At 36.9% G+C, this 72089-nt stretch overlaps 3 protein-coding genes across 5 annotated transcripts; 1 reads left to right on the top strand and 2 right to left on the bottom strand.

Moving 5' to 3' along the window:
• Positions 1–23347: 23347 nt before the first annotated feature.
• Positions 23348–62611, bottom strand: Herc4 (HECT and RLD domain containing E3 ubiquitin ligase 4). Of its 3 annotated transcripts, none has more exons than XM_090157573.1 (26): positions 62429–62611; positions 31668–31922; positions 31436–31595; positions 31289–31368; positions 31038–31230; positions 30854–30977; positions 30660–30790; positions 29703–29980; positions 27520–27590; positions 27327–27454; positions 27095–27263; positions 26837–27035; positions 26721–26770; positions 26608–26652; positions 26220–26393; positions 25898–26152; positions 25787–25834; positions 25606–25701; positions 25425–25543; positions 25318–25365; positions 25191–25257; positions 24338–24420; positions 24167–24275; positions 23932–24109; positions 23820–23872; positions 23348–23761 (listed from the first exon to the last, which is right to left on the bottom strand). In XM_090157573.1, exons 2-26 carry the CDS (start codon positions 31918–31920, stop codon positions 23606–23608), a joined length of 3267 nt encoding a protein of 1088 aa, XP_090013699.1. In that variant the 5' UTR covers positions 31921–31922; positions 62429–62611; the 3' UTR covers positions 23348–23605. The 3 variants fall into 3 exon arrangements, with proteins under 3 accessions (XP_090013699.1, XP_090013700.1, XP_090013701.1); XM_090157574.1 differs by lacking the exon at positions 62429–62611 and adding an exon at positions 31976–32045; XM_090157575.1 differs by lacking the exon at positions 62429–62611 and adding an exon at positions 31982–32036.
• Positions 62539–63774, top strand: LOC149926622 (uncharacterized). The gene is made up of 5 exons (XM_090157577.1): positions 62539–62842; positions 62905–62976; positions 63043–63191; positions 63272–63331; positions 63395–63774. The coding sequence occupies exons 1-5, from the start codon at positions 62731–62733 to the stop codon at positions 63713–63715; spliced, it is 714 nt and encodes a 237-aa protein (XP_090013703.1). The 5' UTR covers positions 62539–62730; the 3' UTR covers positions 63716–63774.
• On the bottom strand, positions 63686–66495 carry Larp7 (La related protein 7). The gene is made up of 9 exons (XM_090157576.1): positions 66218–66495; positions 66054–66132; positions 65611–65957; positions 65517–65544; positions 65173–65455; positions 64285–64543; positions 63996–64226; positions 63901–63939; positions 63686–63833 (listed from the first exon to the last, which is right to left on the bottom strand). Exons 1-9 carry the CDS (start codon positions 66419–66421, stop codon positions 63774–63776), a joined length of 1530 nt encoding a protein of 509 aa, XP_090013702.1. The 5' UTR covers positions 66422–66495; the 3' UTR covers positions 63686–63773.
• Positions 66496–72089: the final 5594 nt, after the last annotated feature.

Genomic DNA, 72089 nt, shown 5'->3' with positions numbered 1-72089 from the left:
CCCCCTTTCCAACGCGAGAATTTCCGTGGTACCCTTTTCCCCGCAAAAATAACTCAAACTGGCCGTCTCTCCAAACCTCCCTGTACCCCTTTAAACCCCCTGTATCCAATGGAATGGCTGATGCATAAAGGCCCCGGGACTAACGTACGCCGAGAGAGCCATGGGATTTCAAATCGGAACGAACCCGAAACCCCCCCCCCCCCCGTTTCCAAAACTCACAGGCCTTCTGATACTACCCCGCACGACCCTCCCCCCCTCCGAAATCCGCGGCGGAAGGAGAGGAAATTTCGGGTGTATTGCGCTGCCGTGCAAAGCACAAAAGCATTAACGACCAAAACCAAAATATATTCTGGTGCTAAATAATTTACGGGCCAAACGATATTTCAGAAATATCATTAAAACCATGTCTTAAATCGCGAAAAAAATGCGTTTTGATTTGACTTTTAAAGAAAATAAACACATTAATGCGTTTTTGGTTTGAAAATAATGCAAAAACCTAACATAATGCGTTTTGCAACAAGTCAGTTCTCTAAGAAAAAAAATTTTAAATTCGAAAATTAGTTCAAAATTGAATTTAACGTATAAAATAAGGAGAAATAAAACCAAAATCTGTAAATGGAAAATTTGGTCGTTAATGCTTTTGTGCTTTGCACGGCAGTGCGTGTTGGGACAAACACGGCCAACTCTCAGGGGCGATAGATTTTGAGCATTTTTAGAAACTGACATTTGCGTCACTTTTGAAAATTTCTAATTAAAAAATTAAAAACCAAATCGGAAATCGAAGCCGACTCGATGCGAAAACGCGAATCGCAGCGTACGTAAAAAAATGTCAGGCGACGCTCGCGCCCGTAACGCGCGCGTGAAAAGCGTCAGAAAATCGAAAAAGAAAGCTTGAAAATCGGTTGACGAACCTACCTACCTACCTATATATTTTTGCTACCACCCAACCAACAGGTTTTTATTATAGATGGTTTTTTCGCCTGTTCTGGGTTTTTTGAGCAGGTTCAAAAGTGTAGCCCTATGACGTCATTTTACTCCAATTCTATCTTGACGAAAAAAACGAGTTGGAGTAAGAAGGGTGTAGTTAGAGGTTAAAGGTTATATATTTGTTTTGTTTTTAAGATGGCGACCGGTGGTGAGATCATCAATATATAGGACTCATTTTTCTTATTTATTTAAAAATAATAATAATCAGCTAGGCTAATACCCAAGACACCAACTTTTAAATAGCATTTAACAATTGGATATTCGTTATTAAAAGCTTGCCACATTTGAAGATGTTCAAACCCGTTATGTTTTCGTGAAACGAAATTTAAGCAGATGAATTTTCTATATAAGCTAGATTACTCCCTCTACACCTCCTTTCGAGCAGCCTTGGAAATAACGGTGGTCAGGTGGTCAAAGACCACTTAATTAATTGCTCAGACCAGTTTATTTATTCAAAATTTGGGGGGTCACTGGTCACCGTGTCCAGTTTATTAATTCGAAATAATAACAAAAAAACAGAAGGTGACCAGTTTAATAATTCCAAATAATAGGAGATGACCTATTAATCCCAGATTTATATCAATTTTGGTTTCCCTATTCACTGGATTTCTATGTACAGCGACTCCACTTACTACCGCCGCGGCTGCACGTCGAGGTTTTATGTAGAGTCCCTTCACTCGCATCCCTAGAACGAGTCAAACTGTCTAACCCCCCTCTGGCCTCAAACCCTCGCTTTCCCCCGAGTACGGTAGGCTACATGGCTACGCGGTAACGGACCGGGTACTCTGGAGTTACGGGGCCTAGAGAAAGAGATATAATACGGTAAATTACGAGGGTCTTCTAGGCTATGATAGTAGTCTTACGTGAGATAGTACTATTCTTGTGGTACTCATAAATAAAAGTTAACTATTTTGAATACGTGTAAAGTTAATGTTACCAACATAATCTAACTTCTAAACATGTAGTATAGGTTTGTTTAGGCTTATAAATGACATTAGAACATTTTATATAAGACCAGTTTAATAATTCATAAGCCAAGGGTCACTGGTCATAAGGACCAGTTTAATAATTCATATGCTAGGGGGTCACTGGTCATAAGGACCAGTTTAAAAAAAAACTTATTTCCAAGGCTGCTTTCGAGGAGGAGTAAAAAGTGTAACGTTTGAGCTCTGGAACAAGCGAACAAAATTCGGGACAGGGTAAATCTTACCCCGAGAACAGGCGAATAAAATGTTTTAGGGTAAAAAGTTTACACTTTTTGTCCTGGGACACACGAAAAAAAAACTACCTAATATAGACGAGCAAGAAATCTCGAAAATCGGTTGACGAACCTACCTACCTACCTACCTACCTACCTACCTACCTACCTACCTACCTACCACCCAACCAACAGCTTTTTATTATATAGATATGCACAGCTAGGACATAACATGGTGTTGGAGTTATGACGTATAAGATTATTGATATTTTGCCTAGAAGCTACATGTAGAGGTTAGTTTTCAGTCAGGATCTGTTAGATTAGTTTAGATCTCTCAGAACTTTCCAAGATGGCGAGTAACATCCCGACGGTCAAGCCGTTTCACGCAGGAAACAACCCAGCCTAAGCATGGAGATTTTGGCAACCGGATTTCACGGACTATATCTCAGCCTTGAAATATGATACGGAGGAAGAGTTCAGACACGTCTGTGGGGACGATTTAAAGCGACAGTATCGCTCGTTTAGGTTATAGCCATTTTCCACAGCTTCAGAAGTGACGTTGGTTCAGATCCTCGACGAATTCGATGAACAGTATCATGCTGATACTAATGAGATTTCGGCATCATTTTTCGCTTTGGGTATCAAGCAGAAACAATTAAGGTGAGCCATTTCATGAATTTTATTATCGGCTGCCTCTAGCCATTGAAGAGTGCAACTACGGCTCAGCCATATGGAGAGGATGTTGCGAGATAAGTTGGTACATGGGCTGCAAGACAAGGCGTTACAAGAGCGACTTCTCAGGGAAGGCGGTAGGAAAAAGAAGACTCTAGCGACTGTAAAGTGGTCGAGAGCACAGGCGATCGCCATGAACAAACCAAGAAGCGAAATCCACATTGTAGCTCAGAAAAAGAAGGTTGTACCAGAACGAAACAATTAGGCAAGTTCCCGAGAATTTAAAAATTGTGGATGGCAAATGGTAAATGTTTGCTACAATTGTTGTTTTTAAAAAACATTTTAGCTCCAAATGTCGCAAGAATGCCAAAGAAAAGGAGAACAAACCGCAGCTGCCGAGAAATAAGAGAGTTAATGACGTTTCTCAACCCACTGATGACGTTTTCTACATTGGTTCAGTCGACATACTTGACCGAGGTTTTCGGGCATCAGATCACGAGATAGCCGATTCTCGAGATAAAAATGATGTTTGGTATGAATATATATCTGTTAATGGGTTCTTGGTCAATTTCAAGCTAGACACAGGTGCTCAGATACATTTTATTACGAAAACTGAGCTGTTCAAGATGTCTGATCGTGCAGCTGTCCGAAAGACCAATCAGAGAGTCCTTGACTTTAGTGGAAATGAAGTTCCTGTACTCGGAGACTGTCATTTGGTCTGTTCTGCAGATGTTACTAAGGAATACGGAACATTCCGATTCATAGTGACGAGTTTGATGACCATGCCCGTTCTCAGCGCTGATACCTGCGTTCAACTGGGTTTGGTTGAAAGAGTCCGAAAGTCAGCGTCTGTTTTCCAAACTGAAAGCGACACTCCCGAAAAGGTCCTTGCTGATTTTTCCGATGTCTTCATAGGGATGGGCCGTTTGAAACGAGTGGTGACGATCCACATGAAGGACGCTAAACCTCATGTTTCAGCACCGAGGAAGATCCCACTGGCCCAACTGGAGAAAGTCAGGCGTGAACTACAACGAATGGAAGAGTTGGGGTTAATCACGAAAGTCGACAAGCCGATAGAATGGGTCAACAACATGGTGGTGATCGAGAAGACAAATAAAATACGGATCTGCTTAACCACGACGTTTAAATGAAGTGATAAAGCGCCCACACTATCTAATACCAGAACCTAATAAGCTCTTTGCAGTACTTCAAGGGTACAGTATCTTTACGTTGCTTGGTGCAATGGATGGTTTCTGCCAGTTACCAATGGATGAAAAGTCGTCATATCTTACCACATTTTCAACACCGTGGGGGAAATATCGCTTTCTGGTTTTACCATTTGGGCTAAGCAATGCGCCAGAGGAATTCCAAAAGGCAATGGATGACGTATTTGAGAAGGAGCCAAGAGTCAATCCCTATTTTGACGATACCGCCCTGGGATCTAAGAACGTGAATGAACATTGTGCGTTACTGCGTAGGACATTATCCATTGCGAGAGCAGCCAATCTGAAGTTTAACCCGCAGAAAGTCCAGTTGTCCAAGTCGAAGCTGAAATATATTGGTCACATCCAGGAAAAGTTGAAGCAGTCGTCAAATTCATGCAGCTGACGAGTAGAGCAGATCTTCGAAGATTTTAAGGAATGATAACGTATCTACCAAAATTCACCCCAAATCAGTCGATAATGACCCATTCTTTACGACAACTGTTGAAGCAGTCGTCCGAATTAGTCAGGGATGCGAATGTCCAGAACGATTTTGACGCGATCAAGAACACTTTGTCCAAAGCACCATGTCTGAAATACTTCAATCCAGGTCTACCAGTTCTGTTGTCAGTAGATATGCCAGTCAATATGGGTTAGGAGCTGTTCTGCTTCAAGATGATGGTCTAGTTAGCTACGGTTCAGCGTCGTTAACAGAAACTCAACAAAAATACGCTCATTTAGAAGGAGCTACTGGCTGTCAGTTTTGGTCTCCAACATTTCCAGACTGACCATAAGCCACTTTTAGGGTTGAGTCAAAAGCCGTACGACACCCTTTCTCCAAGACTTCAGTGATGTTATTGAAATTAAATCGGTACAAAGTGTCCTTGACGTATGTTCCAGGGAAACAACTTTTAATTGCAGATGCGTTGTCTCGGACAGAGCTGCCTGATAGTCATTTCATGGAAGAGTCCATTCCAGTACCGGTTCAGATCTGTCTATTATAGTAACAGCGTCTCCAACCAGATGGGATGATTTGAAAACCTAGACTGATCGCAGCCTAATGCTTCAAGATGTAATTTTTCATGTCAGATGCGAACACGAATTTTAGGATCAAAGAGAGACGTTACTTTCACTGTCGGGACGAACTGTACGAATCATCTAATGGACTTCTGTGCCGAGGTCCGCATTTGGTTGTTCCTGAGGAAGCTCGTCGAGACATCCTAGATATCATTCACACCGCTCACAGAGGAATCGTGGCGGGACAGGCCAAAGTCAGAGAATATTTCTATTGGCCTACCAGGAAGCTGAAGATTACGTTGCCGATTGTCGAATCTATCAAGCCTATCCGGGCAATAATCAGCATGAGCCGCTATTGGATCGTGAGCTACCTAGCCGACCATGCGAGAAAGTTGGATGTGATTTCTTTGAGATCAATGGGAAACATTACCTTCTCATCGTTGATTATTTTTCCAAGTTCGTTGAGGCTCAGCTTATGCACGCCACCACAGCACCGGCGGTAATTATGGCTATGAAAACCATTTATGGAAGATTTGGGATACCCAAAGAAGTTGTCAGCGATGGGGGTCCACCTTATGATTCTGCGGCTATGAAAGAATTTCACGCTCTATGGCATATTCTTCAAAACATCACGACACCCCATTATCCACGTTCTAATGGGCAAGTAGAGCGCTCGGTTCAAACGTTGAAGAGGAATCTCATTAAAAACCGTTGAGGATGGTAAAAATTTGCTTCTTGTACTTCTAGATTACAGAATTACGCCAACGCATGGTCTATCGTCACCTGCTGAACTTCTATTGGGAAGGAGACTCCGATCTTTGTTACCATCTCTGCCAGGAAAATTGAAACTACATGTCACGGAAGTGACCAAGGAGTTGGAAAATCGGAAGGTTAATCAGAAAAAACAAGGTGATCAGAAGTCCAAACCACTGAGTCGGCTCAACGAAGGCGACCGAGTTTGGTTTCGAAAACGTCTAAATGAAGGTTGGATACAGGGAGACGTCGACAGAGTTGGTCCACAAAAGCACTCGTGCGGAATTCATTCTACTGGAAGAACGATCTACCGGAGGAATCGATTCCATATCCGTCCCGATCACTCAGGTGTTGAAGACTACTATTCTAGTGATCCAACTTCTCTTCCAGTCACCGGTACGGATTCATCTGCAATTCCTGAGAATGCTTTGGAGACCATTCCAGTACCCGTGACTGAACCAGCTCGCCAAGCAAGTCCAGTTCCTGAGTTAAGGTGTTCTCAACGTCTCCGCAAATCACCCGTTTGGTATAAAGATTATGTTCGATAAAAAACAAAAGAAAAAAAGAGCAAGTTATATCTTGTTTTATAATTCAGTTTTTTGTGTTTTTTTTAAACAGCCTACAGGTCTAATTTTACTTATATAAACTCTAGGGATGCATCGGATAACCGGAACCGAGAGGAACCGGATAAATTCTAGGAACCGGAACCGATAATATCAAAATTTGATAACCATATCCGGAACCGGAACCAATATTTGCAAAAAAATTATAACCGAAACCGGAACCGGAACCGAGATTTTTATTATGATAAACGTTTCTTAAACAGTTCTTTAACTTTTTTTACCACCATCTAGCGCACGTTGAACATTTATTAATTTTACTTTAATTAAACATACCATTATTTGTTTTTCATACAAGTCCATATTTATCCGCCGTAAAAAAGCAAGAAAAACGTATTTTTTAACTCATACAGCTCTAAATGCGTTTGTACTTAACTGTCTAATTGTGGATTTATTTCCCGAATTTTTACTATCTCTTGTTTCGCATCATACAAACGGAAAACCAAAACATCCCTTACGTATTCTCAATTTCTCAAGCCACGTTCACACGTACCCTCGTAAACGTTTTTCCTCGATTCGATCTCGCTGCGGTTCGTAGCGTTTGGAAATCTGTTTGTTCACACGTTCGATTTCCAGTGAGTTTTGAAGAAAATTGGACACGCGTAGTATAGCCACTAAGCCATATAATTAGGAGTTCGTTGGCTCACGCATTTGAGTGACGTTTCAAAACTTTCTAATTAAAAATGAATGCACCCAGAAGAAATTTGTTGGATTTTCTAAACAAATAGACAAAAAGTTGCGAGACATTTTCTTCTAAAAAAGATATAAAAAATTTATTAGGCCCAAAAAAATCCACGATTGACGATTTTTGTAAAAAAAGGCTCATGGTTCGCAAAAACCTACTCGATGACGTCACGAATCGCTGCCAAAATGGTCAACGAAACGGTTCAGCCGAAGCTATCTGAAACGCTGGGACGCGCAACGGTCACTGTTCACACGACGGGATACAAACGTTGCAATTCGCGGTAGTTTTATTTTGGTTTTCTTCAGCCGGTAAAGCCCGGCACAAGTGGGAGTCTGATTAAGGGAGTACAACTTCGAGGTCAAATTTGGCGCCTCTTTTGAATCATTTTGATGCCCATTACAAACTTTTTCAAGTTTTAGGGTTACATTGTACCCCTCTACAGCCCTTCCTACGCCCCTTTGTTTATTTAATATCAATTAATATTAAAACACACTGGAACCGTTTAGGAACCGGAACCGATCGGTTTTAAATTTCTAGAACCAGAACCGAAACCGTTTAGGAACCGGAACCGATCGGTTCTAAATTTCTAGAACCAGAACCGAAACCGGAACCGATAAATCGCAAATTTGAGAACCAAAACCGGAACCGATAAATCGCAAATTTAAGAACAGAAACCGGAACCAATAAGTCGAAAATTCAAGAACCGGAACCGGAACTGAGAAAAATGGAACCGTTGCATCCCCAATAAACTCGTTATCTTGTTTCTAAAAGGGCATATTGTTTCCTAATAATCGTTCTCGTTGTATCTAAGCGGTTTTCTAGTCTCTCTCTTTTATAACCCGGTATGCGCAGCCAGGACATAACAGAAATTTCCCTTTTTGGACTAACCCTAGTTTTCCAAAACACTAAAACCAATGATATTTACCTTTATTTGCGTAAAACAATTACAAATATCCTGAAGAAAATAATACTTTTATTTTCATCTAGCAATGAATAAAAACTAGGAACAATTTTACTAGTATAAAAATCACAGTTTGTACTAGGGATAGAGCGGGGAAAAGTCGTTTGGATTGTTATTGATCGAGGGTTCTTTTATTACCGTGTTATCTGGTGTTGTTCACTAGCATTTAACTCTAATTTGTAATTATTGTAAATATGTTAATTTTATAATAAACCAGTTTTCTTTCCTTTTAACTTTTGTCTCCGTCATTGAAGCTTTGCTGACTACTTCGTTGAATACGAACTTCAACAGGCCCAGATTAAAACGATGCAAAAGCACCATAGTCTGAAGCCGGTGACAACCGAGACGCGCGAGAAGCGTATCGTACTTTGATTTTCATTATGGTCCGGTTTAGCTTTCACGAGGGGACAGCCAATGGAGGGGCCAGGCCGAAGAAACCTCTCCCCTGCAGATCGTTTAACTCCGCGAACGTAGACGGGAGAAAGTCTACACGTGGAGGCCGCTAAAAGCGAGTGACCCCCCTAAAATACCCGTAATTGATCGTCGGGAACACCGACAAGTGCGGGATACCATAGGAACGTAACCGTGGCCGGATACCTGTCTCAGAGGTCATGGATGAATGTGACCACCGGATCCGAGGACCTCCGAAGTAGCTAAGGGAGAGCCCGTAAGGTTGGTCAACGCGTACGATAAGGCCTTTTGAATAGCAAAGCGCTCTATCCGACTTATGGAGTACCCTGAGTCCAGAAAAGACTACACCCCGATCCCGAGAATCAGAATTAGGAAAACCACACCTGAATGGTTCCAGGGTCGAAAAAAAATCTGTATTCGGATAGAACTACGGCGTATTCATAGCCCCACACGGACCGATGTTGTGAAGATCCAAAAGGGCTCTCCATAACCGCAAGGGAGGAATCGCTGCCTCCGCTTCCATCAGGATGATAGGGTTGTATTGGGAACCACTAGAATTAGCGGATGGTCAGAATTTTGCATTTGTCCGGCTTACCGAGTAGGGTATATAGGCGCTCGAATAGTCGAGCCTGGAACGGATGAGGTACGTGTACAAGAGGCGCAAGACACCGAAACAGCACGAAGGTGATTGAGTCTCTGCAGAGAGGTAGAAACTAGCGCTTCATTATGAGGTTTCCACGTAGGACTAGCGTAAAAGACAGCCCCAGGTAGCGGTAGGTCTGGACCTGTCGAGAGTGGTACAGCCGAGAAGTAATGATAGATCTGCCGGGAGTCTACGGTTATGGTAGACAACCATATATTTACACTTGAGAATTTCCCATAAAGATGGTAACTTGTTCCCCGACCGGCAGGTGGACAACGACGTCAGAGTGGTGTCTGGACCCCTATTTGGGCGCCGAGTGGAATCTCCGGTGTTGAGGAAGACCAAATCAACTGGACCCTCTAATCAGTCCTGAATGAGCCATTCCTGAGTTTCTGTGTGCTTACTACCCCAGAGGGGTGGGGTGCATTTGGCCGACTCCTCATTTGACCAACTTTTCATTTGGCCGACTGCTCATATGTCCGAATGCCCATTTGGCCGACAGCTCAATTGGTCGACTTTTCGGTCGGCCAAATGAGCAGACCATATGGCCGACTACTCATTAGGCCGACTACTCATTTGGCCGACTACTCTTTTAGCCGAAATTCTGGTCGGCCAAATGAGCAGCCCGTTTGACCGACTACTCATTTGACCGACTGCTCGTTTGGCCGACTGCTCGTTTGGCCGACTGCTCGTTTGGCCGACTGCTCGTTTGGCCGACTACTCATTTGACCGACTGCTCATTTGAACGACTGCTCATTTGACCGACTGTTCATTTGAATGACTGCTCATTTCACAGACTCTTATACTATCGCCTGTCCTTATCTATGTCTTAAGTGTTAGGTTGACTTATAGAACGGGCAATGTATTCTAAGTATTGGCGCCTCGTTCTTTATAACCAAGCTGGGCCTTCTAAAACGCGACCTAGAGGACAGTACCTAGCCAAACGCACCTAGTATCGTCCAAATGCCAAATGAGCAGTCGTTCAAATGAGCAGTCGTCGAAATGAGCAGTCGGCGAAATGAGTAGTCGGCCAAATGAGTAGTCGGACAAACGAGCAGTCGGTCAAATGAGTAGTCGGACAAATGAGCAGTCGGCTAAATGAGCAGTCGGTCAAATGAGTAGTCGGAAAAATGAGCAGTCGGTCTAATGCACTGTCCATTTGGCCGACTGTTCATATTTCCGACTTCTCAGTCGGACAAATGTGCAGTCGGCCAAATGGACAGTCGGCGTAACGTGTATTTGGTGGTCGGCCAAATGAAACTCTCCCCCCCAGAGGGCATTGTGCGCGTTAAAGTATCCCAAAATTATAGCAGGGGTCTGAACTCCTGCGAGAAGGCGAGTGAAGAATTCTTTAGTGGGCTTAATCTCCGGGTCATAGAAGTCGAACCGCGTGAAAAACCTAAGAGTAAGATGCAACAATCTGAATGGGTGTGCGAAAACGGGTATAGCCCCGGTAAGGAGGGTCCAACTGCCGAAGCAGAAGGACTATCCAACTACATGGCCTCCAACGTGGGCTGGTCTTACCTCAGGGCTAGGAAGATGGAACGAATTAGCCTGACCCTCTAGTGCAATAGGTCAGTTACCCACTCTCGTCTGTCTAATTGGAACGTATGCTTCGGATCGCACCACTTGAACGATATACCAGCTTCATTCGGTAGGGTTGCGTTTCTCACCAGGAAGCAAATTGCTCCGAGGAAATTACAATTGGCAAGAAAACCCTGGTCTACCTCGAGGTACTACCATTAAATTCAGCCGGAAATGAAATTCCCCCTGCCAACTAGAAGAATAATAATAAATAATAATAATAATAATCAGCTAGGCTAATACCCAAGGCACCACCTTAGGCCTAAGTCATCATGCGACTTTTGAAGCCCGTAATTCAGGTGGCCGGGTTACAATGCGTAGGAGGGTGGTGGCAAGCCCTGCATGCCACGAGATCGAGCCAACAGCTCCCTACACTAACTATTACCGTTAACCTCTACGAAATACCAAGTCAGAACCCACAGGCATCGCTCTTTTAACACCCAAGCGAAATCGAGGGCTTGTATACCAGTTCAACTAGTACCTTGATGTTCAGATTCCGACGGCAGCAGGCGCTAAAGCTGACAACATTTTGCTTTACCCGTCAGAATTAAAATAGGAATTTATTATGACTTGAGTTACATGATGTGATTTGTTTTTAAATAAAATGGGATTGATGAATGCTGAATTTATGATACGCCATATTCGCCATTATTTATGAATATTTTGGTATATTTGTCACTAATGTGAGCCTGCTGGGTCGTGGAGGTTATCGGAGCCGTGTGTGGCCAGAAGTTATATATAAGTGTGTGCCTGCTGGGTCGTGGAGGTTATCGAAGCCGTGTATGGCCAGAAGTTATAAATAAATGTTGAGCCTGCTGATGCTAAAATCGCATTTCATCTAATCTACACTACAACCACATAAAATAAAATAATTGTGGAGGTAAATATACCACAAGTTATTTATTTTAATAAATTAATCGATTATTCAAAATTTTGGCCTGAATTTCAAACCCATACCTCATTTCTTAGTAAAGGGGAAAATTATCTTCTACGGATTTCGGTAATTATAATTATATTTAATTGACCGATTTCCAAATTATGGTTTTGCGCGTGACAGTACCTTTCTTTACATTGTGAGGTATAGCTATTTTATTTACCCGCTTTTTATACCCTAACCGTAGCCTCCATAGGCTACGGCCTAACATAGCAGCGTATTATCACGCGTAAAATGAATTTTAAGATCCACCAATAATATACTTTAAGTATTTGAAAAAAAAAATTAATTTCCTATTTTTTCCACAGTCCTCAAGTTTAATTTATACTTAATTCTTTATTTATGGTATAGTTTATTTTGTAATTATTTAAAAACAAATTTAATTTATAGGAACTGATGTTTTCTTTATTTTGCCAGAAAAAGTTTAGAAGTTTAGAGTTGTTTAAAGGGTTTCATGTTATCTCTTTACTAAATTACTATTGAATACTCTAAAAACAACGTATCTTCAAAAAGTAAACAAAAATAAGAATTATTTCATATCGACCAGGTATAGACCATGGGTACGTTCAGTAACAGTCAACCCGATGGATTTATCATTTATGGGTACGTTCACCGATGAGCCTTTTCGTCATAATGACGTAGTAAGTTGCTGAACGCTTTTATTCAGTCATCGGTGTTTCTTAAAATGGCGATGAATTTATAGTAGTTTTACGTCAGTAATGACGTCCGTCGTCGGAAAAAACGGCTCTTGAAGCTGATGACTTCGGTGAGCAAAAGACAGAGGTGGGCAAAATGTTGCGAGCGTTCGGAAAAATGAGCATATAGAGTTTTAAACACGGCTTGCTCAAGTGAGCGAGTACTCAAGGCAAACGAGTTTATTTTCTCTATCTCTAATTGAGAAGCCTCTGGGCGAGCGCCGAATAGTTCGCTCCGGCGTTGATGGCTGACGGCGCGCTGAGGGAGATTCCCCCCTCGACGGGTTAGTTCCCTCACTTTTAAGCGCTCACCGCGCGCTGAGCGAGATCTCCCGATCGTCGGAATAGCCCCCTCACTTTTAAGCGACGCGTTAGTACCCTCAGTAGAAAGCGCTGACGCAGCGTTGAGGGAAAATTACCGAGAGAAGGAATAGTTCGCTCAGATTTGAGCGGTACGCGTTTCTTCATTTTTAGGGGATTGTGGCTCGCGCTACTTCAAAGGAAAATATTAGCGCGCTCTCAACTTAAATTAATGATCGGTACCATAAAAACAAGTGGACATTTACTAACCCCTAATCCAACTCATTTGTAAATCTCCAGAATTTAATAGACAGTTTTAGCAACTACCTACAGGGGCGGTGCCAGAAGATTCTTAGGTGTAGGCTAATAATGTTTATCATTTGTGGGCCCCCTGTTCCTCAATATTGGACTTATAATTCAATTTTGCAAATTCAGGTAATTTATTTATTATTTGATATTAGTGCGGTTTTTAAAATTTTACAGTATTAACTATCATCACATATTTTATTTGAATTTAAAAATCGACTTGATGTGGCCCCGTCAGATCGATTTGTGGGCCCCTATTTGAACACAAAAGTAGGCTATAGCTCGGGTTGCCTACCCCTAACGCCGCTCCTGACTACCTACACCGGGATTTTATTCACAGTGAACGACGACAGAGTTCGTTTACGGTAAATCGCGAAGAGCAAACATTTCAAAAATTAAACTTCACATTTGACGGTATGAACAAGTTAATAATAAGATTATTTTTAATGTATATATAAAATATAATACAATATCTTTGCATATATTACAAATAGCGGCCAATGTATAGTTACAAAGTTATCGATTATTTTCCATTTTTAAAAAGCATTACGTTATAATTTTTTTTCCAATTTAAATAATATTTTTTAGATACCTGATTTTGAAACTAACAGCGTTCTTTTCGTTTTTATTTCACACCGAATTTTAGAAATAATAAAAATGTTTGAATAATTCTAATGTCTAGTTTGTGCGGGTAACAAAAATCAACAGTGAAGAAGCTGTCAACGATCACCGTCAAGCTCAGCATGTAAGGAGTGGGGACCCGCTGGCTGCCGGGGAGTATGAACAAGGAATAAGGGGGGTGGCATTACCAAGGTAACCTATTTAAAGTTACTATAGACAGCAGGCTATAATCACTATGCTGTAAACATCTGTGTCGCGCGAAAACGATCCAAATGTAACGACTGACGATTACGATAAAAATTACATCATTCTTCCGAACTTCAAAAGGGCGTTATTTTATTTCTGGGGGGGGGGGGGGGGATTTCTATTTGAACTTGTAATAACTTACACACAAATATTTTCTTTACATTTTTCTGTTTTTATTGCTTACGATGTTACACTTTATATACAATATTGGAAGTATTTCAATAATTATTTAAATCTTCGCTCTTGCTTGATACCTACAAAGATTCTCAAAAACAAATTGTGTGGAGCGTGTCATTTTCGCCTAATTTGGTATGCATATGTTTCTTAACAATGAAACGAAACCAAAATTAGTTACAGACATACGCCAAACGAGGAGGCAATGAACACCGCTAATGCCCCACAATGGAACATTTTGAAAAAAAAAGGATCCACCGTGGAACTTCGTATGTCATTAGAAAGTGTTCATCTTTTAAAATACGGAAGCGAACTTAAAGCCTGAAACTGAATAAAAAAACTCAAGCCACAGTCGAAGTACTATAACTCCAAAACTATGGACTCGAAAAAATTAAACTTCGAAGGCGAGAAAAATTATGAACAGCTAAAGCAAAAAACACGAAAAAATTAAACTAAGGAAGGACCGAAATACGAATCGAAAGACGCAGACTTGAGAAAAGTCGACAAGAAACTGTAACGAAATGAGAAAGGAACCTACTATTTATACTATTATTGTAGAAAGGATTACGAAGCGAGGTATAAGTATAGGCAAAGAATATACACCCCAGGAATGGAAAGTGTCGCTCTATCTAGTGCAAAGTATTTGTCCCTAGCCTCCAAAGCTATAAAAAGTTGTCAGCCATATTTCCGGTTTCTACGAATACCAGTGATTGGTCATTTTTTTTTAAATAATTTTCTTCGTGAAATTCGTCTGCTCAAAATATATATTTATAAGCTAAACAGTCTCAAGTTTCTCAACGTGAAATGTTATGTTTGTTATGATAATTCTGCATTTTTAACTTAATTTATATTAATACACATTATTATTACACATTTGTTCGTGGTATTATTGAAATATCATTATATATTTGTACAAGTTATATATAAATTGATAGCATTTGAATAGCACCATACAGCAAGGTGAGGTGAGCTTTTAAATAATGTTATGTCTGAGTATTTTCACAGTATTTATGCTTTTTTCCTATTGTTTATTCTTAGAAATTTGAAATTAATAAGATGGTGAAAACCTGCTTTTATGGACCATGCACATCGAGTTTGAACCCTAAAACGAAAAGCGTGAATGGAGCCCCAGGAGTTTTTTTTGTAAAGTTTCCTTCCATTAAGAAGGAGCCAGAGAGGTGTAAAAAATGGGTTGAAGCTTGTGGTAGAAGAGATCTCACTATAGACAAAATAAATAAATTTAGCAACATTTGCTCAAGGCATTTTAATGGATTTCAAGGGCCAACGCCAGATTACCCGGATCCCATTCCTCTGTCAGAGGTTTTGACCCCAACTATGTTGACAACTCCTACTGCAGCAAATACACACTCAAAAGAAACAATGATAACATCAAACAGAAATGTGAATGAAACACCAAAAAATAGACATATACCATTTAAAAGGAAAGAACTTTTCATTCCTAATAACATTGTTAGTCAGACTGAAAGATTAGAGGTAGTCTTAAATATTCTAGTAACTAAGTAATAACAGAATCTTAACTGTTTTTTTTATATTTAAAGGGGCAAGCTGTTTCTATGAATATTGGCGTTGAAATTGTCAACTTATTTCCTCCTACAGGATGGGCAATGGAAGCTGGTCCTACGAGTGCTACATTTTCAAAACATCAAAATGACTTTAAAACAATAGAGTGTAGAATTGATCTGGAAACCAATTTGCAGTTCTCCCTTAAAATTTTGGGTGAAAATTTTCCTCTTGAAAATATATGCCCAAATATTCATTTAAAATGTAACGAGGATGTACTTAACCTTTTAAAGAAGATTGATGGGTATAAATTGTGCCCTGGAAACGCAGATACAGATTTGGTGCAATACTTCAAGAGGTATAATACTGATGGTAACCAAGCTTACAGGAAAAAAGGTTTTTACAACGATAGATTGAATTCTGTTAACAGCATTAGATGTGTTCGTTTACTGAAATTTAACCAAAACCAAATACGATGTCCAGAATGCTCTGTTTACAGAGGTACTTTAAGAAAAATGCGGGTACGAGCTGCGACCAAAAAACTTAAAGCTACTTCTGCCATCAAACGTTCTACTAAAAATGTAATACAAATCTCAACAACCCAAAAGAAAAGACAGCTGATAGAGAAGCTATGCAAGGCAAAACTTCAAGATGAAGATGAAGATTCATTCACTTCCATTGTTTTGAAAGAACAAATCAAGTCCATGACCACCTCCAAATATGGAATGAGGTGGGATCGTGGGTTTTTAAATTGGTGTACCTATTTGAAAAACAAATCTTAGGCATCTTACGAAATCATGAGGAAATCAAAAATTATACCAATGCCAACAACTAGAACATTGTATAATCACAGCCACACAGTTGATAATGGTAGCGGATTTAATAATGAAAAATTTCTTGAAATGGTGAAAGAAACCAAGCTACACGAACTAGAAGAACACCAAAAATATTTTGTGTTACTATTAGATGAGCTTGACATAAAACCTGATTTGGTGAGTCATAAAAATTCAGGTTTATTAACCGGATTTAAAGACATATCACCAGATCATAATAAACTGGACGATATTGAACAAAAAGAAAAAGGTTCTTCTACTCCCCCGCTTGCAACACACATTTTACAGCTAATGATAAGAGGCATTACTACAAGTATCAAGATACCATTCGCCTACTTTCCGACTACAACAGCAACATCTAGTGCATTGTATACAATTATATGGGATGCAATTCGTAGATAAGAATCACACGGTTTCAAAATTCTTGCTGTAGTCGCTGATTGAGCTTCGACTAACCGCAAATTTTTTAGAACATGCCACACCAACTTTGAGGGAGGAAATGCAGATGTGCCTTACTTCACCAACAACCTATACTCCATTGACGAAGAACGTCGAATTTTTTTTATCTCAGATGCTCCCCATCTAATGAAAACCGTTAGGAATGCCTGGTTTTCCTTAAGTAGAAAATTGTGGAAAAATGGTGAATTTATTAATTCCAAAGTGATTGTAAGATTATACTACAAACTACTTCGAGACAAGGGAGAGTTCAAACATTTGCCCAAATTGACCTATTCTCATGTATTTCTGAATAACCAGTCTAAAATGAAAGTTTCATACGCAACACAAGTTCTAAGCGAAACAGTTGCTTCTGCAGTTGAAATGGTGTTTAAACATGACAAAAAGAGGTATACAGAAACGGTGTCATTTCTAAGAACATTCAACAAATTCTTTGATTTATGCAATGTGAAAAACTGCACTGAAGCTTCCCGGTATTTAAAGGAAAATAAAGCTCCGTATCGCATTGCAGATGATGAAAGTAATGCCCTCTTGTTTATTTTTCTCCTTCAAGGCTTTTCTTAATGAAAATTTTCTCTTGATTGATTCTTTGTTTTCATGTTGATACTCCTCTTTACAATCCTTTACTAGAACTTTTCCCCTAGTATTGAGGAAAATATCAACAACTTTACAAAACCACTTTTGATCTCCGTTAGTAAGTTGTTCCCAATCCTTGATTAGATCTTCTGTAATTTTCTTCGTAGCCATTTCTTTGATGTTTGATCCTCTTAGTTTGGTCAAATTGTAATTGTAATAGTTGTCAGCAATATTTTTCATTTTGATAAATAATTCTAAACACTCTTCGGTAACAATTCTTAATTTTCCTCTAGTGAGAGCAAGTGTCCATTCTTCACTTGCATTTGGCTTAGATGAGTCGGATGTATCTTTTATAAGTGCTTTTATTATAGTTTGTGGACAATTTTTCACATTCAATCTTTGCACCACAAAACCTGCTACAAAATGCAACGTATCAAGTTGAGGCTTGGACTTATCTGTAAACATTGTACACAACTTCATTTATCCCCAACTCTTCTCTTAGTTTCCGTTCTTTGTCTTTCTTTTTGGTATCTTTTAAAACATTGTTTTCAACGCCAATTTTTAATTCCAACATAAGTTTGTGGGAAAAGTCTTGCAAAAATAAACTAATGCAAAACTTTTTTAAGTTGTCAGCCAAACCTTCAAAACCTTGCACTTTTCCAAAAATTGTTTCCAATTTTTCACGAATAACTTTATCTAATAAAATTTTGTGCATTTCCATGAAATAATCCTCTCGGGATTTACTTCGCATTACATCTAAGGTAACAACGGTGGTTAAAACTTCATTTAAAGAGAAGAAGACATGTTTAAATGATATTTCTTCATAATTAGATAATATTTTGAAGAAAGATACAGCATCCAAATGTGAAAAGTCCTTCGAATTATTGCTCATGTGTTTTAGGGTGCATTTCAATGCAGCAGTACAAGCAACTATGAAAGGAAAATTTGTTTTAAAATTGTTGATTTTTACACGATTAAGTTTTTGTTTACCTGTTCTTTTGATATCCGACATACTTTTCACTTTACAATTATTTCACTACTTGAAAGAAAAAGAAATTAAGAATATAAAAGAACTTTGGAAAAACTTTGGAAAAACCTAGGCTGAAAGACTTTTTTTTTGAGCAAACTATGAGCAGACGATTTTTTCTTTTACCGGAAGTTGATGTGACTACCTAGTGCCGCGACCAATAATATCCAACTTTCCATTCCTGGGGGTGTATATTCTTTGGTATAGGAAACTTCGAAATTGCCCTAGCATTGGCTAAGACCCAAGGGAGGGGCGACTCATTGGCGTCAGTTCGGAATTCTGGCGTTGACCCCCCGTCATATGACGTTAAGAAGTACACGCTATTGTTGAAATTGAAAACTGCGAGAATGAAGAAAATGGGTTCGATGCTAAATAGAAAAAACCCTCCATCGACTGTCCCCCTATTTTAATATTTTTGTCAGGTGCAGTAACGAGTAAGTGGCGCCCTTGCTGTCTGGAATGGGCAGTGTTGAAAAAAAAAGCCCAAAGTGGGAAAAAAGGTTTGCAGAGCCAAATAGGATTTTATGAATCGGGCCAAGCCGCCAATTCAATGCTTTTGAATTAACTAATATTATTCTAATGTCTGAATATGTCGGCTATAGATTCCAAGGTTCAATAATATCTAATCGGCCCGATTAGTCGCAACTTAGTAAATAGTAACACAGAATAAATAAATATTGTAAATAAATGTAGTAAAAATAGCTAATAATACCATTAGTTAATAATATTGTTACATAAGTATGACACGTCTTATTCTTTATATGCAAAACGTTTACTGATAACTAGCCACAAGAGACACTCTATATAGAGGGCTTCTCGTGTATGACGTGCTGTTTATCAGCATCTCGCTAGGGGCGATTTTTTACCGTGATGACGTCACTCTGTAAATAGCTTTTAGTGAATTATTTCCATTAAATTATGGATTTATGATATTACGTAGTATTTTTATTTTTATTGATTAACGTTTTCATGTTAGTCTATCCGTAGTCCAGAAAAATATACTTTGGAGCTAACGTTCCGTAGACGCGGCCCGAATATACATGGTTTTCTCCGTTTTCCTATATACTTATTTCGGTTTCAGAAGGGCTAGTTTTGATCTAGTCTATCTATGAAGCTATACGACTCATTTTTAGGGGGAGTTCAGTTTAGCGAAAAGTATATTTATATATGTATATTATAAGTCAAGCCTAAATTAGCGAGTGAATGCCTATTTCGGGGAAATATTTGGTTAGTCATGTCCCGCTGCGACTAAGAGACGTTTCCTATGAGTGGTCAACCTTTGCCTTTTCGTTAAGATGCCGAAAGAGACGCCTTCGTGTCTGGACTCCACCTGCGGGTCCCAAAATTGAAACGATTGGGATAGTTTGGAAAGGGGTTGAGGTTCCACCCCCCCCCCCTCTTTTCAAGCTTCAAGTTGAAAGCCGATCGCTAAAACGTAAATACAGCAACTTAGTTTTACATATAGTTATTATTATTGTTACTAATTATTGATAATTTTTGTTTTTTTATTTCTTAGGACGATTTACAGAAAAATATTTTGATATTTTCTGTAACGAACAAGAACTCGCCCAAAGGCCAGACGAGCTGATGAATGCCAAGTTAAAGAACGGGGCAATGGAATTTGAACTCCAGTTGTATAAGGAGCAGTTGGACAATGCCAACAAAGCCACCTAAGTGGCTGTAGCTGGTTGTTCTTGCGTAAAGGTCTCAAAAATTCAAAAACCAGAAGAAGCCAAATAATTGGCTAAAACCAAAACGGTCCTTTTCAGGACCACCTTCGTTTGGTCTAAAGACCATTAGACTGTGTGATTCTAAAATGCTGAACTATTGAAACTAAAATATATTCGCTGTTTTAATTGTTCCGTATTTTACAAGATGAACACTTTCTAATGACATACGAAGTTCCACGGTGGATCCTTTTTTTTTCAAAATGTTCCATTGTGGGGCATTAGCGGTGTTCATTGCCTCCTCGTTTGGCGTATGTCTGTAACTAATTTTGGTTTCGTTTCATTGTTAAGAAACATGTGCAAACCAAATTAGGCGAAAATGACACGATCCACACAATTTTTTTTGAGAATCTTTGTAGGTATCAAGCAAGAGCGAAGATTTAAATAAATATTGAAATACTTCCAATATTGTATATAAAAACAGAAAAATGTAAAGAAAATATTTGTGTGTAAGTTATTACAAGTTCAAATAGAAATCCCCCCCCCCCCCAGAAATAAAATAACGCCCTTTTGAAGTTCGGAAGAATGATGTAATTTTTATCGTAATCGTCAGTCGTTACATTTGGATCGCTTTCGCGCGACACAGATGTTTACAGCATAGTGATTATAGCCTGCTGTCTATAGTAACTTTAAATAGGTTACCTTGGTAATGCCACCCCCCTTATTCCTTGTTCATACTCACCGGCAGCCAGCGGGTCCCCACTCCCCACATGCTGAGCTTGACGGTGATCGTTGACAGCTTCTTCACTGTTGATTTTTGTTACCCGCACAAACTAGACATTAGAATTATTCAAACATTTTTATTATTACTAAAATTCGGTGTGAAATAAAAACGAAAAGAACGCTATTAGTTTCAAAACCAGGTATCTAAAAAATATTATTTAAATTGGAAAAAAAAATTATAACGTAATGCTTTTTAAAAATGGAAAATAATCGATAACTTTGTAACTATACATTGGCCGCTATTTGTAATATTTATATTTTTAGTGTAAAGGAAGTTTGAAAAACGGCAAAAAAGAAAATTCGCGTAAATCGAGTTACCTCAATTTGGAACTAAAACAGTTTTAATATTGGCACAGGCTGGCCATTATATTAATTCCAACCCCTCCCTTTTTTTCTGAAAAAAATTATTATTTAAAAACCGTGAATCTTCGCAATTAGCTTGATCATTTGATGATATGGTTATTTTTGTCGATGTCATAAACAATGGACAAAATCGAAGATGGTTATATGCAAAGATATTGTATTATATTTTACATATACATTAAAAATAATCTTATTATTAACTTGTTCATACCGTCAAATGTGAAGTTTAATTTTTGAAATGTTTGCTCTTCGCGATTTACCGTAAACGAACTCTGTCGTCGTTCACTGTGAATAAAATCCCGGTGTAGGTAGTCAGGAGCGGCGTTAGGGGTAGGCAACCCAAGCTATAGCCTACTTTTGTGTTCAAATAGGGGCCCACAAATCGATCTGACGGGGCCACATCAAGTCGATTTTTAAATTCAAATAAAATATGTGATGATAGTTAATACTGTAAAATTTTAAAAACCGCACTAATATCAAATAATAAATAAATTACCTGAATTTGCAAAATTGAATTATAAGTCCAATATTGAGGAACAGGGGGCCCACAAATGATAAACATTATTAGCCTACACCTAAGAATCTTCTGGCACCGCCCCTGTAGGTAGTTGCTAAAACTGTCTATTAAATTCTGGAGATTTACAAATGAGTTGGATTAGGGGTTAGTAAATGTCCACTTGTTTTTATGGTACCGATCATTAATTTAAGTTGAGAGCGCGCTAATATTTTCCTTTAAAGTAGCGCGAGCCACAATCCCCTAAAAATGAAGAAACGCGTACCGCGTAGCCCATTTCACCTGCCAAGTTTGTCAAGACCAAAAGAATGTATACTAGCGCTTATTGTTATAATTTGTGGCTTTTAATATTTAATAAAGCTCTTTTAACACTAAACGGAATATTTGCAGTCTAGTTTATCGTTGGATAAATTCGGAAGAACCTTTGAATTTTATTCAATCGGAGATATCATTAACTCCCGACGTTTAGAGTACCCTTCATTTTATTAATAAAAAAAGTAAATAATAAACCCATAGCCGAGTAATAGTTTAATGTTTGATTTTTGAAATTTTTTCTCGCCGCGCTGTGAGCGATTTGCGTAAACGAACTTTACCGTCGCTCACCGTGATCAAAATCCGCTCGTAGCTAGCGCTCAAATCTGAGCGAACTATTCCTTCTCTCGGTAATTTTCCCTCAACGCTGCGTCAGCGCTTTCTACTGAGGGTACTAACGCGTCGCTTAAAAGTGAGGGGGCTATTCCGACGATCGGGAGATCTCGCTCAGCGCGCGGTGAGCGCTTAAAAGTGAGGGAACTAACCCGTCGAGGGGGGAATCTCCCTCAGCGCGCCGTCAGCCATCAACGCCGGAGCGAACTATTCGGCGCTCGCCCAGAGGCTGCTCAATTTAGCCCTCTCGCTGAACAAGAGCAGCTGGAATTCGAATTTGAAGCGCTCGCTCATTACTGCAGGATTTTCAAAAACGAGTGCTCACTATTTTTGCCCACCTCTGGCAAAAGATGACCATCGTGACGTCAAAACCGGAAACGCGAAAAAGCGTACAGTAGGAAACCGATGTCAGCGATTATTAATCGGTGAGTCCGATGAGCGCTGCTGAACGATGACGTCAGTCATCGGAAAAACCGACTCTTCCAGCCGATGACTATCGTGACGTCAAAAACGGAAACGCGAAAAAGCGTACAGTAGGAAACCAATGTCACTGATGAGCGTTGCTGAACGTAGCCCGGGTCCAAATTTGTCAAGGTTATAGACCAAAGGTCAAGGCTTAGGGTTATAGGTCAAATGTCATCTTCAAGGTCAAAGCTTTAATTTTTTTAACCCTTTTTGACTTCCACCGACCTTGTAGGATGTCATTTGGACGCCCTTTTAAATTTGAGTTACCACTACTAAAAAAGGCGTAGTTGACATCTTGGAAATGGTCAAAAGGCCTAGAGTCCATCAAAGAGTTCACGAAGAATTTTGCGAGCTGAGCCAAAAGAGGCACCCAATCTTATTTGGAACATGTTAGGTATACTTAACACATCATGGGTATTGTGTGTCCTCAATTGCCTGTGAAATCTTGTTTACCATATGTAAAAGTGTCAATACTTTAACAGGCTGAATATTAGTTTTTAATGAATTTAAAAATAATAGTGTCACACATTGTAAACAAACTTTATGAATATGTAAATAAAAAAAATTATTTCATTTAATTTTAAAGGTAGAAAACACCCTCTTAACAAAATGAAAAGCACGTCCAATAACTCGCCATTGAAATTTTTATCACAGTCAGAAATGTTTAACAATGCTTCATTTAATAATTTTATAATATATAAACTATAAATTTTGTACCACATTTTCTTAATTATACATTTAATTTTTCAAACTAAACCAAATCCTTGGGCATTTTCTATTGCCAACAACAATTTTTCTTTCAAAATACTCTCGTTAGAGTATTTGGGAAGATCTAGAATATTAAAACATGTATGGGCAACGGGTAAATGTTGATCGTCAACATTCATAGGTTGAATAATGACCTATGGAAATTTGAAAGCTATTATGACCAAAAAAATGGAACAAAAATTTTCCATTTACCTTAACAGCTTTCATTCCGAGAATGGGAATTCTATCAGTACCCGTTAAGAATACTGGAATTAAATTAAGAATTAGGTACTTATTATTAAGCAAAAAAAAGTTCAAAGCTTACGCAGGAACTTTTTCTTTTGCTGCAAGGAAAGGCTATGAAAAACGTTCCAGAACCTAATTACGGCAGGATGCTCAGGTTTGTACTCATTCTTGTATTCTGCATTCTCCTGTAACAATTCCCACTGATAGTTTTCGTTTCCAATAACTAAAGCCATCAATTCTTGAGCGTGAAAGAGACTCTACGGAACAAGATTTATTTATAAGTGATAAAATTCAATTTGCAAAATGACACCTACTAGGACTCGGTTAGCACAAACTTTGTGAAAGCCGCTATTGAACGCTTCAAATGAATTTATTATAGATTTGTTTAACACATAGTCAATGTAACTATCTACATATTCCTTCCTAAATAAATTGGATAATTACATAATTTTAACCAGTTTTATTTTAGTTCATCAAATTCATACTTATTTTCTTTGGTAACATCAATATTCTGACCATTTTCTTTCAAATTTATTGTTTTCACAGAACCAAATGATTCCACCGAAATCTAAAATATTTTATAATAGATTAAAAGTTGTCCAAAACAGAAACCAGTTCACAGGCTTAAAGGGATAGCTTTGCATAAAACTGTTAAAACTTAACTAAGGATAGTTATGTTAATAAAATACTTAAAAAGGTTTTTAGTAAATATAATTAGTTAAAATTAAGAAAATTAAGTTTTTAATTTCAACTGGATAAATTTAATATGTAGTTCATCTTGTAATGTCCTAAGATTATAATTAAAAATATTATGGGATTTCATTTGCATCTTTCTATTGCAGCGATTTCCTTCTGTCACTGCTTAGAGATTTCAAATAGTCTCCATGGTCAATTAACCATTATTTACATTTCCATTGATAGATTTAAAGTTTATAAATAATAATTTTTGTTCTTAATATCAAAGTTAATCTTGTTAGGATTTGTGTTTTAATTATAAAATATATCTATATAAATTTATAGCTAAAACAATATATTTTTTAAGCTTCTTTGCCATAAAAATAGACTTTCCTAAATACATGGGAGGGATGACCGTGTTAAAGGTGATTGCGATGCTTTTCATAATCACCAACTTGATGAGGGTGGTATTGTAGATAAACCCAATTTTTAATTGTTATTCTCATAATTAACGTAAACTATGGATATATCTACATTTTCTTAATTGTAAAAATCTAGTTTTATAAGTTATAACAATGTAGCAATTACATTTAACATCTATTTAAGAAAAGATTTGCCCAGGCTTAACAAAAGATATGCCAAGGCTTAGAATAGTGTAATTACAGTGAAATTGAGACAAAATACTGATTGCACATCATCTCCAGTGTAGTCAATGAGATCTTGTAAACTCCTGCAAATATTAAAATTTTTAACTAAATTGAGTCTTAAAATTTAAATTGTATCACCTCACCTAGCCATTATAGGCGACAATCCACACACATCTTCAAGTTTGACAGGTCTAATAAACAAAATTTTAAAAATACCCCTTAAAATATAAAATTAACAAAATTAACTCACTCAGATAAGAGTTTCTTGTATAAGGCTAATGGAAATGGAAGATCAATAATTGTAAAATTGTAAATGGCCAATCCACAAATTATTCCAATCATATAAAACATTGCGGCTTCTTCAAAGGTCTTCAAAATACCACAATCAAAATGAAATAAAAATCAATGTTTATTTGCTAATTTGAACTTACTTGATCATTAAACCAAATACAGTTAGTTTCGGGATAATTCTTAAACATTCCATACTTTGGATCCAGAACTTCACGAAGAAGAAGCAAAAAGAATTCCTATTTTTTCAGTTTAATAAAAAAAAATAATGACAGACAAAAAAAAACTGAAAATAATTTTAACAGTAAAAAATGTTATAATTACTTTTCGTACTCCACCCGCATCAACAGCGTCTTCACCCGTAAAAGTAACCTTAAATTAATATTCAGAATGAGGAAAATGTATGAAATATAATTCCCAATGAAAAGTTCAAACCTTCAATGGTTTTTTCAAGTCCGAAGACGATTTAGTCATAAGTTGATTCAAGCTATCTTCGACTATTTTATCTCTGTTGACATTCAAATGCAAGAAAGGTTCACTTGGGATTACTGAGGGAAGCAACAAGCTGTATACTGTCTGCTGAACGGCGCTATTAAACGCTTGATCCATTTGCATCTGCGATTCTTTTTGTAAAATAAGAGTTTTAGCCTGAGCATCAAACACAAAAGGAAAGTCGCAAAAAAAGAATTTCTGGAGAAAATGAAACAAAATTAATAGCGTCAGGCTAAATTTGGCAATATGGAATAAGACTACTAACGGAAGAACTAGGCGAGTCGTCAGATTCTAGCCATTTTAAGTAGTCTTCGGCAACATCAAAGTGTTCCGTTATTTTTGGAATGTAGAATTCCTGATAAGGCACTTTCTCATTAACTTTATTCAGCATTTTCAGAACTTGTAGAAAGCTATGCATTTGTTCAGGCATTTGATATTGCTACAATAAACGCTTATTAAACACTCATAAAACAATAAATTTGACCAATATCACTCTACAATTCTACTGTCATAAGGAAGCTAGAAAGCAAAACTAATCTGTTACATAAACAAAGCTTTAATTTCCTTCCTCGTGAAGCAAACAGGTCAATCTTCCATTGGACAGCCAAATTGCTCAACTTTAAAAAGTAAAAGCTTAAAAATTCATTATCAACCTGTAGAGTTTTCGATATTAAAACATCAATGCCATTGGTAAAAATCTGAAATTTATTTAACCATGTTATTTAACTCGTTACCAAAACCAGAACATCTTCAATGCGAACTTTACCGCTACTAGATTTCTAAAATAGGTCACTTCCAGATCATTCCACCAGAGTTCTAAATTTATTATTCAAAGCTTCAATAAGAAATACCAACAAGAAAAACAAAACAAAACGAGCAAACCTAAAATAAGGGACGGAGTTTTTTCAAGACGGAGGATACACTTTGCTAAAGGTAATATTAGTTCAACTTCTGAGTGTAACGTATTTGAAGGGTTTTGAAATAAATGACAGAATGGTAACATTAAGTAAATTCGCAACGCCTCACATTCAGGAGGTGATATGGGTAATTTAGGCAACAATTCTTTCAAGCAGCCACTAATCTATGAAAGAAATAATACAAACTCGTAAGCACTCCTATTAATGTTTGAATTTTACTTACTAATTCAGGAACTGTTAAATTTTTGGCATCTCTAATACAACTGAAACAATGATGAACAAGTTGAAAGTCAACCCCACAGTTTTTAGAAGTGCAACCATAATGTTCGAGGTTCTTCATTAAGAATGAACCATTCAGACAAGCTACCGTTGAAAATGTGGTCTCAATATGACTGAAAAATAAAATAGAGAGTTTTTAAAGAGTAACGTAAAAATTAGTAAATAAAGAAAAATACCTAATGTAATCAAGGGAGATAGAACCATCCTGAGGAATATCTTTCAATTCCTCAAACAATGCCGTTTCCACTGTGCAAATTTGAGTATCAACCGGCAGGACTCGAAAATCTTGGGGTTGTATGAGATGCTGATGAATAAATTAAAGCTTAATTAAAAACCTTTACACATTTTTGATTCTGATATTAAACTAACATTTTGCTGACTTGATATGACAAAACTCTGATCTCCACCACAAACAACTTTGTGTATTATTAAAGGGTTTTCTAAATCAGTTGTCATTAAAAATTAAACATTGTTAAAATATTCATGCTCCATAATATATAGTGTGTCTGAGGGTCAAGACTTAACTAATTTCAAGAATATGGTCTCAACTCAAAAGTTTCAGCTTAATTCCTTACCAAGGCTAAAGCAATTGACGACCAAGGCTAAAGCAATTGACGACCAAGGCTAAAGCAATTGACGACCAAGGCTAAAGCAATTGACGACCAAGGCTAAAGCAATTGACGACCAAGGCTAAAGCAATTGACGACCAAGGCTAAAGCAATTGACGACCAAGGCTAAAGCAATTGACGACCAAGGCTAAAGCAATTGACGACCAAGGCTAAAGCAATTGACGACCAAGGCTAAAGCAATTGACGACCAAGGCTAAAGCAATTGACGACCAAGGCTAAAGCAATTGACGACCAAGGCTAAAGCAATTGACGACCAAGGCTAAAGCAATTGACGACCAAGGCTAAAGCAATTGACGACCAAGGCTAAAGCAATTGACGACCAAGGCTAAAGCAATTGACGACCAAGGCTAAAGCAATTGACGACCAAGGCTAAAGCAATTGACGACCAAGGCTAAAGCAATTGACGACCAAGGCTAAAGCAATTGACGACCAAGGCTAAAGCAATTGACGACCAAGGCTAAAGCAATTGACGACCAAGGCTAAAGCAATTGACGACCAAGGCTAAAGCAATTGACGACCAAGGCTAAAGCAATTGACGACCAAGGCTAAAGCAATTGACGACCAAGGCTAAAGCAATTGACGACCAAGGCTTAGGCAATTGACGACCAAGGCTTAGGCAATTGACGACCAAGGCTTAGGCAATTGACGACCAAGGCTTAGGCAATTGACGACCAAGGCTTAGGCAATTGACGACCAAGGCTTAGGCAATTGACGACCAAGGCTTAGGCAATTGACGACCAAGGCTTAGGCAATTGACGACCAAGGCTTAGGCAATTGACGACCAAGGCTTAGGCAATTGACGACCAAGGCTTAGGCAATTGACGACCAAGGCTTAGGCAATTGACGACCAAGGCTTAGGCAATTGACGACCAAGGCTTAGGCAATTGACGACCAAGGCTTAGGCAATTGACGACCAAGGCTTAGGCAATTGACGACCAAGGCTTAGGCAATTGACGACCAAGGCTTAGGCAATTGACGACCAAGGCTTAGGCAATTGACGACCAAGGCTTAGGCAATTGACGACCAAGGCTTAGGCAATTGACGACCAAGGCTTAGGCAATTGACGACCAAGGCTTAGGCAATTGACGACCAAGGCTTAGGCAATTGACGACCAAGGCTTAGGCAATTGACGACCAAGGCTTAGGCAATTGACGACCATGGCTTAGGCAATTGACGACCAAGGCTTAGACAATTGACGACCAAGGCTTAGACAATTGACGACCAAGGCTTAGGCAATTGATGACCAAGGCTTAGGCAATTGATGACCAAGGCTTAGGCAATTGACGACCAAGGCTTAGGCAATTGATGACCAAGGCTTAGGCAATTGATGACCAAGGCTTAGGCAATTGATGACCAAGGCTTAGGCAATTTAATTGGTTTATTGACGAGCGAGTCTTTGTAAATTGACGAGCGAGCCTTAATTAATTTAAAATCAAGGCTTAGTTAACTCATGACTGGGGGCAAAAATAAAATAAGACCCAAAAGTATGTCAACTATACCTTTGTGCACATTAAATTATTTACTGAGAGCTAGTCTCACAATAGACTACATAGCGTACTAGTTCGCAGAGTACTAGCAACGTTATCTTTGGTCTATGACCTGGCTCAATTTAGCTCTTTGATTTACTCGCCCGTAGACATATGTTCTAAAATGCCTCACTCGGCGGCGCTGAAGTGGAGAAAATTTATAAATTTTGAGAAGTGTTTTTAGCCCCCTCCTTTTACTTCGCGACAATCTCTCATTAAAAAATAAACCATTCTGATGCACTTTTGGGTCTTACGTCACTTTTGCTAAAGGCATTAAACTAATTGATGTCAGCTAATTCATGACTAAGGCTTGGAAAATTCATGATCAAAGTTTAATTAAATCATGACCAACTATATTAAATAGACTAAGGCTCAACTACATAATTTAGAATTTTACCAATAGTGTTGTGGTTGATTGAATTATGGGAGGACCAATCCATTGGTTCATCATTATTTGTAACTTCAATTTCACTAAACTGTTTAGCCAGCCTCGAAATAGGACGATACCACGGAGTTTCCTTCAAATTGGCATCTATAGCATGGTGTACCCACGGACCATTGACCACAGTTGGACTATTCCAGTTGCTAATGGTTCCAGTTCCTAACTGACCATTGCCTCCAAGTCCAAAAGCATAAATTCTGCCCCTAGTTGGTATATAAGACAAGGTGTGACACCTGAAAAATGGAGAAATAAAAAGTATAATTACTATTGCATATTTCAATACACCAACACATGTCCAATTTTTATTTTTTATTTGGATACTTTAGACGATATTGAACATTCCTGTGTCAAAATTATTTTGCAGAAATTAACTTTTTCTATTGGAGACTAACGTTTTCTAGCGTTACTTTTCCGTTTGTGGTGTAGTAGGATACACAAAATTTTCCGTTTGTGGAATATTGGGTGGGGACAAAGTAAATTCTATTTTTTTTGGTAATACGTCAACTAGGCCGCGATGCTAGACCGCCCATCATTTTTAGCACCAGCACTTAGATTATGATTATATTTTGGTATTGTGAAAACAACGGGAAAACCGTTGAAATTGTAAAGAGAGAACGCTGGCGACTTGGACAATGTTTTACTTTTATTGCATATTTATTTCTTTGAAGCCCATCGCGTATCCTACTTCAAATACAACAATAATTTAGGCTGTATTTTGGCGAAAGGTAACGCTAAAAAACGTTAATTTCACAAAATTAATATCTCAGCGAATTTTCATATCCGCAAAATAATTTTGACACAGAAATGTTCAGTATCGTCTAGAGTATCAAAAAAAAAACAAAAATAAAAAAATCAGACCTGTGTAGATATTTTGTTCATATTTTATATGAATATCAGAAATGTTTTTATTACCTCCCACAAGCAATCTGGGTAACGACACTACCCATTAATTCAATGACTTGACGAGGCAAAACTTCATTGTTGGAACTACCGTGGCCAAGTTGCCCATACATACCAGCACCATATGTAAAAACACCACCTGACTGTAAACAAATATCATAAATAAACGCAAATTTCATAAAGTTTATTCTACTACAAGTGTTTACATTGGTTAAAGCTGCCGTATGGTCTTCTCCACAACAGATGTATTTCACTTTCTGCTGTTTTAAAGTTTTGATCAATGTTGGGTATTCCCGGTTATTAGTGGTACCAATTCCCAGCTGACCAAACCTTCAAAGTAACTATTCTTGTGAGTAATATTACAAATGAAAGCGCGTGATAATTACATACTCATTCTTTCCCCATGCAAAAAGACTTCCAGATCTAGTCAGAGCTAAGCTGTGATAGCCACCAGCTGCTATTTGATATATTGGCAGGCTTTCCAAAGAAGTAACGACACAAGGGCTGAATTCACCCTCACCACCAAATTTCCCAATTCCAAGTTGTCCATATTTATTTTGGCCCCATGAATATATTAAACCATCTGAAAAAAAGTAAATTTCAATAATGAAAGTAAAAAATTTAAAAAAAAACCAACTTACTTTCTGTTAAAACTAAAGTATGCTGAAGGCCACAGACAACTTGAATAACTTTATGACTAACAGCTAAAGATTTAATGATTCTGAAACAGAATTTCAGTGATACAATTATATTCACAGTATTTTGTAGTTTTGAAGTTTCTGTAATACCTAGGTATTGGAATTTGTTCATCTGACATTGACAAACCAAGCTGCCCGCAAGAGTTACAACCCCAAGTAAATACTTCTCCATTTGTTGTTACAGCTACACTATGATTTTCTCCACAAGCAGCTAGCCAGGCAACATGGGAACCAAAAGAAGATACATGCTCTGTGTAGAAAATAAAAAGCAATTTATAACTTTAGAGCAGTTCTCTTTGGCTGATAACTATGAGTGAAATACCTAATTTCTTCCTGGACAAGGTTCTACCTAACTGCCCAAAATCATTATTGCCACAACTATACACAGTACCATCTTTCAGTAGGACAAGTGTATGATAGCGCCCACACGCTATGTTTTGAACTGAGGAACTATTTGCAAAATTGGTGATCAGTTTTGGTTTAAAGACACTGTCCTCTTCTATTCCACCAAGACCCAGCTCTCCATTTGCGGTACTTCCCCAGCAAAATACTGACACAACAACCCCATTATCCATCTCTGTTAAAATAAATAAATCAGAAATTGAAAGGATAATTGTCAATAAAGTGTACCACTACGTTATCTTGCGTAATCTAATATCTTAGTACCGACCCCTTCTGCCTTGCCCCAGGCTCATTACGGGTACGACTAAAACAAGGAAAACGAGGAAAGCGCGGATAACGAGGAAAACGAGGCAAATGAAGGAAAGCTACCAAATAGTAGTATGACGGCTTTGTCACACTGCGCACAGCAAGTAAACCGCCGTAACCGCGGAAAATAATCAACGAGGAATTTTTGCCGTGCGATAACAATAGACGGAAAAATTAAATTACGATAATTTTCGTGTAATATATATATATATATATATATATATATATATGAAAATTTTACGTTCTCGTATCTACAATAATTTAAATATAAAATCAGAAATTTGTAATTATAACATTTGGTTGCTAAATCGAGGAATATGTTAAAACGAGGATTTTTGCAAGCGAGTAAAACGAGGATTTTTTTAAATCATATACAATCGCCGTCACGTCGTGCGATAGATGCCGCTAGTTGTCCGGCGGCTGAATATTTCATTCGAAGTGTGTTCCTTCAAATGGACAAACCACGGAAAAATTAAATTACGATAATTTTCGTGTAATATATATATATATATATATATATATATATATATATATATATATATATATGAAAATTTTACGTTCTCGTATCTACAATAATTTAAATATAAAATCAGAAATTTGTAATTATAACATTTGGTTGCTAAATCGAGGAATATGTTAAAACGAGGATTTTTGCAAGCGAGTAAAACGAGGATTTTTTTAAATCATACACAATCGCCGTCACGTCGTGCGATAGATGCCGCTAGTTGTCCGGCGGCTGAATATTTCATTCGAAGTGTGTTCCTTCAAATGGACAAACCACGGAAAAATTAAATTACGATAATTTTCGTGTAATTAAGGGTGTTTATGAAGCAGCTAAATGCTAATATTACGATACTTTAAATATAAAATCTGAAATTCGTAATTATAACATTTGGTTTCGAAATCGTGGAAAATATTAAAACTAGGAAAAATTAAATTATTCGAATTTAAGAGTAATTAAAGCTATTTATTAACCATTTAAATGTTAATTCTTTCTTTAAAATAAGCAACGCTTGATGAATTTGTTTTATGTAGCTCCTTCGCGACGAATTACGCAGAAGCTCAGCTCAGTTTATACTTAAAAACCAAATTGCTTGTCGAATTTACCCTTATGTCGAGTGATTTTCGTAGTGAAACGACACCCGTGACATATAGGCAACATCAAAATAAGTAGGATAATGTTTAATTTACTTTATATAAAGGTCTATTGACTTTATAACAATAAATAAAAATAAATTTTGTTTCGTTTGGTTAAGAAACCCCGTAGCTTGTCAACAGTGGAAATTTAACCCTGAAATTTGAAACCCGAAAGAGAAATATACTTTAGTGAAACGAAAGTTGCAAGCAAGAGCTAATCAAAGGAAGAAAACGGTGAACACCGCCCGTGCAGTATACGTCATACATTTGACCAGGGATAACTTAACACGAAAGTGATAATCAACGGCGGAAAAGGGAACGAAAGTAACGTTCGGTTGACGTATTATCGACTGCCAAGACTACGGAGAAGGAACAATCAGCGCTCGGAAGTTAGGTCGTTTCTATGGCTTAGAATTTTATTATAGAGAAAACTATAACCTTTAAAATACAGCGTGTTTCGCCGGGTGTTTTTTAAATAGAAACTCTTATAGGTACCTCAAAAGCGCTTAAATAGTTATTATGAAAAATGTAATGATTTAGAAAATTTAAACACCCTGTGTGCCATCCAACTAGTCTCCAAAAACCATTTTCAAGATAAGGAAAACCGAAGGCGATATGAGATCGAAGTTCAGGAAGTAATTATTTGGTGAAAAGAGGTGCGTTGTAGCCCAGTTCACACCAATTTGATGATAGAAAACTTTACCCTATACTCAACTCATCACTGGTTTTTAGCAGAATTTGTAAGCGAAAAACCTCCAACCATGTCTTTCAAGAAGGAATGGACAAAATTGTATTAGATACATTTTCTCTCGCGTCGAAAAGCCAGTTCACATTTAGCTTTTTGTATCTCCAAATTCTCTTTACTCTCTTCCAAATTCCAAATCCCACCAGTTGGCGTCCATTGGGAGAGATTATTCATTTGTTCACTCAAACCTGGTCCGCGATTTCGTTCTTCAATTCTCTTTGAGTTTTGAAATAAGTAGGGTGTATTTGGATTTTGTTTTCCTAAAAATGTCAAAATCGCGAAAAGAGGCTAGCAGCTCGCGGTTTGAGCCCTACGCACAGCGAAATAAACATGGTAATTCTTTTCAATTTTATTTATATAACGTAGATGTTGAATAGGGTATTCAATTTTTATTGCTTATAATTAAACTGAACTACTTGCGATTACCATAGACATATTTTACTCCTATAATACTTTTGTAAATCATTACACGAAACTAAAAGTTATTGGAAATTTTACAGACATTCGTAAAATATATATAGATAAATAACAATAATTTTATTTAATAAAATTATATAACGAGTTTAAAATTGTGGGTGTTTAGAGAATAGGGGCACTCCGTACCTTTAGCCTTAGTTGCCATTTTTGACATAATTGTTTTATCTATAAATAGGAGTCACGTACACTGCCATTACTCTATAGAAAATTATATTAATAAAACCAAGGTTGTTCCACTATAAGGTTGGATTACCACCAAATACCCGCTTTTAAATAATTAATTAATTAATTAATAGCGGGTATTTGGTATAAAAATATACCATGAAATGTTAAATTCCTAGCTAAATCGCCCAAAATACTTCACAAAGACAATATAGCTCTAAAATCGTGGAACGTCCGTTAGCACCTTGAAATTTTTAACTCACCCCCCCTCCCCCCTCCCCCTGAAATGAAACCCTGGATACACCATCGTTGCAGGTTTGCCAGAGTAGTGGGATTACTTATCTGAACTTCCCTAGTTCGAGTTAAATCTGGCCAGACTCTCGTCTTTTTAAGATTTTATGCTTAAAACGGCTAGAGTACCCACAGCGGAATTTATACAAATTCAATTTATTTCCATTTTAATTATAGTTTTTAACCACGCAAAGAAATTGCAATATGGCATTTATATTTTTAAGGTCTTTGTTAGTAGCAAAATGATTTTCTTAGCTAGTTAGTATTTAGTTGAATCATAGGTTTATAATAAAATAAATAAAATCTGCGATTTAACTATTTAGCCGATATATTAAGATCAATAAATTTTTAATAAGAAATTTTTTTTTAGAATCCTACAAAAGAGCCAGGATTGACCCTAAATATGTTTCAGGTATTTTTTGAAATAAAAATTATTGATTGAGAAATGCAAAGAGTCGCGTAAGAACGTTTTTTATTCCTTTAAGATACCGAAGCTTTTGGCGCACTTTACGCTCAAATTTGGTGCCCTCAGGGTCGTATTTAGGCATGTGGGCCCCCGTCTTCGAAAAAAAATGTTTGTTCGAGTTTATTCGTAAAATTTGTCGCAGATTAAAAACAGCCATACAGCAACAAAGAGCAAAATATACGATATCAAAATTTAACATAGAACTCTATGGGGAGACTATATAGAGTAGGGGCATAGAATTGAAAAACATACGTATAGCCAGATAGCGTATAAGAATAATAGACGTGTTCAATTAATGGGAAATATGTAAAATGGATACCCTTTATTAGGCGTATCATATATCCCACACATTGGCGTTAATAGAGTCAAAAATTAAGGTGATAATTTTTTAGGGGCCCCAATTTCTACTTTGCACAAGTCCCCCAATAGTTTGTACCCCTGTACTACCCCGTTCCTACGCCTCTGAATTAAAAGCACGTGTCTTGAATGACAAAAAAAACATGCATTGTATTTGTAGCTTTATTTTCTCAACTGCGAGATAGATTAAGACTAAGATTTAGATAATAATTAGCTTAGATTTTATACGCCGCACGAGACCGCCCGAGAAACACTGGCGCTGTCTCGTGGTTTATAAAGACAGGTTCAATGAGGTAGAATAAATAGAGATCCAAGTCCGCCTTCCAGGACCTACCGCTTCGCGGGACACTATTTGTTAAGTTCGAGAGTTAAGGCTAGTAAATGAACTTAATCAAATCGTGTGGGCGCCATCTATCGTGTTATTGGAAAACTACACCTTAATATATAATTATTTTTTTCTATTAGGCTCTTTCCATGAGCGCACCCAGAGCGACCTTTCGGTGTCTCGGCATCTGAACGGTCATGAAAATTACGCGACGCGATATCGCCGCCTGTTTCCATTGTCGAATCGAACCCCCACTGATGAGTAAATCGCTCCATTTGTAGTGCTACTAGCTTTGAAGCATTTATCCTAATATCTTCTTTCTAGCCCAATGCGGTGGATTAAGTCAAACTCGACTTTCACCCAAACTAATTTGACTTACGCTTACGCCACAAATTTATACGTTCATATAAATGTAAATTTGACGGTGAAATTAGTGAAGCAGTTTGGATATATAATTCAGATTGTACCTGATCATGTGAGAAAAAGATAACGGATTGATATGTTCAGATAGAAATTAGAAGCACTAGATTTTCCAGTTGTTTTTCAATTCGGAAATTGACTAAGAGGCACTCCGTGTATAGAACGAATAAGGAGAGAAACACCCAAAATGTAGTGAGAACGATGCGATGACCGTTTCCAAGAAACAAAAAGGAGCGATATTTTCTCCCCGGAACACCTCTTTTGTCGTGCCAAGAAGGTCGACCACTTTTATCGCACTAACGCGTTTCCATGACCGTTCAGATGCCGAGACACCGAAAGGTCGCTCTGGGTGCGCTCATGGAAAGAGCCTCAATGTTCCGTAACGAAATTTTGTTAACGCACCCCAAAAAACATACAGAATCGAAGAAATCAAAACTACCCGAAAATGTTTCCCCTAGGGAGCCTTTTGAGCACAAATTGACTGGACTAAAATAAAATATTAGGCAAATAATATAAAACTTATCAATAATATTTTTTACTGGGTGTATCAATAAAATATTAGGCAAATAATACCTAGCGTCAATGGTGTATTTTTCTCGACGGACATTGCCCTAGCGTTGCGCGCGCCCTCTTTTATTTAAAAACATTTCAAGATCCTGATTAAAACAACAATACAGCTGTTAACTAAAGGTACACTTCTTTTAATAGGATCCTCTGAAACATCGATCGTGCCTAAATATATTCCAGGTAATTGGTTTTTAATATTTAAATAAGAAAATCTATTAGTTCCCAAACGTTATAAAATTAGGCTAGGCCTTTCTATAAATAATGTCTTTATTTATATCTTTACAAGTGTATTGCCCTTTTGTCGGGAGGAGTTTCGAATCTCATATCGAGCGTTTTTATTACGCTCGCTAGTGGAAACCAAGCTGTAGAATATTTCAACGTCTTACATGTACGTGCATTTGATACGAGGGGCTAACCACTTCAGAAAATTCTGTACACCGAGTACAGCCTTTGGTAGTACAGAGTATGCGTACTTTTTTACTACAGTTAAAGCTACAGGCTTGTACAGCGATCACGTGTAGTGATGAGCCCTTCGACTTGATATAATATATACTTTAATGAGCCTACAATTAAATTAGCAAAATTCACGTAACTTAATTTACGTGGTTTTTAGTTTAAAATAATTTGATATATTCCTTGTGCTATTGAAAATGTTACCATGGAAACAAATCTCGCAATTGCGACATACAAGTTTACTGTTAAAGTTAAAAACTCACGAGGAATTCTGCTCTATAAAGTTGGTGACGTGCTTTAAGTCACGCATTGAAAGTAAACTAATTTACGTCATATACCATGAAAAAAGTTTTGAAGAAAGTACCTTTACTTATGAGTGATAATGTTACATATGGTGATGTTTAACGTCGTACTAAAATTGTTTTCAGTAAAATGGTTAAATCACCATTTCATTGGCGATAATAATTTGATGGAAGTAGCCGGTCTGTACGAAAACTTCAAAATTCCTGGTAAGATACCTGAAACGTTTATAAAATATCTCTTAGTTTTTCAATTCGGTTTGTTAGTACTGATAAGCCACAAAAGGGGTGAAACCAGTCTAACTACTGTTGAAAATGCCAACATATTTCTTAATTTTTATATCCTTCATTGACTCGACTGCCTTTTTGGTTCAAGTTCCGTTTATTTAATTTATTCTCGAAGACCTATCGGTCCGAGATTCAGATTTTATTTATTTTTCAACTTTTACGTCTTGTATGGGTTAACCTCCCCCCCCCCCTGTAATGTACTCCTTAAAATTAAAAAAAATACAACGATTAGGTACCAGTACACTATATGAAATATTAATAACGTTAAAACCAAGTTACATGTTACGGCAGCCGTTTTCAAACTCAACAAAAAGTCATTAATCCTTGTAACGCTTTTGCTTAACATCTTATTATAAACTAGTATGGTATTGTCGTTACATCTTTTATTTTTTTTGCGTTTTTAATATAATCATTAGTAACATAAGTATGACACTGATCGATTTCTGTTAATGATAGTTTGTCGTAGAGCGGTTGCGTAATCGGAAGTTTCCGAACAGAAAACACGCCCTTACTTATTCTCTTCGTCGGCAAAATAACTGGGATAGTTTGATGGTTATCACTATGAGGGAAAATACGTTTTGTTTCAAATTCGAAAACCGCTACCTTGTGAAATTTAGAGTTGTTTATAATATTTATTTTTATCTTTACTTTCTCAAAATAGGCGTTATTTACACGTTTGAAAACATTTCCCACCGTGGTTGCTCCGTCAAAAAGAATAGTGCCGGTATTTTCTGGGCATTAATTGTTACCTGGCAGTTTCAATTGATTAAGATCAATTCGAGGTACAATTGTACTATTTGGTAGCCGCCACAATTTTGTCATTTATTTTAATTTTTGCTAAACAGTCACCGGATAATAGAATTTTATTGAAAATAAACCCCCGCTTTTCGAGAATATGTGATAATTTACGATATATTTCCAATTTCAAAAATTCCATTACATTCGCCAATTTAAGAAGAATATACAGTGATATTTGGTGGTATTAATACATTTTGACCTAACGTAGGGTACACAACGGTAGTAGTAATAGGTTTAGACTAACCACAGAGTTTTCGTGGCAGATACTACAAAATTTGCCCCTTTTTCAAATATTGCTGTTTAAATAAAGTGCCTGCCAGCAAAATAACCCCTTTTCCAAAATAATTCGGTTTAAAATTAGATCCTGCCACTAAAAATTACCCCTTTTCCAAAATAATGCTGTTTAAAATTAGATCCTGCCACTAAAAATTACCCCTTTTCCAAAATAATTTTAAATAGCATTATTTTCGAAAAGTTAAATTTTCAGTGGCAGGCGCTTTATTTAAATAGAAATATTTCGAAAAGGTGTTATTTTTGGTGGTAGACAATTAATAACAGAATTTTAAAAAAGGGGCAATTTTGTAGTATCTGCCACGAAAACTCAAATTGTAGATACGTCTAAAACTATTACTCCTACCGTCGTGTACCCTACGTTAGGTAAAATGTATTAATACCACCAAATATCACTTTATATTCTTCTTTAGAGTAGTATCGCTCCGTAGATTTGGGCTATGGCTGCCATTTTGAGGGCAATTTTTTATCTATAGGAAAAAGCATGGGTGACGTCGGCATACGTCACACCGATATTACTCTTATAGAGTAATGGAGAATGTAATGGAATTTTAGAAATTGGAAAAATATCGTAAATTCTCATATATTCTCGAAAAGTGGGGGTTAATTTTCAATAAAATTCTATTATCCGGTGACTGTTTAGCAAAAATTAAAATAAATAACAAATTTTTGGCGGATACCCAATAGTACAATTGTACCCAATTCGATGGAACTTGTTAGTCCTTAGCCACGTAATGATTGATGTTGACATTGACAAAACAGTCTATCATTAAAGCTTTAGCATTGAATGAATAGGAAGTATCATACTTATGTTTCATTTGTTACTTGTGGTATAATACATCTTAGGAGAGAAAGATTAATCGAGCAGTTATCAGTTTTCGAAATAACCGCAAATGTGTATCAGTGTCGTAGCAAGGGGGGGGGGGCGCAGGGAGCACGTGCTCCCCGAAAGGCATATTTGTATGAATAAAGAACTGTGTGCTCCCTCCGAAAAAAACTAATGAGTACCTGAGTACTTTCACTCTGTAGCTTTGATAATGGCCGCCATTTTGTGCGGGATTTTATCTTTATGGGAAAAAGCGTGGGTGACGAAGTGTCACTGGATACAACGCACCACAGCTTAATATTAGCGGTATCTAAAATTATATACTTCTGGTTACATATATAAATTAAATACATGAGGTAATGATAATTTAATGTTTCATTTTCAACTATCAATTTTACAGTTATATTTAACGAACACTTAAACCTTAACACGGTGGCATAAATAGATTCCCCGTATGTGGGAGGCGTCATTAAATTTCTACCAAATAAGAGGATAGAAACCAGCTAAAAGATACAAAACGTTTCGAGGAGGAAGGGAGCCATGAGTTTCTTGAGGAGCACCATGATTCCGCGGTACATCCTTTGGTGACCACTGCTCTAGACTAACAGAAGTTTTAAAAGAACACTGTTATTTGGTCATTTGGCGGTTCGTGTTATCTTAATAACGGTCATTTTCGTCATTTCTACCCTAACAAACATACAATATTTTTGTCCCGTGCGTGACGTCATTTAGTCCATTATTTTTAAAATATAACTCTTATAATTCATTTATATTTCAAAGGAGCTCCCCTATGAGAAGGCAAGGTATTGTTAAGATAAAATGTTTCTATAAGATTTATATTCCTGTAACCAGATTCAAGAAAGGATAGGTTTTTCGGCCTTATGAAGTCATCGGGTACAATTCGAAGCACTACAAACTTTTTAAATTCAATGGTTGAAAAAGGGGACAAGAGGTTTGTCTTTTCGTATTTATGTTTTAATTAACTTTTCATAAATTTAAAAATATATCTTTAATTCCATTAATAGTTTCGATTGTAAAGGCCGAGAACATAGATTCCATTTTCTCGTGCGTTAATTTTGACCCCCACATATCTAAACTTGTTAATTTCTTCAGCGTGGACAGCTTGATTGACCTCTTTGACTGTTTTTGAATTGTTCAATATCCAGAAATGTCCAAGTGGTCACTCAAGCTCTCAGAGCTGTCAATCAATTTGCCATAGATGTCAGTTAAGCTGTCACTCGTCGAAACATCGAGTACAGGGGTAGAAATTCGCCCTATTCTCGGTCTTTAATGAGAGATTATATAATTATTGAATGACTCAAAGCTTTATTTATATAAAGATATTTATTTGAATGTATAGAATAAAAGAAGGCGATGACATAATAATATGGACGGGAACAAATGATATTTTCAAAATTGTAAGTAAAATCAATTGCTAAACCCATTAAATAGGGATAAAATATTAAAGTGTATACACTGAATTTAATGATAATATTAAAAATTTTGTTTGAAGTTTAACGATGGAAACGAAACCAAGAAAAGGGTAGTTGACAAGCTTTTGAGAGACATCAAGGAATTAAAAAACGCCATCAACAACCTACATATTAAAGGAAGAGTTCGCTCAGAGTAATTTTTATTTTAAAAATTCTCATAAATAAAAAATAGACAATGAGGTTGATATAGATGTTTTTTTTCCTCAGAGACGAGCAAGAAGCGAGAATCATCGGCAAAATAATTGTCATCACACCTTTGCCAACGAAACAAGCGCAAAAGCATGAGCTGATCGCTACCGTAGAAGACTTTTTTGAAACGTTTTTCGAGAACTATGGTAACGTTCTATTTTAAACGGGTAAATATAATAAATTTAAAAATTGCGTTATTATTTGTAGATTTCGTGCAAATTATAAAAATATCAGAATTTATATATGAGGAAAACAACTACAAAGAACAATCTTTGAAATCGTAAGTATAACTTCGGTATTTCTATAGATTTTGTCTATTAACGTATTTTTATAATTTATTGCAGAATCCCCTTCATTCTCCCAAATTGTTCAACGAAAACAATAATGGAGAGTGTGTGGAATAGTATTAAAAAAAAATTGTGCAAATCATAGCCAAAAGAATCGGTTCGTTTCCTGAAAAAAAGTTGTCAGATGAAGAAGAAATTGAATTGGAAATCCAAAATATGAAAATAAGTGCAGAAGATGATGAGGTTGATGATGAAGAAAAGAAAGCATTGGAAGAAAACATCGCGAAAGAAAAAATTAAAAAGGGAGAAGAAAGAAAAACTAAAGAAAAAGAGGAGTACGATTCTCTAGCTCGCAATATACAAACATGTTTGTACATTCATCGAATTGCTTCGAAGAGACACCCTGGAGTAAGTACTGAAATTGTCATAAGTGTATTCTTGTTATTAAACGCCATTTGCGTTAGTTGCTTAAAATCAACGTCTATAAAGTGCAAATAAAAATAAAAATGTACTAGCTACATATATATATAAGTGGATAATTACATCTAAGTAGACCAAACGCTATGCTACCTATGACTAAAGTCTTTGTCGGGGTCGGTTTTGCAGTCCTTTACAACCACCCTATACTGTGTATCACCTTAACTTCACTCTGTTATACAGCCGAATCTAACCCAAACTAAGATACCCGACCGAGACCCGGAATTTGTATACTTAGAATGATCCACTTTTAATATATGTTTATGAGAATGACTATTTTGATACGATCCGCGGACAGTGTTGTGAAGCAGCCAGTGGCGTAACTATACCATCTGAGGCCCGTGGCAAATTCTTTGGATGGGGCCCTCTCAGTAAAATTCGTCACAGGTACAATATTTTGTTAAAAAAGTAAGGCTATTTCTGAACTCGCGGCCGCTTGGGCCGGGGCCCGTGGCATTTGGCCAGCCATGCCGCCCTATAGTTACGCCACTGGAAGCAGCTCAGATGGGGGTTTGAGGGGGAGAGCCATTTACTTTTTAGATTTTTTGCAAAGACGGCCCGGCGTGAAAAAAGGGGGTTAAATCTCTCTTTATTTTACAGTTATTTAAATCACTGAACGAGAGATTTTCAAAAGTCACCGTAGATGATATCCCATATATGATCTAGCATAGATGTAAGTATATTAGAGATCGAATTAGTTAAGAAAGATACAATTTTATTAAATAATTTTAATATTTTTACAGATAAAAGTTTCCAAAAGTTACACACCTATATTAGCACTGTCGATTTGACATAAAATAAAGCATAGTTTCAAACCATTTTATTTGCGTTCTTTCCTTGCTTTTTGGTAAATTACTGAAATAAACAGGTCTTTATAAGCAGGGACGTCATTTCCTGATTTTTCAGGACGGGGTAGAACCTAGAACCATTAACCCCTGGACCCGGTACTCAATGTTATAACGCCGTTTTAGTTTTCTCCACGTGGCAGCACCACCCCCCCCCCCCCCCTTTTCTCGGCTGCGAGCGTTTCGTGCACCTCGCAAATCGTTGCCGCGCTCTCTCTTCGTCAAGTTCGTCGCTTTCGCGCCATGACCGCCGAATGCCGACGAGCTTAGCGGTAAAACGCCGCACGATAGGAGAGGGAAGTGAATACGTTTCGTCAGTTCTCGTTTTTACTGAGGACCAATATTTCCGCTTATTGCCAGTGGCGGCGTTGGAGTAGCGGCGGCTAAGTAAGAGCCGCGTCGCCTATCTAGTACCGGGTCCAGGGGATAATGGCTCTAGGTAGAACTTCAGTGTTCGGGGTCTGGGAGGCTATTCTATAAAAATCAAATTTGACAAAAACAATCCTGACCCGTCAAATATGGCAATGCGTATGCGCTAACGAAATATCAACCAATCAATAGATTAGTATTCGAGAGCACCCAAATGAGGTCCTTGTATATAATGAAATACAAGTAGATAAAGTGTATTACGATTTCTTACATTCGGTACATTCTGTTAATTAAATGAAACAAAATATACCTTATTCTCTGGTATTCAAAGGCATTTCGGCGGTATTTTACGGCATACTCGAAAAATACCAAATAAAGTGGCGGAGCTAGAGGTAAGTTACATAGGCTATAGCACACTTTTCATTTTAATTGGGGGGGGGGGGGGGGCACAAAAATAGTTTTGAATGGACCTTCGAATGGGCGGAGTGGTTAGCACTTTCGCCTCTCAGCAAGAGGAGCCGGGTTCAATCCCAGCTTGTGGCACTGGGTGAAAACTCGGAACAACTCCTTCCGCGTTGAGTTTGCAAGTTCTCTCCCCACTGGTTTAAGGGGTTTTCCCATGAGATCTTCGGTTTCCCCTTCCATAAAAACTTGTTGAGGTTAACGGTAATAGTTAGTGTAGGGAGCTGTTGCTTGCAGGGCTTGCCACCACCCTCCATCGCATTGTAACCCGGCCACCTGAATTAAAAGGCTTTAAAAGTCGCTCGATGACTTAGGCCTAAGATGGTGTCTTCGTATTAGCCTAGCTGATTATTATTATTACCTCTTAAAGTTAATTTATGGGGTCCAAAACAGACCTTTACATTTTATAAAATTTCTGAAGGTTTAATACGGGGTCCACTTCTGAAAAAGAATTTTAGGCTTCACCTATTAGAAAATACAAATAGCCTTATGTATTCAAGTAGGCGAATTCGTAAAACACAAATAACAATCCTTTTGAAGATATTCCGTTAGATACCGATGAATTTCAAAGAATTTCAGCTGTATTTCATGGTGAAATCGCTAATTTTAGGGATTAGAAAACACAAAAATAACGCCAATTCCATGATCTGCATAGAAAGTATATATTTATAAAAAAGATAATTCTTATTTCTATATTATCGTATGTCAAAGATTTTCCCTGGTATTTTACGTAACACGCGAAATAATCGAGTTTATTAAAACGATACAAATCCAATTACTCAATATGTGTTTTAGGTAAGAATTTGAAATTTTCAGGTTACATAGAGCGTGTTGGGGGAAAACTGTCAATGAAAATGACCTTGAAACGGGTCTTCAAGGTCATTCAAAATTTATCTCTAGGACCATTAGGATTAGAAGAATGGTTCCAATTAGTAAAATGCGCGCCAAGTTTTTTTTATTTGTTTATTTACCTCGGGTAAAAGGTAATTAGACTTAAAAAACCTTGGCGCGCATATTTATATTTGGAACCATTCTTCTAATCTTAATGGTTCTCGAGATAAATTTTTAATGACCTTGAAGACCTGGTTCAAGGTCATTGACATTTTTCTCCCTGCACGCTCTATGTATCCTGAAAATTTCAAATTCTTACCTAAAACATATTTTGAGTAATTGGTTCTGTATCGTTTTTCAGTTTACACCCTGTATAGGGAAGTGGGCAATTTACCGATAAATCGTTGTTTACCGGCACTGCATATTTGGTATGTTCTGGTATGGTATAACCTTTCCCTGGTATTCCATGGTACACGTGAAATAGAGTTTTTGTAAAATATCAAAATCGCCTAATGTATTTATATTGAGAATATATCTTGGGAAGATGGTAATTTTCAAAACAATCACCCTGTGCATTTTATATCAGGAAATGCAAATTTAGTATAGGCATTTCATTTTGTATAATTATACTGTTGAATACTTATGGTAATACATACAGCAGAGGCCTAGAGGTCGGGGATGGTTAACTTTTATCCAATAGATAAAGCTCTCAAAATTATTCGTAAAACTTTTTGATCAAGTAATTTATATTTCTGTATTACCCGATTAATGTTTTGATAAATTTGTAAAATTAATCGGAAAAACGACGTTTTTTTCGATAAAAAGCTAAAATTTTACGAATAATACATGTTTTTTAATTATTTTCCATAATATTAACCGGTAAATTTCTTTGTTTACATTTTCCCCCCGAAAAAAATCTATTTAAATATGGATAATGATTAACCATCCCCGACCTCTAAGCAGAGCGAAAACATTGAAATTGTTAATATAATACTTCAATTTCGATATATTACTTATAATAATACACACAACAGAGCAAAAAAGGAATTGATAATACCATAAGTGGATTATTCTCTATAAGTATCAAATTCCGGGTATTTTAGTCTGGGTTTCGTGACGTCAGAGCTTGTATAGAGAGCAAACTCCAGAGAGAAAACTTTTGAAAATATTTCTGCGGAGGCGCCACCGAGTGGTCAAGACGGCAACTAAAGGGGCGTTTATTTAACAAAACTCTACCTTGAACAAATATGGTATAGGTTTTTGGGGGGGGGAGCCAACCCCCAAAATGTATCTCGAGACACGTTTCAGACGTGAAACGAACCATAAGAGATGTAAGAAACGTTAGATTCGGCAGTATCAATTCAAAGTGAAGTTGAGGTGATACACAGTATAGGGCGGTTTTAAAGGGCTGCCAGACCGACCCCGACCCCGACAAAGACTCTAGTCATAGGTAGCATAGCGTTTTGTCTACTTAGAGAGAATGATCCACTTATGATAATACATATTGTAGAAAGAAAATTCGAGGTTGGTAGTAAAAATTGTTTATTTAATATTACTTACGATATTACATTCTGGAAAGTGCAAAAATTATTACATTAAATATAGCATACTGCTTAACGATTAAATTAAATTTCATAAAAATATTATATTACTTATGATAATACACACCTTAGCATTAGCAGTGCTTATTATGAAACTCAATTTTCAGAGCAGTTTGCATTTTAGGATATTATGGGGAGGGAAAGCATTTGTAGATTTGCCGTTATAGTCGATTGCGCCACGGCGAAACGCGAGTTGGTAAAGTATTTTTCTGTATGATCTTGCAAGTTAGGTTCGTCCAAGTGCTTATGTCATATTATGACACTAGCCGCCTCGTTCTCTTCGCTCGTTCTTTCATTCAGATAGACAGACAGACAAAACGATTCCGATGATGATTTTTGCATGACCCGCTTTGAATACCTCGTTTTGTATAACTCCATTTTAAAGGGAATATAACCTCTGGTATTTCTGTAGCCCTCCAAGAGTTCCAATATTGTCCGCTGCCTCCCATGGCTTTTCACACCTGTGGCGCTGATAATCGCTGATTGTGAAGGGAATAAAGGAAATTGATGGGGTCTTCCATAAAGAACGCGTTGGAGGTTCTATTCCCTTTAAAAGACTTTATGGGATGCGCATTCTGTAGAACTTTTGCCAATTCCGACGTCGTGATTCAAAAGTTGTAGCGAATTTAATGTTTTGATACGTACAATTTAAATGACCTAAGCCAAACCAAGAATTGATCTATTTATATATAGAGAGAATGTTTAAATTCCGCCAGTCGCGACTCGTCATGAACCAGGGGAATCAACTAAAGGGGGAAGGAAATGGAAAAGGGGGCGTTCCTATTTAACGCGTCTCTCACGCGAATGTCAATCGCGTCAAGAGGACGTCATATTTTGGGAGCCAATAATGCGCCGCCTGGAATTGATTGAATTTTAAGGGAAAGGGCCAGGTTCTTATCCTTTCTATATATAAATAGATCAATTCTTGGCCAAACTGAATAAAACGCGTAATTTTCTTACCATCACCCGGTGCGACGAATCAAAAATAAACATCTACTGTATAACTTTAAAAATCGAATTTTAGATAGTTCAGCCTTCGGTTACGTCACTCGATCAGGCTCCAAAACACGTGATACTATGTGACATTGGCCCAATGCCTGACCTTCAAAATTAAAACGTTAAAAGGAATATAACCTACAAAGCAATCTTTTTGTAAGACCCCTTCAATTCTTCAAATTTCCCTGTACAGTGGCGCCAAAAATTTCTAAAGCCAAATACTTGAGGTTATATTCCATATAAAAGATTACCGTCATAATAATTATTCTATCACCTAGTTATATAGGCTGAAATAGCGAAAACCACGTTGAAAAATAATAAGTGGTTAATTTTTAATGATTTTTATAAAAATGTTTTTTGAGCTCTTAAAACTAAGAAACTTCGATCGACTGTAAAGGAGCCTTACCGTTCTCGTCAGTTATTATGGCAATCGAGCGCGCCAGTAGCTTTAAATTATGTATTTGCCTTTAGCCTCTTCCGCGAGAGGTACGATGAATTATGCTGTTTTTAAAAACGTGAGATTTACACCTAAATCGATATTAATTTTTTGGCGCATTTAAACGTATTTGCTAGTTGTATGTGTTTTCCTTGTTAAAGGGAATATAACCTCAAGTCTTTTTTAAGTTTTTTTTATGTTTTTTATGTTAACAATTTTGGCGGGAAATCACTAACCAGCGTCCAAAATATCTGAAGCCATAGGAGGGCGCGGGAAATGGTCGAAGTGTTGGTGTTCCACACCAAAAAACCTGAGGTTATATTCCCATCAATTAAAATCTTTTAAAACACAAATAAGCCAAAAGTTGGTTTCACTTGACGGTGGTCCTTTAAACACTATAGAAATTGAGATAGCACTATTTTTGGACAACCAAAGGCAAATTATCTCACAATCCCTTTCTTTTGATGTAAGAATAAACAGTTTATAAAACTCAGAAAGGCTAGGACCAACGGGTTTCTTATAAGTGGCGACTACTGTATATTAATTGGCAATTTAATTCCTTTGCAAACACTATTTGCATTTTTTGCAAATATAATACGTTTTTAGAAGTTTCTTTTCTTCTAAGCCTTCACATTTTAAGTGAAGCCACCGACGACAAGAAACGCAGAAAACTTGACGATTGTGCCTGCTACTAACACATGTCGCCTCCGATTCGCGGGTATTCCAAGCCTGTTGGTTTAAGCCCTTGATCCACTCGCTCATTTCGAGATCCGTATCACTTCTTTCTATAGGGCATAAACTCTTACATAATTCGATAATTGCCTGGGGATCGCGCAGGCACGCGTTTCTTGATAAGCTTTTTCTCCCGTAGTCTTTTTTTCGGTCGTATTCCTTGGCCAACAAATACAACCATTTGCGACCTCGCAAGCTACTTACTTCTAGTTTTTTAGTTCGTTTTCCCGTTACGATACTATAAAGGTAAAGTTGGCCGAATAAAGCGCAATCGTAATAATTTGGTTGCTTCTTGCAATCCGTGCTCTTAACGCACTTCCATTCTTCAGGCTTAAATGGTACGTTCGCAGTTTGATGGCACATGTGTACTATCGTACGAAGGGTTTTGAAATGTAAATCTGTTGGTGAGCAATCGCCCAACGGATCTAGTATGCAAATCTTCTTGGTCATGAAATGTACGATACCAAAGAGCATATGGACTTTCTCTTCGAATGGCTTATCTGGAATTACAGCAGCGATTATATCTTTGTTAAACGCTTCGTTAACGCGAAGGTAAGTGGCTACTCGCTGGAGGTTAGCCGAAGAATTCGTCGCTATGAAAAGATCGCTGTAAACGTATTCGTAATGGTACGAAAATAGCGGCATGATATTAATTTTTTTGTCAAACATTCTGATCAAGACAGCCATTGCTTCATTTATAACACTCGAGGAGATCCATTCGCCAGCTTTCAAAGTCTAGAAAGTTTTCATCATCAAAATCGCTTCTTAAAACATTTCTAACGAGAATATTATCTAAACGACCATCGAAGGGCTCCCTTACGTCTAGTGTCTCATCGTTACATACGAGTGCTTCGGTTTTGTCATTTGACGTTATTAGAGCCATTTTAGTTTCACCCTCGAACGACTTTTTTATTTGCGTCGACATTTTGTTGCTTTTATTTCCGACAGTTTCTACATGGGATGCTTTGAGAATAAGCTTTTCGTTTTTCTCCGTTGCTTCGATTGCTCCATTTTCGTCGAACGCCTTTTGAACTCCTGATCGGTCATAGATCGTTAATTTGGTATCTTCAGTTAAGGCATAGCCTTGATCGTTTACCGGGCTGGGCAATCTTTCACTTAATTCTTCTTCATATTCTAATCGTCTTCGACATGGCGAGAGACCCCTAACTTTAGGAACGTCTTCAACGGTAACCTCGTAAAGGGCTATGGCCCTTAGCATATTCTCCGGTATATCTAACAATGCATAAGCTTCTCTGCGTGATAATTGTGGGTTTTGTCTCTGTTCGCATTTAATCCAAACTTCTAAATGGTTTCTTAAGCGGATATGCTCTTTAAGAAAATGAAAGTCGGCTTTTAACCCGTGCCTTCCGTAAGCAACCCATCTTTCATCAGCAGTTTGAATTGGGCTTTTCAGTACCCGTAGGGCTAGACACTTCGGGCCATCGACTTCCAGTATTACACCAATCGTTGTATTGATCTTTGGCCCACCTGTAATTTGCGTATCGGTCTTCTTTGTCTTTGTCTTTGGGCCCCAAAACATTTGGGTCAGCAGGATTTCCCAATATGTCTAATAAATCTACGGGTAAATAGTGCTTTCCCAGAGAGTTGAAGGCGTCCCTAACGTCCGATTCGAAAAGTAGCACCTCATCTCTATCAGAGCAGTCATAATAGCTATCAATCTCCATCAATCGTTTTAATATTTCTTTCAAATCTAACCCAGCCGCACTAATCATTTTTAAAACAATATTTTTCCTTTCCTCGGTTTCGAGTGAATCGTTTGCAAATACAACCAGTTTTATTGGTTTACTGAAAACTTTTTTAAGATATTCCGGGTCAATGGGTTCTATGGTTTCCTCAATGACATTGCCTGGATCTTTTTCGGCTTCAGATGGAAGCATTTTTGGCGTATTTACACTCGTCAATTTTATTATATGTGATGTAGCCAATTGCGTCCCTTTTCGCTATCGATGTAGTCGTACCTCGGACATAACGTGTCTGCGTACACCAAATTATTCAAAACGCAATAAAGATTGGCGACGACGTACAGTCCACAATCGAAACCGTTTGTTTGGGTAGGGACGTTGTCGGGATAAACGTGTTTCCAATTACCCGTCTTATCGTTAAAAGCAGCTACGGCTATTTTCTCCAGAACGATGAAACAAGTCGACAATATTTCATGTTTCACGTCGTCCCCTTCCGATAATTTCACCGAAAGCGAGTCCAAAATAACTATTTCATTCCTGCCTTTAGAAATAAGTCCTAATAGCCAATGCGAGCCGCGATCAATGTTTGTTGTAACTAAAACAACGATGTTTTCTTTGCTACTTAAATTTTCTTTCAGAAAATTTTGTACTTGCTCAAAAGATTCCACTTCGAAATCTTTGGTCGCGGCTAACGCGTACAAATTTGAGCTGATAAACAGAGTCATATCACTGCGTTCGCTGTTTCCTATTAAGTTTTCCATACACTGGTTAAGGATGACGTCTTCTATGTACTCTGTCGGTTTCAGACTAAAAAACTGTTTATTTTCAAGAAGATCTCGTTGACATTCTGGAGAACAATCCCAAGGATCGTGAAAGATCAACTCCCCAAAATCGTCGAGGCTTGGTCCAGCGGTTCCTCTTTTCGTAATCTTTGGGCTTAAGGTTGCACCATCATCGGCGGTCTTTCTCTTCGGAACGCGTACATTTAATCCTTCGGTCACCGTACTCCATTTGTCCGTTTCAATAGTTTTCACCACTTTAGTTTTCTTTGTCTTTTTAATCGGTGTCGACGTCTTTCTTTTAGCTGGCGTCTTAAAAGTTACCGTTTTCTTTGGGGTACTAGAAATGGAATTTGGCGTCGGTAAACCGTCGCTCTCATCGTTGAAATCCAGCCTTGACGTATTTAAAGGCGTCAATTCACTTTTCCTACTTACGATAGAATCATTCGACGGTATGTACGAATCTAATTTCTCGAACCTTTCTTTACCGTCCGGTTTGGGGTTTCTAAAATTCTTTTTCCCAGAACCTTTCCTTCTCATTATCGCTGTCAGTGTTGGAACATTCGGAATCTGATCGGAAATTTCCTTTCTCCGAATCATTTCTACCGCCAACACGTGAAAGCAGCGGCTGCTTCCAAATCTGCAGCTACAAGGCTTTTTCTTGTTATTAGGATTTACATTGTGCCACTCCTCTGTACACGGATTTCTCACAAGGTACAAAAGCGGATTAGTAACGAGTGTTACTAAATTATCTCTGACGCAAAGCTTCGCTAATATTTTCTGAGACCATCTACCCGTTTCTTTCTCTTTGTTGGCTTCGGAGTCAACTGGAATGATACCCTTCCGAGCTGCTTCTATTATGTCGAATTTAGTGGTCAGGGCTACGTTGAGTTGTAACGTCAAATTATCAAGGCCTTGGTATTCGGGTTTCAGTTCGTAATGACCTTCTCCGTGAAAACCGCGATTGGCTTCATTCAAAAGATTGTTTTGGTGCAAAGAAACGCACATAACTGCTGTGTCGAAAGCGGCCTGTTTTCCTTCGAAGGCCCGTTTGTAATCTCGGTTCAAACTCTCGGCGGCATTAGTGGTCGGGCCTTCGTTTACATTTTGAAACGCCGCGTATTTCAGGAATCGTTCCGCGATACTTCGCTCTTTCAAATCCTCGTCTAAGTGATCATTGAAGTAATCAACAAATTCGGATGGCCACGTAGGTCGATATTCGGATAATTTAGCTCCGTATTCTTCTCTAGTTCGGCATTTAAGTAACACGCGAAAATGACTTTTCAAAATTATCATATTATCTTTCGTGGTTTTTGCTTTTTCGAGCCAGCGCTTAACGTTCTGTTTCAAATGGTTATGACAAAATAGTAGGTTTTGGCCACCCATTTCGCAACTTCCCTTTATAGCCTCGGAAATCGCCGTTTCTCGGTCGGTAATAATGGGGCAATTTTCACCCAGTTCGTCCAATTCTAGTTCTTTAGCGACGTAATCGCGCCAAAAACGAGCGTGAACCTCTTTCGATTTAGTTTGGTGAATGAGATGTAATATCGGAACAATGGGATTGTCAATGAAATAGGTATTTCGCATCAGGACCCTGGTCAAAAAGAAATTTCCCAGCTTGAAAGTAGTGTCGCAATGAATGGATTGTTTTAGATTCCAATCATCCTTTGAAGCTAGCAATAGCCGCTTAGCGAGTGAAATGGCTTCCGGTTGTCCAAACACTATACATAAACCATCAGTTAAGTCAATTTGACGAATAACATCTTTAAAAACCGTTTCCTTCAAAGCAAGTACGGACGAGACCGAATCGGTGCAAATCCTGTTCTTCAAGCCGATGAAATATTTCAAGTTTCGAGCTTGTTTGGGATTTCTCGGTAGAACCATTGGCTTTAACGAGTTTACATCTTCCGGGATTTCAGATTCCCTTATTTCGTCTAGCTCTTTATTTCCATCAATTTGGGCGTTAGTATACGCCGATTGCGGAGTTTCCTTGTTAGTCCTTATCATATTCTTCATACTTCCCAATCTAGAGGGTATAGTACGGACAAATGGTCGTCGAGGTCTATCGGTCTTGCAATTTCCGTGTGCTCTAGGCACCCAAAGCGATAAGTCACCCTTGTAGAACTTGATTACTGGGAAAACTGTCCCGTCCGAATTTGTAAACGTTATGATTTCTCTTTGAATATTTTTGGCAATTTCAATATCACCGTCCTTTCCAAGGTTTATGTAGTAATATCGCTTGGTCAAATTGAAAGGCTTGACTTGTCTCGTACCATTTGATACCCACATCATTTTGTCACAAAACAAGTCGGTTATTTTCGACTTTTTGTTAGTGGAAAGCACGTATACATTGCCTCCTTTGATGTTGGAACACTGCAGAGACAACACATTTCCGTCAAATGATCCGTCCACCACAGCGGATAAAATATCGCGAGCTTGGGTGTTACTCAGCTTAGACACGTCAGTCATATATGGCAAACCGTCTTCAGTTTCGGAACTTTCGTTTTCAGAACCACTAAGTCTTAGATTACTATCGTTAGCGTTTATCAAAGAGGAAGATTCAACGATTGAATGGTTTTCACTAGCGGCCGACGAAGAAAGCTCGGATTGAAACTCCAAGCTGCCATAATGGGGTGACTCTCCATATTGACGGAAAATATCGGAATCATTATCAAAATTTGATGATTCTCTTCCGGATTCACCGTTTTCTCCGGATTCAGTCGACTCATTTAAATTAGAATTATTATCGGTTAATTCTTTATCCATGGTGCTCATATAGCCTATGTTAAGAGACTAATGGCAACGATCAACTTTAATTTAGATCTAGTTGTATGTTACGAAAGTTGTAACTCAACTTTGATTCAGATCTATATAATACAGTTTAAGTTATAAAACTAGTAATTGTAACGATCAACTTTAATTCATTTTGGAAATTGAAGGCCCTTTTTGTAAATGTTTACGTTCTTTTTGATATTTATACTTCCTTTGTCAGTGTTTTTACGTCCTTTTGAAATATTTTACTTCCTTTTTGGATATTGTTACTTCCTTTTTGGATATTTTTACTTCCTTTTGGAATGTGTTTACGTCCTTTTGGAATATTTTACTTCCTTTTTTGATATTTAGACTTCCTTTTGGAATGTGTTTACGTCCTTTTGGAATATTTTACTTCCTTTTTTGATATTTATACTTCCTTTTGGAATGTGTTTACGTCCTTTTGGAATATTTTTAATTCCTTTTGGGATATTTATACTTCCTTTTCGGATATTTAAAGTCCTTTTATTAGATTTTTACGTCCTTAGGCCCAAGGTGGTGCCTTGGGTATTAGCCTAGCTGATTATTATTATTATTATTATATTTGAGGTCCGCTTTTTGAATATTTTGAGGTCCCTTTAAGAGGAGTTTTAATACCCTTCAAAATCTCAACATAGGCTACAGCCTATGTCAGCCTACCTGTATCGGCGCAATTGAGATCTAGTTGTATGTTACGAAACTTGTAACACAACTTTGATTCAGTTCTATATAATACAGCTTAGGTTAGGAAAATGGTAACGATAAAATTTAAATTAGTTCAAGAGTTTATATTACGTAACTTGTAACGCTCAATTTTATTCGTTTTGACCTAAGCCCTAAGTGAGTGCAAAATTTGCAAAATACGCGAAAGTAAAACTAGAGCGTTAATTGCTCCGTTTCTCCACAAATATAAATCTTAAAATCTGTAACAGTCAAAATCTGTGCAGAAACCTGTAAGATATCTTACCACAATGGCAAAGCACAGCAAATAATTAAAATCGATGTGATTATAATCTAACAATTGGATTAAAATCGGTCAACAAAGAACGTAGCACTGTACTCTATAGCAACTCTTAGCAGAAAGAAATGCAGTGATGCCAGAATCTCAAAGTGAAATTTCTCTTTTGACACCAAAATTTCCGTTTTTTTCCCAAAAACCCTAAATATCGATATTTACGTACAAATTTACATTCGTAACCCCGGAAAAAAAGTATTCATTGTTTTCAAAATAGTGTTATCTATTGGTCCTAGTATAGAAAATATATCGCTATCTACACGCTCAATATCGAACTATATATAATTATATTTAAACTATGCAATAAAGCAACAAACTAATATACATGTAACATATTTCCTGAAGAAATTACTCTTAATTTCGCAGGAATATAAAATATAGTGTATATATCTGAGTAGACATAGTCTTTGGGACCGGCGGGGTGGTTAAAATCTCATTTGAGATAAAACAATAGAGATATGAAACAGGATAGACCCACAATTCTACGAAAGGGTAGTATGGAGGTGACAGCTTGCAGACTACAGTATTTTGCCCTGGGGTGGAGATCAAGGCGCCATCGTCGGTAAGGTGAGAAACTAATATAGTAATCCAACTGCACCCGGTTCGCCTCAAAAAGCATTGTGGAAGCTGGTTTCAGAGGCCGGGAGTAGTGGCGTACTCCTGTAATACCTTGCGTCTGGGAGGCAGAGTTTGTGGATGGCCGTGTGAGGACGACCACCAATCCCCCCAACGGGTGGTCGGAATACTTCAAAAACTTGTTTCGCGGGGAGCAGATTCGATTGGATCTCTAGATTAATATTCCCAACTCAATGCCCGGAAGAGTCGGACCATCCAAAAGAAATTTAGAATTTTAATTTTAATTTGGAAATATATCTATACATAGTTTGCATCCCTACGTCATAGATGATATATGCACTAAGAATAAATACGTAATTTGAGCAAAAATGAACCGTAGAATTCCGCCATTTTGCTGGTGTAGATTTCTTAGTAAAACTAGTGGTTTAACAGTTTCAATCGTCGTTTTGCGGATTTTTATAATTTTAAAATGATTAAAAATTTAGTTACACGTTAAAATTGGTTGACTGCCTTGTTAAAAATTGTTCGAGTAGTTCAGTTAAAAAGGGAGACCGAAAATTGTAATTTTATTCGATACAGAAGGTAATTGTCAAAGGCCTATTGATAAACTTTGACAACTTCTTTTCGTAGATATTCCTGTCGTCATTTGCTATTTTATTTAAATAACCCGGGTTTAAAATCTTATCTTATTTTGTTTAGGGCCTTTCATGATATTAATTTTAAAATTTTAAAGCAAAAATCTAATTTTCGTACGTTTTGTCGTTTCGATGAGATGACCAACAAAATGTCTACCTATTTAGAAGCTACGCGCAAAAGGGTTCGAATTTTTTACTCCCCATCCCGGTTTCCATGGAGACCTTAGGTGCAAACTATGTATTCAATGATACGAAACCAGTAACAAAGGCAAGTGAATCTTTTAATTATGGATACATATATCTACATATAAATATAATTCATATATTAAATAATTGAGTCCAAGGGGTAGAATAATTTAGAACAGTGTTGTGATGGATTTATAGAAAGTCGCCATTTATTTAGTAGCTCAGGATTGGAAAGCGAAAACCTAGGGAAATTGAACGATTTAAAACCGTTATAGGCTTATATTTTAATATGCGAATTGGAATTGTAATACTTGTGAAATGATATATTTTTTGCAACTAACCGAGTAGTTCCGATAAGTAGTAATTGCGCAACTTCCAACCATTTTACGTACTTAAAAAGGTTATTCTAAGGTTTTAAATAAAAAAACTCTTTTAGACCTAATTCAAATCGCCAGTTTCATTTTTTTAATTTTATTTTATATCCACTTATAGATGGCGTTTTGGTCACCACCCAAGGGCCAAATAATGTAGTTTTCTAGCTGTCACCTTCGTGTCCAACGCCGTGGGTCTATTATTTCATTTCCGTCTGCTACTTCTTCGATTACGGGAAAAATCATCAACAATGACTCGCGTTTTAAATACTTCCATTCGGTAATGAATATACGCAATTTTTGCTTTTACCCATCGTTTAAAACTTAATATTTTTACTTTCGTTATATAATCTTCTTTGAATAGACATAAAATTAGACATTCTAAAATAATATTATAAAGAATTGGGCCATTTTCAATACCAACATATTTGGCCTTGACTCCCTTGAGAGCGTCGTAACAGGTCAACCCATTTTCGATGCAGCCGGAATTTTTTTATACAGGGTTTGTGGCTAGTACCATATCCTATTTCATATATAAAATCCTTGGTTTTAGCACCGTTTAACCCCCCACCCCCGCCTCGTGGGATAAAGGGTCTGCTTTTTACGCTTCATGCCGCTATCACGGGTCAGTGAATCATTTCGTCGTTGAAACCATTTTAAGAGACGCCAAAGTCTAAGTTCAACAACTATAATAAAGTTTGTAACTTTGAACACTCTTTATAAATTTGTTGTAACGGCCAAGAATCGGTTTTGTGCAGAATTTAACCTGTAGTTGAAGGGTAACTATTATTTGAACAGTTCTCAGTGGCGCCGCTAAAGGTAGGCTGGCATAGGCTGTAGCCTATGATTTTGAGGGGTCTCAAAATCCTCATAAAGAGGTCTCAAAATTCTCAAAAAGCTGGCCTCACATATCCAAAAAGGACGTAAATATATAATAAAAGGACTTTAAATATCCAAAACGATGTCATAATTTATTAAAAGGACGTAAAAATATCCAAAAAGGAAGTAAAAAATTCCAAGCGGACATAAAACATTCAAAAAAGACAAAAAAAATATCAAAAAAGGAAGTAAAAATATCCAAAAAAAAACGTTAATATTTTCCAAAAAAAGGCCTTGAATTTGCCAAATTAGTAATGTTTAGAATATAATGAACCTATTTTTTAATACAAAATATAATATTTCTAAATGAAATTAACTGTTGTCCATTTGTCCAATAGTAATATGGAATACAATTATCCACCTCAAATTCCCAGTTGCTCGCGAGATCGGGGAAAATAACTTTAAGAGAAGAATTTTCCAAGTAATTCGAATCTGCAAGCATATATTTTTTCGACAACACAAAAACCTTTGTTGGTAGTCTAAAATTGAAAGTGTAAAATGGTTTTCAAAAAAAAACCAAAAGATTATTGCTTTATAAGAAATGAAGATATTGCATTACTTGTTTACAAAATTTTGGAAAGGGATTATAAAGATGAAGGTTTAAAAGTATGCGAAACCATGTGTTTCTGGAGAACGATCGCCACTGATTTAAATGTGCCTAAAAAAGACATCGAACAAGCTGGGCGAAGATTTTATGCCCGTTTTAAAGGAGATGAAACTTCCGTAGGACCTGAAACTGAAATTGGTTTGCGTTCTCAAATCGAAAAAATAGCTGCTTCAAGTAAATTAGAGACATCAAACAAAAACGAAAAAGCTTCTAGCACGGTTGAACTAATCAATGGCAATGAGATAATAAAATCTACTTTAGAGCCGAAATATGTTAAATATACTAAATTGAGTCGCAAATTTGAAAAGAATAAAACTTCTTGTGAGAAACCAAATCCGTTTAACTGTATTTGTTACTGTCCAACTAGAACTCGCCTTTGCGTCCGATGCGAATTATGCGAAAACGACTTTCACGAGGAATGCATGCGTTTTCCAAACACTGATGGTAAAATAACGCAATGTTTGTTTTGTCAAAATATAATACGAAGGGGTATAGTTAATAGATATCAAAATTGTTGGTTTTCGTCCACGATTCAAGCAGTTTTAGAAGTTAAATTATTATCACCCGAATCCGTGCTCGATGAAAACCTAAAAACATTCTTGTTGGAATTTTGTTCTAAACAGACTAAAGCGATTGAAGAAGCTAAAGTAAAGCATATTCTAGGTGTAATAGAGTGGAAAACAAACTCATTATCTGTAGGCGAACAACATGATCCATTTGAATTCATACAGTTATATCTACAAAATTCAATTCCAGATGAAAGTTTAACAAACACGGCCATTATAAGTAGTTGTCTCACTTGCGATTCTGAGATAGAAATTAACCAAGTATTTTCCCGTGGATTTATTGTTCAGCCAAATGATACCCAACCAACAGTAATTGATCACATAAATTATCATATTAAAGGTAAAACCGAGGACAAAATGTGTGGTACTTGTGATCAGCTGACAAAACACGTAGAAAAAATAAAACCCTCTTTAAAACGAGTTCTTTTATGTTTTTGCCAACGAAATGAGAACCGTGAATTTTTAAATGACTTATCGTGCCATTTAAGTGACGAAATTAGCGTAGTAGGTTCTAAATACGCTTTGAAAAGTTGTATTATACGAAAAGGTCATCGCGCTAAAATTGGCCATTATATAACATACGTAAAAAAGACTGAAGGTTGGATCTGTTATGACGACCATTCAATTACAGTAGAGAAAGAATTTGAATTCCATAATCAGTGGACTTTAGCATTTTACGAAATGGTTAACTATACCTGTAATAAAATGAAAGAAAAAGAGGCTGGCAGCTTTCTCTGAGTAGATTAAATTTCGTATACCAGAGAACTGCACCCGGAAGTAAATACCACAATGCTCAAACTTTGTGCCAAGTCGCTTTACAAGAGCTTATACTAAGCTCATGTAAGACTAACTTGTAAGTTGTTTCATAATGCTATCTTTTTAAATCTCCCACGTATGTTTAAATTTCCCGCTTCTATAGACTATATTATATACCTAAAGATTAAATCCATTGTTTCTACGAAATATATAACTCCTTGCAGTCGCGAGGTACTGAAGGAAAAGCCCATGTAAAAACAGTTGCTAGAGGTTGTCAATAAACGCAGTTAGTTATGTCATACGTTTATAATATTCTTCAATATGGTATGACTCTTTGGGAAATATTTAACTGATAGCTATTAATGTAGTGACGTCATCACTGTAAGATAATCGCTGTTTGTAAAGGCTACGCGAGACACGAGAGCAAGCGAACGCAAAGCGGTGCCGAAGCCCGTTATATAGGGATTTAATATAAATTGGCCGCCATTAAAAAGAAATTGCTACAATTAAAAACGATTTTTTAGTTCCAATTGCTCAAAAGCGAGTAATAGGACGTGCCTTAGTCATAGATTAATGTTTAATCATTATTGTGATTTAAAAAATTATTATCAAAATGGGTTTATCAACGTATTTCTGATTTACATTAATGTACCGTAAGAATGAGAAACTCGAATTAACATTTAAATGGTTAATAAATAGCTTTAATTATTCTGAAATTCGTATAATTCATTTTTCCTCGTTTTATTATTAATTTCATTTATTCTCGTTTTACTCTTTCCGCGATACTTTTGATACAACTTTTGATCTAGGACGTCGATGTTGACCAAACTTGTCGAGGCTACGGAAGTATTAATAGGCTACGTGGTAGCGTTAAGAAAACTCAGGTTTTCGAAAGGAATCATGGGTAAAAGCGTCGATTAATACCGAAATATTGGTTGGTCGCGGATTCCGAAGCGCCATAACTTTTGATCTAAGACGTCGAAGTTGACCAAACTTGTCGAGGCTACGGAAGTATTAATAGGCTACGTGGTAGCGTTAAGAAAACTCAGGTTTTCGAAAGGAATCATGGGTAAAAGCGTCGATTAATACCGAAATATTGGTTGGTCGCGGATTCCGAAGCGCCATAACTTTTGATCTAAGACGTCGAAGCTGACCAAACTTGTCGAGGCTACGGAAGTATTAATAGGCTACGTGGTAGCGTTAAGAAAACCCAGGTTTTCGATTGTATAAAACGGAAAAGTCCGGGTTTTAGTCAATTCCTCGTAGTGAAAGCTTGAGAGAGACAATTTAAAATTAAAATGTTCAATAAATAAATAAATAAATAAATAATTTCGTATACTTTTTTTCTCTATTAACGATGTAACGGCTGACGAAGGACCACGGTCTGAAAGCTCCCGAAAATTCTAATAAATACATTTTATATCGATGAAGTACCAGCTCCTTTGATATTTATTTATTTTTAAAGTTTTTTCTCTTCGTTTTACCATATTCCTCGATTTAGCGTCCAAATGTTATAATTACGAATTTCAGATTTTATATTTAAAGTATCGTTAAATTAGCATTTAGCTGCTTCATAAACACCCTTAATTACTCGAAAATTATCGTAATTTAATTTTTTCGTGGTTTCTCCATTTGAAGGAACACATTTTGAATGAAATATTCAGCCGCCGGACAACTAGCGGCATCTATCGCACGACGTGACGGCGATTGTATATGATTAAAAAAATCCGGGATTTAGTCGCTCGCAAAAATTCCTTGTTTTACTATATTCCTCGATTTAGCAACCAAATGTTATAATTACAAATTTCTAATTTTATATTTAAATTGTCTAAGGCACTAGAACGTACAATTATCATTTATCTGGTTCATAAACACTCTTAAATACTGAAATATTATCGTAATTTAATTTTTCCGTGGTTTGTACATTTGAAGGAAAACGCTTAGAATGAAATATTCAGCCGCCGGACGACTAGCGGCATCTATCGCACGACGTGATGGTGATTGTATATGATTTAATAAAATCCTCGTTTTACTCGCTTTAGATTTTCCGGGTTTTCAAAGAAAATGGTTTTAGCAACGTATTTCTGATTTATATTAATACATCGTAAGTACGAGAAACTCGAATTAACATTTAAATGGTTAATAAATAGCTTTTATTACTCTCAAATTCGAAAAATTTCATTTTTCCTCGTTTTAATATATGCCGTGATTTAGCAACCAAATGTTATAATTACAAATTTCTGATTTAAATTTAAAGTATCGTAGGGACGAGAACGCAAAAATTAGCATTTAGAATCTTAAAAAGCAAACTTAATTACTCGTATACACTCGTAATTTAATTTTTCCGTGGTTTCTCCATTTGCAGGACTAGCGGCATCTATCGCCCGATGCGACGGAGATTGTAGATGATTTAAAAATTCCTCGGTTTACTCAAAGAATTTATTCTTTGGTTTACTATATTCCTCGATTTAGCAACCAAATGTTATAATTACGAATTTCAAATTTTATATTTAAAGTATCGTAAAATTAGCATTTAGCTGCTTCATAAACACCCTTAATTACACAAAAATTATAGTAATTTAATTTTTCCGTCGTTTGTTTATCGCACGGCAAAAATTCCTCGTGTATTATTATCCGCGGTTTACTTGCTGGGCGCGGTGTGACCAAGCCCTCATACTACTATTTGGTAGCTTTCCTTCAATTTTCTCGATTTCCTCGTTTTCCGGGTTTTCCTTGTTTTCCTTGTTTTAGTCGTACCCGCTCATTACATTATACATTTACATTACATAGTAACCTAGGCTTAAGAACATACATTCCAAAACAAAAATAATATATCTTGCAAATATTTTGAGATAAAAATTCGCATATTTGTAAAATATAAAAGAATATTACTTAAAAATTATATAATTTGCAGTCACGGAAAGGCTTCAAACACTTAAGAGAAGTCATTAAATAGGCAAAATAGTCAAGAGCTCCGAAAATTCAAATTTCGTTTTCTTTTAGAAACTTAGAACTGCTAGATGGGGCTGCTAAATTAGCCAGTCTTCATTGTCTGCTAGAATTCCCGACGAGTAGCCGGCCATAGGATTGAGCACGTGTTCACAAAATTACTGACCAATGTTTAGCTTTGAGTAGAGATTATAGTTTAATTTTAAGTAATATTAATTAGATATCAACCTGATAATTAAACAAAAATGTCTCGAAGAGGAGGCGGTTTTGGGCGAGGTGGAGGTGGAGGCGGGTTTGGTCGAGGTGGAGGTGGAGGAAGAGGATTTGGAAGAGGAGGAGGGGGAAACAGGGGCCGAGGTAAGTCTTCATCGTTGTATGCTAACATTGAATACTTCATTAATGAAAAAATCATTCTCCAGGTGGTTTCCGAGGTGGAAGGGGAGGCGGCGGAGGAGGTTTTTATGACCAGGGCCCACCAGATGAGGTTGTAGGTATGTATATTCTAGTGAAATGTATAGAAAAACTGTAAAATACCTAATTTTAAATTGTATATTTAGAACTTGGATCATATGCACATCCCTGCGAGGACCAGTTAGTTTGTAAAGTTTCCAACAGCAAAGTTCCATATTTCAATGCACCCGTTTATCTTGATAATAAACAACATATAGGAAAAGTCGATGAAATCTTTGGAAGAATAGAAGAATTTGTATCCTAATCAAAGATATGACAAACAAAATAATCTTTCTAATATTTTCTGAGTCAAAATTTCCTTAGCATATGTTTTAGTTTATTTCTGTAACGTTACTTGATGAAGTTAAAGCTGGTTCATTTTCAAAAGAACAAAAAGTAAGCTTAAATTGATGCTCTTTATTTCAATAAAAACATCTGAAATATTTATTTGTAACTTAGGTCTTTATTGATCCGGCAAAATTGCTGCCCAAGGACCGTTTCCTACCTAGAGCACCTGGAGGACCCAGAACACCCAGAGGTGGTGGTCGTGGTGGAGGCAGGGGTTTCTCAGGAGGAAGAGGCAGCGGGAGAGGATTTTCATCGGGTGGAAGAGGTGGACGAGGAGGAAGAGGTGGAGGAGGTTTCTCAGGAGGAAGAGGTGGAGGAGGCGGTTACTCTGGGGGGAGAGGTGGTTTTTCTGGTGGTAGTGGTGGAGGTGGCGGACGGGGTGGCTATAATAACTATGGAGGAGGTGGAAATAAAAGATTTAGGAGAGATTGAAAACTTTTGTATCATAGGATATTTGTACAAAACATTTTTATTAAAACCTCATTTTTCATTAAACATTTTCATCAAAAATTATTCTCTTATTTGATTTGACAGGTTCAATGCTTATACTCTAAAAATGAAACCTTTTATTAGAACATGATCATTAATAAAATCAGTTGGCATTATAAAATACTTACTTTTGGTAGGGAATTGTTCTTCTTAACTGGATTTTTTGCCTAAGTAGTAAATTATTAAAATTAACGTAAAACACTATAAAACAATTAAAACTTACATTGCCTTTCTTAGATTTACGATTACGACTTTTATTTTCTCTATCTTGGTGAATTTTTTCCCAATATTGAATTTCATCATCTCCACCTAATTTATCCGCCTTCGTGCTCAGTTCCTTCTGAACTACTTTGAGGAATTCATCTGTAGCTGAGGGATTTCTGCACCTGACATATACGTCGCTTTCATTGTTCATATCAACGTACACGACATCTCCCATTTCTTTCAAATTTTTCTGCAAAATAAGTTAATTTTAAGCAAAATAAAAACAATTACAATAACAAATGACGCACCCTGAATTCCGCTCCATCTTCTATAGGTTCGGATATGTTTAACTTCACAACAACCCCTTCCTGAAGTTCAATAGCTAAACCTTTTTTGTTTGTATCTGGCTTCTCTATTTCAGGTTTAACACTTGATTCGTGCTGTTGTTTGAGGGGTGAAGCTAACGTACGAGGGATGTGGTTTTCATTCAACAGAGATTTCTTCATTTCAGACATAGCAGCTTTTTGCATGGATAAATACTTGTTCTTCCATTTTTTCCATTCATTTCTGTTTTAAGAGGAAAAACTAGATCATTATCTTTTTTGAAAAAAAAAGTTACCGAGTGTAAAACCTAGCTAGGGGTGTGAGAGTTCTGTTTTTTAGGTTACGAGTCATGTCCAGAGTCTTGGAAATTTGGACTTGCTAGTCCAATTTTGCAACACTCATACAGGTCTTAGAGTCCATAAGAAATGGATTTTAACTCGTTTGAGGCCAATTTGAGTCCTAATTTTCTATTCGAGCCCTAAATTTCCTCCTAACCATTTAAAATCAGAAAAAATATTTTAACCAATTATTCATTATGTACTTATGACTAATTTAAAATTTCCAATTGGTATTAAAATATTACAAAAATCCTTGAAAACTATGTTTTATAATAACTTTTATCAGGGATTAAGCGCTTTTGTGATAAATAAAAATTATTTGCAGAATATTTGGAATCAAAACAAGAAAAAATCGACGGAAAATAATAGACTCGCCAGGAAATAATGGACTCGCCTGGTATTTTTAAAGGACCAGGGTACCCGATTGAGTCCTAGAAAAAAGATTTTCACGTCTCGAGTCCGAGTACCCGGCTCTGACTTGAGACCTAGTACTAGTGATTTTTGAGTACTCGCACAGCCCTAGTAAAACCATACTTAGTCATCACCCGCAGAACGGGAGTTTCTTCAATAGCATCCACTTTGGTTTTTTTTTTTCGTTTCCTTTTCTTTTTTTTCTTTTTATCAGTGGTTGAATCTTCATTCGTATCCTTTTCGGTTTTTAGCTCTTCTGTGTTATTTACCTCTTCCGCAATAATTTTAGATTCGTGAGCACTCTCACTATCATCCGTATTACAACGCGACCTTTTTCTGGACACTTCCTCTTCATTTTCGCTATTACCACGTTTTCTTTTATGTTTTGGAGGATCTTGGTTTTCATCTAATTCAATTAACTCATTAAAAATCAAACCATGATATTTTCTAATCTTAATTTTATTTACCATTTAGTTTCTCAATCACTTTAAAAAACTAAAGAGTATAAACATATTAAAACAAAATATAGATTATTTTAAAAATGACCATAAGATTACTAACCTTGCATGCTCTTAAAACGGATAAGGGATTCTCAAATTCAACAAAAGCGAAACCCTTTATTTTATCCGTGGTTTTGAAACGTGGAAGACTAATATAGAGAATTTGTCCAAATTGACTGAATTTCGACATTATCCAGGTGTGGTCTGCCGTTGAAGGAAGCCTCTCTACATAAAGGGTGCATTCATCCACATTGTCCTTCTGTATTACTGGCAGTTTTCTTTTAACCATTGTACTGTCTTCACTGACCTCCAATAACTCCGAAGTGGAACAAGCTTTGACCAAATCTTTTAGACGTGTGGAGAGGGTTCTTATTTTGTTAAACCCAAGGAAAACTTCCACTGGAACAGCTATAATAATCAAGATTGAAAATTACCTATAATTATAATAATCGAAAATGAATATTATCTACAAATTTAAATATCTAAATTAAACGGTGTCTTTACAGGAATTTTCATCTTGTTCTATTAATTGTATTAAAAATTTGTCCTTCCGTAAGTTTGCATCACTGAAGTAAAACTCCATCTAAACAAAGCACAAATAAATTAGGAATGTGGTAAATTACCATCAGAAGTATTTACTACTAATATGATTAAATGTCAGAAATCACCTGTTTTCTAATTTCTTGATACAATTGTTTCTTACGACGCCTTTTAACAACTTTATTATTATCTTCTGTTTCCATGGGTGCCTCGGGAACATCTTCATGTGGTACTATATTTTCTTCTGTGATAAAATTGTCTCCCTCAATATGTTCAACGACTATGCTTTCTTCTTTATCCCTAGCATCTTTACTCTTCTTATGCTTACCCATTTTTAGTTCAAATCAATAAAATCAACGCATCATAATTACAGACTACCGATTCATCCAAAAAACCACAACACGCTATTAATATCTAATTTTGCTTCCGAACATACAAGTTAGATGGCGTCAGTGTAGGGAAAATGTTCAAAATTATGGGAAATTTGAATTATAAAATTGGGGGACGAACAATAATCTGATTCCTTTTTCAAAATACATTTCTGAAGAAAGCAGTGCAGGACGAAATACTTCATAATAGTGATGAAATAAAACTAACGCATGCTTCCTCGGTTGAAACCTTTTTATCTTGTATCAGTGTTGTTAGTGAATAGAATATTATTATACTCCGTAGCTTTGGCTGTGGCCGCCATGTTGGGTAGAATGTTTTTTTCCAAAAGGAAAAAGAATGGCTTACAACGTGTGACGTAGAGCTGTTAGCTCAATATTGTACAATTATGTAAAATATGGATTACACGTGTACATCAGAATATATCCCTAAGAAGTGTAAATTTTCAGATTTTATAAGTATTCAACTGCTAACAAATTGAAAATAGCGAAAAACAAAGTTTAACTATAAACTATTTGAGACCGAAAACTATCACTACGCCACCTTTGGTTCGCCATTGAAACCTAGATAGGTAACGGCTAAAGCAGACCCTATTAGTTTTTCCTGATCGTTATTCGTAAATTTGATTTTATAAACAATGATACTTGCATTTTAATATAATTATTGTATCGTTTGAATATATCTTGATAAGCCACCTAGGGGGCAATTCTGTAAAAAATCGAATGGGAATTCGATCTCGATGCCCTATACCATGTCGAGATCGACTTCGACAATTTGCATTGATTTATGCTTATTCGAAATCTTTACCGAATACCATTCGTCGAGATCTCGAAGTTCGAAATCTAGTTTTCGATTGAAAATTGGATTTTGAATATTTACAGAATAGGCCCACTGGGGGCGATTGTGTAAAAAAACGAATGGGAATTCGATCTCGATACCCTATACCATGTCGAGATCGACTTCGACAATTTGCATTGATTTATGCTTATTCGAAATCTTTACCGAATACCATTCGTCGAGATCTCGAAGTTCGAAATCTAGTTTTCGATCGAAAATTGGATTTCGAATATTTACAGAATAGGCCCCCTGGACTCGTTTCGGTTAAATCATGGCCCCATCGGCCCCAGTTACAATAGCCTTACAACGCCGTGTCGCTAAATACCTCTTGACTTACACCACTGTAGAACACGGGAGTCGGTTACGGGTCGGTCTTGGGTCGATATGTTGTTTTCGGTCCATGACCAAAAGCCGACCAAAAAATTAATCTTAAAAAAAATATGTACGTTTTTCAGACTTTTCTTAGTCAAGGTCATAGATATAAGAAATGTATATAAAGGTCTAGATAAATTTTGGGACATCTAAGCCTAACATAAAATAAGGAATTGACACCTAGCAGACACCGAGAAAGGCACGTGACCAAGAGCGCGAGCTCTCTTAGCATTTTAGTACTAAAGCTTGACCTTTCTGCAGGCCGTAGTCTTTAGACACCATCTGTTGGTGACTTCTAGTATAATTTTTAAGCAGGAGACAATGGCTCTCGCGATGATAGCACGAGCTTTCTTACCGATAGATAGCGCCTTATAAGGATAGCCTGCAGAAATTACGCGTTTCTGCTAGCTGTCACCTCCGTATTCACTCCCTTTGAAATATTTTATCTAGACCTTTACATACGTTTCCTATATCTATGGTCAGGGTGCCGACCAAAATTTATAGTGCAATTTCCTACTTAAAAAAGACCTTACACTGTTTTCTGATAATTGAGATTTTGGGCATCTTATGGGTTTCATGAACCCAAAATATTACTAATAATACTCTGCTAACTTTTTGAAAACGTATATAGATAAACGATTAAATCAATAAAATTTACTGTGCTAGCTTGTCCTATTTTGTTTACTTTTAAATACCGCAGCAGAAACGGGCGCCTTTTTCGTAGACCAAGTGGTGTTTCGCCAAGGTGCCCCGAAGGAGCTATTGACGGACCGAGGAGCACAGTTCATGACGCAGATTGGAACCCGACACATTCGTACCCCCGCCTATCATCCGCAGACCAACGGCCTCACCGAACGACTCAGCAAAAAAAAAATAAACTTGAAATTCGTTCAAAAAGTTATGCAAAAATATGAAGGAGTTGTAGGGGGTGAGTTGAGAAGTATGCCTGTTTTTCCTCCCATATTCCTACGATGAGTTTAAAGAGCGCCCGAGAGCTTCAAAGTGTGGCCTGGAAGTAGGCTGCAACAAGCACAAAACCAAGTGGTAGGTAAAAAAGGTCTTTGTAAACAAATCGAGATAACCAGCGTAAAAAGGTAACTTAAACAGTATTTAAAGTCCCTGCTGCTTGGTTTTGCCCTTGTTGTAGCCTACTTCCAGGGGCTAGTAGGCCATACTTTGAAGCTCTCTGGCGCTCTTTTAACTCATCGTAGGAAAATGGGAAAAAAAAACAGGCATACTTCTCAACTCACCCCCTACAACCCTTTATAATTTTTGCATAACCCTTTGAAACACCCTGTATAACAATTGATTTGGGTAATAATAATTGCGTCTCAGACCAATATATAATATTTTTCTTTGTTATATTTCTAATGGTGCAATAGTGGTTTCCTAAGTACCACCCCAGCCAATTATTCCATATGATATAATTGATCGAATTAATGCAAAGGCAAGTCTAGAAATTTTTCATTTCACGGAATTTAAACATGGTCATTCCACTTTAGATTACTATCTGTTATTACTGCCTAACTACTTCCCTCAAATAACAGTGCCGTATCGTCAGCAAATGATACAAGTTTCCCTTCAATTTCAATGTTACCTAGATTATTTATGTATATTAAGAATTATATTGGGCCGATAATAGTACCTTGGGGTGTACCAAATTTCATTAATTGTAAGTCACTTATGGTGTCTTTTATTTTAACTACAGTATATCTTTCATGTAAGTAACTTTTGAACCAATCTAATGAAATACCGCGCATGCCAGCTCTTTCTAATTTACGTATTAATATTGGGTGGGAAACGGTATCGAATGTTTTTTTGAAATCCAAAAACACAGCTATAGATTTTTTACCTGTATCAATTGTTTTATATAACACTTCAGTGAGCTCTAAAATAGCATCGCTAGTACTTAGGTTTTTTCTAAAACCGTATTGATTTTTTGATAATTATTTTGTGCTCTCTAGAAAATATGTTAGTTGTTTTTTAAAGACTTTTTCAAATATTTTAGAAATGTTACTAAGAGCTATAATTTCCCACTTCGGTTTTATCACCTGATTTAAATATTGACATAATTACTGCTTTTTAAAAAAATCTGAAAAATTTCCTGTATTTATTGATAAGTTTATGATTTGAGTTAGAAGAGTTGATATGTGAGGGTTAAGCTTTTTTTGGAGTTTTAATATCTGTGTCGTCATGGCCATTGGATTTAGAATTTTTTAGAGAGGCAATAAATATTTTTATATTATCTGGGACAATTGGCGAAAGTAAAAGTGACCTTGAATTACTTGCATCTCCTTTATTAGTTGTATTTCCTTAGTAGTTAAAATCTCATTAGCTAATTTTTCGCCAATAGAGGAGAAATATTAATAAAATAATTTGCTATTTCTTTCGGTTATTTATCACTTACGTCATAAGCCTATAACCTCTAAGATTGAAACGCGCATAGCGCCCTTTAATAATTGTACCACCACTACGGGCGAAAAGGAAGAAATCAGGTGATAGTATCGGCACCTGGTAGAGATAAATTGAAGCTTCTTCCTTCCCCCTTTCTCTCTCTACGCACCTCTCTCTTACCAAAGCAGCTGGAATCATGCATTGAGGGACGCGTTACGTTTCTCTTTTTCGCCACCGGGGGGATTTAGCGCTGTACTTTCGCCAGTCTTTTGCTTGAACCAACACTGCCTTTCGATTCAAACTTAGGGTTGATAGGCTTATGCTTAGGTAAATATTGTTCTTATACTTTATTTTGTCTATTAGATAATTTTTTTAAAGATTATTTGTTAATTCGTTATAGTTTTCCATATCAATTTAGGATCGCGATTACAATTTTCAATTTTGTTTTTAAAGTGAGAATTTTTTTATAAATCTAATAGGCGAAACTATAATGTTCAGGGGGGCTAAAAAGATGGTAGTCACGTGACTTTGTGGAGAACTGCAGCGCCATCTATCCTAAGAAATACGAACTATTATTCATTTAATTTTGCTAATGGTGGTTAAAATTTTGATCTATTTATCTATCTATCTATTTATTATTTAAAACATTTTGTATTAGAAAAGTGTAAGTTAATTAGCTGTCTGCAGTATCTGGAAGGAATATTTTTTCTTTAACGTCGCACTGCCAACTATTTACACGAGTTACCGAATCGAGGTTGGCTGTGATATGGTAGTCACGTGATTTTGTTTTCCCATTTTAACAAGTTGGTTAAGACCAAATTTACTTAATAGTATCGCCTATTAACTGAGTTAATTTATTTCGATTTCTTAAGTAATAATTTTTTAGTGGAACATTAAATTTTTGAATTCGTTTTACCAATGCATCTCTTTTTCTTATTGATACTATTAATGAGTTTGTGATACAATGCTTGATTTTCTCATTTTTGTGTTAATAAGAGATATATCGTTATTTTTTGACTCCAGATCATTATGTTTTTTAGAACACCTACTAATAATTTAGAGGCGCCAATAAATCGCAAATAGACACTTAGACGAATACCGTGAACGATTGGTGGAAACCCTGCCATTGGAAGTTGAGAGGTTGCCCTAACACTTAGCACTCTATCCGTCCCAAAAGTCAATAAGAACAAGTTGAAGCATGGACACTGTATCTCTAACCGGACGGGAAAAGCTGTAGCTTCCACCATACAAAATCAGCTGCCGCCGCCATTGTCTCTCTGTAAAGGGGGGGAGGTTCAAGAATTTTGAAAGTTTCGGGCTGTCAAGGCCATATATTTCGTCACGTGGTCGACAAAACGTTCCGTTTGAAATGGGGGTTAACATTCTTCCGAATGACCTTGACGGCCCCGCGAATCGAGTACGGCCGACTATTTCAGCTAATACGAAGTAGGACGCAAACGGACAGTGAGGGGGTACCTCTTTTAGGCTGCTTTTCCAGTCCGTTTAGAGATACAGTGTCCATGGTTTAAGAGAAAACGCCCGTACACACACAAACACAACAAACACAAAAACAAACAACAAACACAAACACAACCCTCATAACACAACAAACACAACCGCCATAACGCAACAAACACAAACAGAAAACACCCACAACCGTCATAACACAAACTTAACATTCACACCCTACACATAAACATAACAATAACGAAATATTCAATCACACTGAATTAAAACTCTTGCGACGGTGAGCGTTAACGAAAAAAAATATCCAAACCAAACCCAACCATAAATGAATCCGCTAACGCTCACCGTCGCACGGTGGTTTTGTCTCCGACTTCGTTCCCTAATTCCTAGCAAAGAGTCCTAGCAACTGCGAACGCAGAGATTTCGAGAAACTGCGTACGCAATGATTAAGCTTTGCACGGAAAATGCGTACGCGTTCGCAGGACACACTGACACACAGACAGACACGGTGATTGTATAACCCCTCCTAGGGGACATAGTCCC

Source organism: Leiobunum rupestre, chromosome 9, assembly GCF_980474605.1.
Source record: "Leiobunum rupestre chromosome 9, qqLeiRupe1.1.hap1, whole genome shotgun sequence".
NCBI classification, from domain to species: Eukaryota; Metazoa; Arthropoda; class Arachnida; order Opiliones; family Sclerosomatidae; genus Leiobunum; species Leiobunum rupestre.
Note: the sequence above shows the minus strand (reverse complement) of the source record. Positions and strands in the feature narration are given on the sequence as shown.

Bases quoted from the DNA above. Each gene is read 5' to 3' on its own strand.
- Herc4 (XM_090157573.1), bottom strand. From the start codon at position 31,920: ATGGATAATGGGGTTGTTGTGTCAGTATTTTGCTGGGGAAGTACCGCA. The intron at 31,369-31,435 runs GTATTACAGAAA...ATTCTGTTTCAG, and splicing joins GAACAAATTCCAATACCTAG to AATCATTAAATCTTTAGCTG. The intron at 30,978-31,037 runs GTATGTAATTAT...GTTACTTTGAAG, and splicing joins TTTGCATGGGGAAAGAATGA to GTTTGGTCAGCTGGGAATTG.
- LOC149926622 (XM_090157577.1), top strand. From the start codon at position 62,731: ATGTCTCGAAGAGGAGGCGGTTTTGGGCGAGGTGGAGGTGGAGGCGGG. The intron at 62,843-62,904 runs GTAAGTCTTCAT...ATCATTCTCCAG, and splicing joins AGGGGGAAACAGGGGCCGAG to GTGGTTTCCGAGGTGGAAGG. The intron at 63,192-63,271 runs GTATCCTAATCA...CATATGTTTTAG, and splicing joins TTGGAAGAATAGAAGAATTT to TTTATTTCTGTAACGTTACT.
- Larp7 (XM_090157576.1), bottom strand. From the start codon at position 66,421: ATGGGTAAGCATAAGAAGAGTAAAGATGCTAGGGATAAAGAAGAAAGC. The intron at 65,958-66,053 runs GTAAAGACACCG...TGATTATTATAG, and splicing joins AGAACAAGATGAAAATTCCT to CTGTTCCAGTGGAAGTTTTC. The intron at 64,227-64,284 runs GTGCGTCATTTG...CTTATTTTGCAG, and splicing joins AAGATGGAGCGGAATTCAGG to AAAAATTTGAAAGAAATGGG.